This window comes from Crocuta crocuta, unplaced genomic scaffold (assembly GCF_008692635.1).
Source record: "Crocuta crocuta isolate KB4526 unplaced genomic scaffold, BGI_CrCroc_1.0 scaffold36, whole genome shotgun sequence".
Classification (NCBI taxonomy): domain Eukaryota; kingdom Metazoa; phylum Chordata; class Mammalia; order Carnivora; family Hyaenidae; genus Crocuta; species Crocuta crocuta.
The window spans coordinates 17,473,567-17,545,655 of NW_027532203.1; positions in this window are offsets into that span (position 1 = coordinate 17,473,567).

Consider the following 72,089-nt stretch of genomic DNA (forward strand, 5'->3'; position numbering starts at 1 on the left):
ATTTAGGTGGTAGTTCACCCCATTGTACAGATAAGAAAACTGAGTCAGAGGAAAGCCTAACCGTGGGATCCTGGGCAAATTGTTTTCCTCCCCAGATCCCAGTGTCCTCGGGGGGAGTGTGGTATGCTCACACTTCTGAGTGTTATCATTGTCGCCACATGTAGTGAGTACCCTAATTTCTCTTCTAAAGATGTTTTCCCCTTTGTAGAGCGTTTAGTAATCAGTGTCTCAGAAACTCCTTAAGAGACCTTAACTGGAGGTTTCACTTGCAATTTTATTTATGAATCATGCAATCAATCAAATTAACAAGTATTTATTGAATATCTAATAGGAGCTGAGTATGCTGCTGCAGGAAAGTGGGGAACAGAAGTTTAGGATGTGGCCCCCGTCTGCAGGGAGCATCTGACTGAGTGCCCAAGACTGTCATACACAAGGGGCTTCATAAGGACACCAAGGAGAGTGTGCCAAGCAGAAGGGAAGGAGCTTCCGTGCCCGGGAGTCTCTGCCAATGAGAGAGAAGTCACTGCTGGCAAAAAAGGTCAGAAGAGTCTCCTGGGAAAGCTGGGGAAAGTGCGAGGATTGGAAGGATTTGCTTAACATTCCACCGAGTGGCCGCACTTGAGATTCGTGGGGTGGGGTGGGCCTCTTCCTGCCCCATCTTCTGGATGACACTTAGCACCGTCTGATATATTACACATTTTATTTGTTTATTTGTTTTCTCCCAACTAGACGTGTAAGCCCCACAGGGCTGAGATTTGAGACTGTTTTGGTCACTGCTCTGTCCCCAGAGCCTGGTACACAGTAGGTGCTCAGTAAATGATTGTTGAAAGCTTGAGTGGCTGGAAGTTCCCCACTGTGTTTCTCTGCATTGCACTCTCTGGCACTCGTCATCTCTTGCCAGACAACTGCAGGAATCTCCTCTGGAAAGGAATTTCTCTTTCCAGAAACCCTGGACCATTCACTTCCCCCTGACTTGTATTCTTATTTATTACTTTTTTTCCTCAAGTTCATTCCAAGTTCCTTGACAGTAAGCCTTAGTCTTCACATTCAGCTAACATTTGTTATGCACTTTCTAGTGTTAGGCACTGAGCTAGTACTGAAAACCCAGACTGTGATGAGAATAGCCATGGCCTCCACCCCGTCAACTTGAGTGATGGAGAAAGTAAGTAAAAAGACAGAAGGACAGCTGACCTTTAAAGTGATAAGGAATACAGAGGCCATACAAGCACTTCAGGTTCAAATACCATGTCACATAGAAGTGGTATCTAAACTGAGGTGTAGAGGATGAATAAAAAATCGGGAAGCAAGGGATGCTATGATCCAGGCTAGGACACCATCATGGCAGAGACCATCATGAGCTTCAGTCCCCTTCAAGGACGGCAAGGTGCCCACAGGCTTGCCAGGTGGCATGCGGAGGTGACAGTCAGCCTGGCCAGGTAGACGGGTGTGCCAAATTATGGTGCAGTCACTGGACTTAGCAAACTGGAGTCTGGCCTTTGGCTTTTAGTCCATTTCAGAGGTGTTTTGAAAGCAAGAGGCAGCCTGATCTAGGCTTTGCGGGTGAAGGAAAGGGAAGAAGGTGACTTGAGTGTGAAGAGGAGGAGAGGAAGACCAGGTGAAGACAGAGGAGGGACATAGGATCAAAGGGAGGGATTTTATGGTTGCCGTTTTGATGGGAAAGGACTGACCCCTTCGTATTGCTGAGGGGGAAGAAATGGGACAAGGGCCAGGGACACAGCTATATCTTCTCAGCTAGTGGTGTGACAGTCACTTTCCCTACGCCCTCCCCCGCTAGAGAACTTGTCTTTGACCCTTTGGGGAAAGGAAGTAAACGTGTTCCAGTCCCATATTTACTTCACACTGAAAGCCTCGGCCTGTCTGATGAAATAGCTATTATCTACCGACATAAGATGAGACTAGGGTCAAAGCCATCTCTCTGGCTTCAGTCTCAGGAACTCAAGAATGAGCAAAGAAAAGAAATCCAGACAACCTCTATTGCAGGTTATATTTGAACACTAACTGGATCAATGGTTTGGGTAATGGAGAACCCCAATTCTTGTTTTTCAGAAAGGAAAGGTTTTTTCCCAGAAGCACCCATCAAATGCCCACCTTGACCAGACTGGATGACACAGCCGCCCCAGCTGCAGAGGAGTCTGGGGAAGGGGCCACTACAGCTAGTGTAGACCAATCACAATTCACCACGCTGCTGTCCCCGGTGGAATTAGGACCTGATGAGCAAAGAAGGAGCAGTGAAATGGCCGTTGGGGGAGCAACTGGCAGGGTGTGCCTTGCCAGCGACATATATGTCAGTCAATATAGCAAGATGCTAATTACCAAGATGGGAAGGGGCAGCCATGCGTGCCATCTTCCCTCACCGGAAATCAGCGCTAGAAGAGCAGTCAAGGCAGGGAAAGCACAACGCCTTAGGTTAAGGCACCACATCGAGCCTCTGGCTCCATTTCTGGCTGCCCCACTGACACATCGTGGGTCTTAGGCAAGTTAGCTAACCTCTGCACCTCCATTTCCCCATCTGAAAACAGGGATAATAATGGTGTCTTCCTCCACAAGTTGCTGTGAGAAGTAAGTGCATTAAATCGTTTAAAGCACTTGGAACAGAACATGGGATAAAGATGAATTTGCTAAATGTTAACTAATGATTACCACCTACTAATTCCCTGTAATGAACTAGGCACTCTAAATGCATTGTCTATAATTCTTAGCCCTGCAGGATAAGATATGCTTCTGTCCATTTTGGAGATAAGAAAACAAGTTCAAAGCAGTGAAATAACTTAACAAAAGTCATCAAGCCAGAAAGCAGCAGAGCAAGGGTTTGGACCTGCCTAAGCCCAGCTCTTTCCAAGAAGCCATGCTCGCTCTTGTGGCCAAAGAACTGACAGAATCCAGCCACAGGCTTCAGCTGTGGAATTTCCCTCTGGCTTCCTCCAGCCCGCAGCTTCAGATGAAAAATGTCAGCAGCCCTAGAAGTGACATCTGCCTCAGAAGGACCTCGAAAGCCGGGCCTCTGCATCCCTGTGACTTGTCACTGATATTCTCACAGACTTCCCCTGCTTGCCGTCCCTCTCAGGCTGTGCTTTCTGGCCCCTCGCCATCCTCACCAGTGTCCTGCCCGCCGTGGACAGCTGCTGCTGCTGCCCACATCTGTTTTTGGAAAGGTCTTTTGTGAGCTGTAGATTTGTGGGTGTCCCGCTGACCTCCTGGGTCTCAGAATTAGTCTCAGATAAGCTGTGCGTCTGGGTGCATGTGGGTGCACTGAGCTTTGCCTACTGCCAGAAAGGGCATTAGATGAGTGGCCAGAGAGCCTTAACTACTCCCAGCACCTCTACAGCACGCCCACTGCATAGACATACACACACACACACACACGCACACACACAGACACACATGCACACACACATAGACATGCACACAAACAGGCACACACAGACATACACACTTACACAATAAGACACACAGACCCACATACACATACAGACACAAAGATGCACACACAGACACACGTGCATATACCCATAGACACATAGAGGCATGTGAACACACATGCACACAAACATGTGCACACACAAACACACATGCAGACAGACAGGGACACACAGAGACACACATGCACACACAGACATGCACGCACACACAGAGACATACACCAAGAGACACACATGGACACAAACACGTGTACACGCGTGCACACACACACACACAGACATGCACACATACCACATCCCCACCATCCCCTCTCCATCTGCCCAATCCCAAACCACCCCTGAAGGTCAATTGGAACCCCACCTCTTCCAGCAAATCACCTTAGATCGTTGTTGGCCAGGCCCCCACCTGTGTCACCCTGTGCCCCCGAGAGAGAGGGGGTACCACGTCTGACAGACTGTGTCTGACTCCTCTGCCTCAGACTGGCAAGGTCCACCCAGTCCCAAGCCCCCTCTAGGAATGAATGTTGGTAAAATACAACATTTTCTCAAGACTTCTCTGCATGCAAAGCAAGTAGTCGGAGTGGAGATGTCCGAGACAAAACTAAATCTTTAATATAACTATAAACAGAAAGCAAGATATACTATCCTGAAGCCACAGGTCAGAACGTTCCCCCAAGCAGGTCAGCAAGTGCCCCCAAGCCAAGTCACAGAGCAGTATTTCCAAAGGTGCAGGGAAGACCCACCCACACCCCCATCGAAAGCGGGGGCATGATGCCTGCTGCCACCGGGGAGAGCTCTGCCGGAGCCATGCACCCCTGTCGTGTGGTAACGGGTAATCTGCTTCTGAAAATGACACATCCAACCCTTGGAATAATCACTGTGCCAGCCCTGGAAGGTGAACACTGCAGATGTATAGTGACAACCAACATATATCGGGCACCGTCCGTGTGCCAGGCACTACATCAACCCTCACATCTACAGGGACCTCATTGCCCCCACTTCACAGAGGAGAAACATGAGGACATTGAAGCATTGAAAGTTTAAGTGTCCACCTCGAGCTAGAAGTGGGGGAGGAAGGAGCAAACAAACCCAAATAACCTGACCCTAAAGGGGCTAACTCTCACGGTGATGAAGGCGGCTCTTACCCAGGATTCCCAGATCCCCGTGGAACATCATTTACACATATCCTCTGCCACCAGACACACATCAGTGTTTGCTAAAACACTCAGGTGACCCTGTTTTGTTCTTTAAAGAAAAAAAACTGGATATGTGGGGCACCTGGGTGGCTCAGTCAGTTCAGTGTCTGACTTCGGCTCAGGTCATGATCTTGCCATTCAGGAGTTTGAGCCCCACATCAGGCTTGCTGCTGTCAGCATGGAGTCTGCTTCAGATCCTCTGCCCTCCTCTCTCTCTGCCCCTTCCCTGCTGTGCTCTCTCTCTCTCAAAATATATGTCTTTTAAAAATTTTTAAATTAAAAAAAAAAACTGGATGTGACCAAATTGTCCCTATTCTGCAAAGATGGCCCTGATCTCTTTCTATCTCTCTCCCTCCCTATACATCCCGTGGTTTGTCTTTGCTGCCTGTTGCCATTGTGTGCTCTATCCTCATCTCACCCACTAACTCCCCTTGACATCGATGGGGGCAAATGCACAATTCCCAATAAACACCTGCAGTGCGGCACCCTCAGCCAGCCGAGGGAGGCTGGGTCCGCAGCATCATGCTGAGAGGCGAGAGCGGAGACCAGGTGCGTGCTGGCGGAATGCAGCCCACCGGGAGCCTTAAGAAAGTCATTGACAATGCAGTTTCTGGTGCTTTTTCATTTTGCCAGAGATAAAGATATCTATGCGAGTCCACCCATCCATCCATATATATACACGTTAGCCACGGCAACGAAGAAAGCCATCCAAATTGCGGCACTGAAATGAACAGAGCTGAACAATAAGCTAAAACATGCCTAGAGCAAGTTGAGCAATAAACAGGTTTTTAATTTTTTCCCCTTCCATCTCTTGAGTGTCTGTCTCTGATGGATGATGTGACAGAGGAAGGCGGCTCCATAAATTCCGAATTCTGAATACTAAATCAGCGAGTGGCAGTCAGTACTGGGCGCCTGGTTCCCCCTCTTCCCGGAGCGGCGGTTTTATGGGGACTCTGTGGCCTGGGCCTGCCCCTCTGGAGGTCCAGCCACTGATACAGCCCATGAACAGGCAGCAGGACCATATGCCACCACAGTGGCTCTCCAGGGTAGCACTTGAATCTCTGACTCCAGCAAAATGGGGTTCAGGAAGGCAAGAGGTCTCGCTCAAGGTCACAGGGGTACAGAGATGACTTTGCGGTACCCAGTGTGGTTCTTTGGGTCTTCCCCGTCCTGGAAGTAAGGGCTGTTTCTCTGTTGTGCTGAAGAGACATTGAGCCTCAGGTCCATTAAGTAGCTTGTCTAAGGTCACATGGCCGGCATGTGGCAGAGATGGGACTGGAACCCTGAGTTGGTTTGCATCCAGAATTCATATTCTTTGCAGCAGAATGGACCTTCCCAAGCTTTTCCACATTGGGGCACACATACAAAATAGTGGGATTTGTGCTGTACACCAGAATGAACTGAAGGGATTTGTACGTCTTCTTATGGGGCCTGGTAGGAATTTTTTATTAGCTTTTGTTTAAAAACATTTTTTAATGTTTATTCATTTTTAGAGAGAGAGAGAGACAGAGTGTGAGTGGGTACGGGCAGAGAGAGAGGAAGGCAAAGACTCCAAAGCAGGCTCCAGGCTCTGAGCCTTTAGCACAGAGCCCAATGTGGGATTCAAACTCACCAACCGTGAGATCATGACCTTAGCTGAAGTCGGATGCTTAACCAACTGAGCCACCCAAGCACCCCCCCTCCTTTTATTTATATTATATAATTACAATAAGGAAAATAAGTATTGGGAAAGATATTAAATATTGAATATGCATACAAATCTCAAATGGTATATTTTCATATTTGTAACGAGAAGCCTGTGCTTGCTTCTGTGAACATAATACTCTCATCTCAGATTTTATGTTCGAAACCGCTACACACAATTCCTGATCAATACCTCTTAAGGATGGTGTCTTCAAATCCTCAACAACTGCCACTCACCAGAAACTTTGTTCACACGAGTAGGCAATAAAATTTTTAAATCTTTTTTTTTACAGACGGTTAAAAAATTTACAACAGTTGAAATTATATTTTAAGATTGTAACAGCCTTTCCTTTTCTTTCACTGACAATTATACTGCCAGAATGCCATGTGATATTACACTTGGATTTCTAATTGAACTGAACTTTTGCATAGCAAATGTTTTAATATCGTGGTGAAATCTGATTTGTGGGTCGCATCTGCAGTATTGAGTGTCACCCAACAGTTGGCTTGGGCCTTCCGGAAAGGGAGTCTCATAAACGTAAAGCAGAGGCTCTGGGACTCGCCTGTCCCAGTCCCCTCCAGGAACTCCATACTATGTTCCCCACATAGAACATGGCGGGCTATGCACCATGCTCCTTGGGTACCTGGAACACAACTTCTCCAGCAGCCCCCAGACCCCTTGCACTTGATGGACAGCTATTTGCAAAAGTAGGCATGCAGAAAGCAGGCCACAACTTGGCTGCCGTCAGCTTGGCTGGAGGCCCAGCGCAGTCATGGCACACAGGTGTCATGCTTGCTGCAGGGGAGGGCCACCGGGTGGTTCTTTGGAGTCTGTTCCCTGCAGGCTATGCTCAGAGGATCCTCCACCAGGGTGCTGACAGCCAGTGCTGGTAGCTCTAGGGGCTCTGAAGGTCCCAGGAGCCACCAGGGCCAAAGGCATCACTAACTCTTTGCCTACTTATAAAACATTTGTGCCTGGTTATCTGGTGGGAAGCTTTTCTGGTGGGAGGCTCTGCCCTTGATTAGGCTCTCTACCATAACCATCAAGTCTGGTGGATAATAATTTGGGGTAATAACTGAGTTCTTCTCTCCGTGCTTTGTTCATCTTACCTTTCTTTGCCACTCAGGTGGCCGGTCCCCTGTGCACCAGGGAAACAGTCAGGAACATGGCGTCACTGCCCAGCTTAGACTCTCCGGGCATGCATTTGAACGTCCTTAGCCAAAATAGAGGTGTGAAAGCAAAGACTTTCGTGACATAACCTTTTGTGGCACTTAAAGAGGGCCTGGCCGTCTCCTAGCACACATTTTAAACAGAATAGAGAAGAATCCAGGCTGGGTAACAACCATCAACTGCCCCAGACTGAGGTTCAGAGGTGGGGAAGATCAGCCAGAAGCTGAGAGAAGAATCAAAGGAGACGGGACTGGAGTTTCAAGGGGTAGGTGTCTGACACAGAGCCCAGCAGCACAGCATCGTAGAGCTGGAGAGGAAATGGCAGACAGCAGAATGACTCTAGCCCTGATTCTAGATCTCAGGTAGACAGAGCTGAGAAGAATGTTGTTTGCCTCCCAGAGTGGAGCCCAGGGAGCCAGGGGTTCCTTTCCAACATGGTGCCAGAGCAGAAGCCCAGCAATGGCTGAAAGTGAGTGTCTACACCTGTTCATCCTGGTGTGCTATGACGAAAGCCACCAGCATTCCCACGCTCCCCAACAGAGATGTAGACGTGGCCCAGAGAGCAGTTGGAAAAAAGGCGAAGAGCCTTGGCTGCTGGAACAAAGAGAAAACCAACAGCTTTGACCTGGCAATAGAAGCCACAGCGGTTACCAAGTCACATGTTATAGGTACAGAGGGGTCAGAGGCCAATACCCCAGAAGCCACAACAGAATCAGTAAGGTGCGCCTCCGCATGGCTCCCAGAAACATAGATTACCCCATGAAAAAGAGAACGTGACAGAAGTTAAGTCCTGAACTGACTGTGTTCAAATAAGAAGTGCTGGTTACCTCGAATTGCTTTCCACCTTTGGAAGAAATGACGGGTAGGGAACTCAGGTGAGTTCTGTTATAAAGAAACACAGAGAGTTACAGTGTGCATGTCTACTGTTTTGACTGTATAAATAATTCATGCCCCATCGCAGAATTTGTAAATAAATTCATAACTGTTCACTTTTGAGTACAACAAAGATGTTTAACAGGCAAATTCTCCTTTCTGGAAACAAACTGTGGCCGAATCCCAAAGAGTGAAAGAGGTGGGTATTCATGTCATAAAATGATTCTCCACGTTACAAAAGGTGTTTCCTCTGACTTTTTTTAACTGGCTGGACATCTTAATGCAATTAAAATAGTACTCGACTCTGTAAAACTCATTTTTCTAGGTGATCATCCAACCCTATGAAGAATTCTGCACTGATTTGATTTAATCAACCTGCCATGCTCATGTTAGAACTTTGAAGGGGGAAAGGGAATTGAAGGCCATGTTCACGCTGCACTTGAAGGCAATGGCTTGAGCTCTAGTGTCTGCTGTGCCACCAAGCAGCTGTGGGACCTTCCTCGGGCCCCTCTCATCTCTGGGCTTCTTCCACAAGGGAGGCGGTTCGGCCTCAGATGGCGCTATGGTTTCTTCTAGCACAAACCCTATGGCTTGTGTTTGCGAATGCCTTGGGCTACAGGCTGACCTGTTTCTGTTCTCGCAGGGAAGAGTATAGAGCCTACAACATGATACGTATGTGAGCATGTCTGAGACTATGGTTACATGTTAAGTGGCCTCTGATCAGGTACATATTGAGCGCTCACTATATACCCGCCCCCAGCTAGGCACTGTTAGGGAAACAAAGGAATGCCCCATTTCCTGCCGTGGAAAGGAGGACTCCTCAGAGGAAGCAAGGCAAGGACCAAAAAGATACTGCAAAGTCAAGTGCTGTGGCCCGAGGGAGACAGGGTTCCCTATGAAGTGCAGTTGCCAGGAAGACAAAGATGCAGGAGGGGACAGTGACTCTCAAACTTTGAGGCAGCCCAGCAGTGTGACCAGCTCAGTGAGGGACACAGTTCATAACTAGTGTTGAACTGACAGGCAAAAGGGAATGGAGGGGGTTGTGGACAAATTTCAGTTTTCAAACATTTGTAAGGCTTTTGCTCTCTGTTTCTCTGTTTCCACCTTTCTCGTCCAACCACAGTGCTGTGACTCTCTCCACAGTGCATGCTGCGGGTGACAAATTCCCCAAACCCTCCTTTATAAAGGAAGAGGCGTAAGCCCAGGTATAACTGTTAGACCAGACTCGTCCATTCTCTAAGACAAGCCGACTCCCCGTGTTTTGGCTTTATGTGTCATCTGTACCCTGCTGTCTCCAAAAAAGTATTTGAGGGTCTAAAAATAAAAGTCAGAAATGAAAACGTTGAAAAAGAAATACTAAATCAGGAGCCGTAGAGAGGTTAGGGGAAGGAAGGAAAACCAAACCAAAGTTAACCTTTAGCTGTGTTTCCTAGAAGCCAAAGAGAAGAGGAAAGTCATTCTATAGAATGGCTATTAAAAGTAAATGTCAATCATTTGGAATAGATGCTCTCTTCCTGAGCACTCAGAGTGTGTAATAGGATTTTGAGGGTGCTCTGGAGGACTTGCCAGGACCTCGCTGTGGCTGCCCCCAGTAAGTAGAATAAGGTGAAGTCATTCATATCATATGTGTCAGGAACTCACTGCTATATGAGCACTTTACTGAGCACTGGACGGTATAAGGAGAGAGAAGACATAATCCTTGCCTGTTTTAAGCCTTTAACCTGATAAAGAAGATGCAACATATAATTAAATAAGTATTTATGGGGCACCTGGGTAGCTCCATCAGTTAAGCATCTGACTCTTGATTTCAGCTCTGCAGTGACAGTGTGGAGCTTGTTTGGGATTTTCTCTCTCCCCTCTATCCCTCCCCTGCTCATGCTTTCTCTCTCTCAATAAGTAAATAAATAAATATTTTTTAAAATAAGTATTTATTCATCAGCAATATTTATGTAAGATCTTCTTTGCACTAGTCACATAATAGACTGATCCTTTCCACAAGAAAGGAAGATTTTTTTTTTAAATTCCCTCCCAAGTTGACAGAGCCCAGATGTGTCTTTTATTTTAAAAGATCCAGTTACACCAAAAACTGTAACTACGTGGGATGATATACTAATTAGCTGGACTGTAGAATCATTTCACTATGTATATGTGTATCAAAGCATGTTGAAAACAACGTATTAAAGATCAACACTGAGAAGCAATAAAAATACTTTTAAAATAATTTAAAAAGGGATTCATTGGTTAAATATCTGACTTTGGCTCAGGTCATGATCTCACAGTTTGTGAGTTCCAGCCCCACATCGGGCTCTGTGCTGACAGCTCAGAGCCTGGACCCTACTTTGGATTTGGTGTGTCTCCCTGTCTCTCTCCCCCTCCCTTGCTTATACTCTGTCTCTGTCTCTGTCTCTCTCTCAAAAATAAATAAACATTTAAAAATGTTCAAAAAGAAAGTTAAAAAAAATAATAATAATAATAAAAATCAGGGAACCTGGGTGGCTCAGTTGGTTGAGCATTGGACTCTTGATTTCGACTCAGGTCGTGATCCCAGGATCATGGAATCAGCCCCTGCATCAGGCTCTGCACTGAGCATGGAGCCTGCTTAAATTTCTCTCTCTATCTCTCTCCCTATGACCCCTCCCCCACTCTCTCCCTCTCTCTCTCTAAAATAAAAAATAAATAGAAATAAGTTAAAAAATTTAAAAATGAATTGATAACAACAGACACGCAAATCCAAAACTCAGCATATATCTCTTTGTTGCAAAAATATAGAGTATGGGTCAGAAATATATTGCTTAGCTGGGAGCAACCGAAACCTTGACTAGACAGCCTTTTTCAAACTTGAAAGGGAATGTAACTCATCTGGCTGCTAAAATATAGCTTCTTACAGGGTGGGTCTGGGTGAGCCTTGAAACTCCTGGCTTCTACCAAGCTCCCTGGTTCACCGGCAGCCCCCCGAGTGACAGATCAGACAGGAAACGACCAAGGCTTCATTTGTCTCATCGTTACCCTCTCTGGACACAAACATTCCAGGCAAAGGTAGCCAGGACGGCATACAAGCCCAGCGATGCTGTCCAGGAACCATTCTTTCCCCTTCTCTCCACTCTACCTTCTTTTTCAAAACTTTCATTCTCATGTGTTGTTGTCTCATGTGACAATATGGCTGCTCTCCTAAGCATCGTGTCTCTGTTTCAGATTTGGAGAGTAAGGGAGTGCCCCTGTATCAGGAAGACGTAAGTGTCCCAGAAATTATCCCACCCTGCCCTCAAACAAGCTAAAGTCTAACCGGCCAGAATGTGTCACATGGTCCCCTCTAGATGCAAGGGAGTATGGGAAAGCATTTGGTTTTAGGTGAGCACCCCCCTAAACAAAACTGGGCATTTTTAGCAAGAATGAAGAGACAGATGGCCATCGGGGAGGCAACGGGCAGTGTCACTGCATAGAAACACTTGTTTTTTCCACAAGCATCTTTGAGTGCCTACCATGCTCCATGTTCTCCGGGGCCCCTTTCACAGTCGCCCTGCTCCGGTCCTCACACATGGGGAAATGGGACTCCAAGGACTTAGACGTGCATCCTGGCATCACCTGTCTGGGCAATGGAGGAGATAAGCCTGGGGTCCGTGGATACTAGCCATTTTCTAAGCATATAGGTGGATACTTACAAATGATAATGTTTTCACTTGAGTAAACTGAGGCTTACACCTCCCCCTTTCAGGTAATTTGAAACAAAAGGCCCCTCCCAGGCCAGCTGAGAGTATGGCATTAAGAGAAGCCCTTTGTAAAAGTTGGAGAAGAACAGACTCATAAGCAGCAAAGAGCAGGCACTGATGTAGTACAAATCACACCAGACAAATTTAATTGCTTTGTTTCCAATCTATAGAAATGCCAGATGAGGAGATAAAAGGGAAGCAGTGAATATAATTGCTCTCGATTTTAGGAACGTGCTTGGGAAGAGTGACTTGGTTGAGGTTCTGAGTTAAAATATAAATAATAACAATCCAAATGGGCCTGGCTGGGGTCGTGGTGCTGGGAAGGGAGGAAGCCTATGCCCTCAGAGGGTGTGGGAAACGAGGCAGACAGACGGCAGGGGCCCTCACGCATCGCCAAGGAGTTGCATTTCAACTGAGGCCTGAGTCGAATTCTGACAAACCCTCCGCACCCACCGTGTGATCCCTGGAGCAGCAGCATGGCCATGGCCGGGAGCTTTACCAGAAATGCAGATTCTCTGGCCAACCCCCCCCCTCCCTTGCCCCCAGCTGACCCTTAGCGGCTTCTGCACGTCACAAGCTTTGGGAGAGTCAGGTACACTGACAGTCCAGGAACACTAATGTACAACACTGTGAAGTTGGAGGGCACTCCCCCAACCCTCTAGTTAGAGGGGTGCCTCCCTCGCCTTTGCCCTGCTCCCCAGCAATGCCCCCCCAAACCCTCAGCTCCAAAATTCACCCTCTGGCTCACCTCTATCAAACTGTTACCTCACTGCCCTGATGACAGTTTATTCTCCCAAATAGTTTCAGCCAAACTAGGATATAAATATGGGGACATTTGTCTTTTTAAAATGAGTCACTTAATGAAACTCTACTAGAGGGACTTTGGGTCACATAATGGCATGGGAGGGGACACATCTGGGGTCAGGGGACCCCTCCAAGAAATCAAGGAAGGAAAGTTGAATTGAGTGCCCCGTCACCACCTCCTGATGCCAGGTACCAGGATGTACCTTCTCATTTGTTTCTCACAATCCTAAAGCTTTATTGTCCTCCTTCACAGTGAGAGGTCTGACACTTGGGAAGGTTCACGGGGCTGAGGTCATTCAACCAGAAGGGACAGAATCAAGCCTGGGGCCTGTAGGCTGTCTTCTGAAGTCAGGATCTTCCCCCTCCCCACCGGCACCCAGTCACCCCACTCCCTCTGCCCACCTGTATGGATAACCTACCCTGCCCTTGCCACACCCACATCCCAATGCCTGACCGCTGAGGGTGACCAAAAGGCACTAAGAGGGGATCTGTCTACTGAGCCTCAGAACCCCATTTGTACCAGCTTCTAGTAACGTCCGCAGGAGCTAGCAATAAAAAGACAGGAAAGAAAAGAAAGTATATGAGCTGCCCAGGTACTAAACATACTGCTTAGACCCGACTCATTTCCAAAAATGTTCCGAGTAAACTTATGGCATAAGACCCATGTATATGAGTTCCTTTACAGTAATAATTCATGAGTGCCGCCTAGAAAGGGGGAAAGATCATCTCACAGAGACTCAGCAAAACGACAGTTGCTGCCACCGGACACAAAACTTAGCGTCAGGTTTTCTGACAGTTGAGGCAAAAAAAAAAAAAAAAGAATGGAGACATTATCCAGGAAAAGCAAGTGTGGTCGGGTGAGACCCACTTTTTCTTAGCACTTAGAGAAAAGTGTCTTTTGAAACTGACAGATGGCCCTGCCTGGGAAGGGGCGAATAAAATTATCTGTGACCTGGAGAAGCGAGCTGCTTGGGTAAGGTGCCCCCAGATGAGATTCGCCTTGGAAAGGCATAAGCATTAACACAGAAGGAAAAAATAATCATGAAGACAGAGATGGATTCAATAAGTGGAGGGGACCTCAAAAGTGAGGACCCACGGGGAGAGAGGTACGGCCCCAGAGCAGAGCACAAATTAGATGAGTTTGCAATAGGAAGCAACAGAGAAATAAATAAAAAAGGCAAGATGATTTGGGCGTGCGTGTGCCGGGCCCAGGACACAAAGCCAGGAGGAAATGGTCTCCGCCCGTGAGATGGAGCCTGGGAGGCTGCAGCCAGCCGTGGGCATCTCATTACCCTGTAGAGGTAGGCAACGTGGCAAGAGTTCAGGGAAGGGCACCAGGCATGATTAGGTAGCAGGAGAGATTAATTTATGAAGAAAGATTAAAAACTAAAGTAGGAGAGCTGGGCTCTGGGAAAGCTGGCTTGCCGGCGAGGAGAGAAGGTGGGAGGCACACGGGAGCAGAGAGAGAGGTCCGGCCGGGCCCATGAGGGGATGAAATAGGCCAACAGTAGGGGGAGATGGTGGAAACACACACCTAGAGAGACCAAAAAAGGCTCAGTCAAAACTAGAAACTAAGACAGAGCTGCCATTTTAACTGCCATATACTGAAGCCACAGAGCAACGAGCTCTACACAAAGAATTATCAACACGTCCTCTCCAATCCAACTCCTCCTTGCAGTCAGTGGGGCTTATTTTTGAGGGGGAGTGGGTGGGAACAGGGGGTTATCACTGGGCGTTTACCATATGCTATCGTGCTCAGCATTAAGAAGACAAAGTCATAGAAGATGGTCCCTGATCTCAAGGCTCTTGAAGGTGTCGATCAATCAACTCTTCTAAGTCAGAGAAATAAGTACTTAGAAAAAGCACCGAGAACCAAGGTAAGAAGTCAAAGGAAGGCTTGTCAGAAGACACAGCACGTAAACCAAATCTGGAAGGCTGATTGTCATTAATGCATTTGATGGATGTATGGGATACCGGCCAGCATCCATTAATCAGTAAAATTAATCAATTAATAACAGTTAGTGTTAAGATACAAGGTCTGAAAGAGCATGATGTGTTCAAGGAACTTGAAAAGTTCCAATCTGGCTGCAGAAAGGGGGATGGGAAAATAAAGAGAAAAGGTTAACCAGCCGGGCAAGGAGCAGATCACAAGAGACTTTCTATCCATGGAGCTCAGAAATGTGACCCTCAGGCTGAAAGCTCTGAAGGCTTTTTAATAGGAAACATGGCAAAATCAGGTGTCCTTTTTAAAAGATTGTTCTGGCGACAGTGGAAACGTCCACTATTCCCAAATAGTCAGGAGACAAGGAAATCAGTTTGATAACTGTTTTCATGACCCACGTAAGAATTTGCAAGAGGCTGAGCTAAGGGGAGAGCAGAGCCCTAGAGGCTGCAGACCTTTCCAAAGGCTTGGCAAGAGGAGCTGGGCGGGAAGGTGGAGATAGGGAAATAAGGTGTGGGGAGGGTTCCTGGCTTGGATGGTGGTGATCATCACTGAGACTGCCGACATTCAGACAGGTTTCAGGAGGAGTAAGAGTTCTGTGTGGACAAACTGAGCTTGCAAGCCTGGAGGACAGCCTGTGCGCAGGATCAGGTGGGCTGTGGCAAGAGAGGAATACAGGAGGCAGTGACAAAGAGCAGTGCAGCAAACGCTTGGAAACGCCTGGCTGCCAGGTCCGGAGTGAGGCAGGAAGCCCCCAGAGAGGGAGTGGATGATGGAAGATGCAGTTTCATTTGGTTGGTTCTTCGATGAGAATAACTCCGATATGTTCTCCGACTATGGGAACGAAGGCGTAGAAGATTCCAGGAGACGAAGAGAATGCAGGAGAGAGACCGTGGTCAGAGAAGGGGTTGTCGGCACACAAGATTTCAGAGTCGGATCAGCTCTGGGTTATCCCAAGCCACAAAATGCACATCTGGCCACGCAGCTTAAAACCCTTCTGGACCTTGCCCTGTTCTTAGCAGTGAGAACAGCATCCTCCCATTGCCCGGGAGCCTCTGCATAGCACCGCTCCTCCCAGCCTCCTCCTGTGACGCGTCCCTCCTCCCCACTCCCCCTACACCCCATTTGGCCTGATCATGTTGTGCACACATCGCACTAGCACATGCCTGGTATGCTCTCCAACTCATCTTTCCCTTTATAGATTCCTGCTTACTGGAAATACAAATCAAAACCACATGAGATACCACCTCATGCCAGTCAGAGTGGCTAAAATGAGCAAATCAGAGGATTCTAGATGCTGGCGAGGATGTGGAGAAACGGGCACCCTCCTACACTGTTGGTGGGAGTGTGAGCTGGTGCAGCCCCTCTGGAAAACAGTGTGGAGGTTCCTCAGAAAATTTACACTAGGACTCCCCTATGGTCCAGCAATAGCACTGCTAGGAGTTTACCCAAGGGATACAGGAGTGCTGATGCCTAGGGGCACATGTACCCCAATGTTCACAGCAGNATAAATAAATAAATTCCTGCTTACTTTTCAGATTTCTACTTCTTTCAGGAAACCTTCCTTGAAATCTAACCATGACAGCTTCTTTTCTTATTGCTTGCTTAGGATCATATCTCTCTTTTCCATAGCACATATGTACTCATTCTTTATCATGATTTTCCAATTCTGTAACAGTAGGGACTGTAACTGTTTTTGATCGCCATGGTAACTCCAGCATGTAACACAGTGCTAACACAGAGGAGGCTATTGCTTCCTATTTATTGGATGAATGAATGGATGAATGGATGGATGGATGGATGAATAGCAGTTGTTTATGAAGGAAGGAAAGCACACGTCCTCTCTTCTTATAGTAAGACAGAACAGGCCCGGGCATCTGGAAATGGCAAGTATTATGAGTAAATGAGCTCCAGGTTCCAGCCTGGAGCTAAGGTGGCAGAGTTACCCGTAACCCCCGACTGCACAGAGAGAAAGAGGCCACTCTTATGAGAGCAATTCAGGCTGGCACCAGCAGCCAACTTCATTTAAAGAAGCATAACACTTTAATTATCGTGGCACTCCGAAGGGCTAATTCAGCTGAAAACTAATTGCCAGTAAAGGCTGCCTGGGTGAGGTCAGTGAGCACTCAAGAAAAATACGAGGAGACAATGAAACTTTGAATTAGTATGCTAGAAACATCCGAAACATATTCATTGTGTTAATAGGAATGCCTAAGTATATTAGACATTTTAGGGCTTATTATTCATATTAGTTATAATATGGAAATCAAATTTTATTTCTAAATTGCAATCAAATGATATTTTCTATTAAAACTTTAATAGCAAGCCAAATTAAGCAATGCTACGGGTTACATATTAGTAATCCAGTTCGGTTATAACTCATCTTTTTTATTTTGTTATGAATCATCATAGGAATGAAATAAAAGTGAGATATTTTCCAAAATGAACTGAAAAGACTTTTCTTGAACAGAACAGAGAAACTGCGTAAGGGTTCAAATAATAATACGGTCTTAAGTAAAATAAACAAAGACAAGCGCTAATAGCGAAGCTGCACCTGGATGAAAATAATTCACCTTCTTCTATCACATTGTCTTGCAGAACAAGGGCCAGAAGGTCCTAAGAGATCAATCAGTCAAATCTCCCATCTCAAGACAGAATTGCATAAAATCTTTCCTTAAAGGCTGACATCTCATTAAGAACCAATCTTGACTTATTTCCTTGTCCAAAGTTCAGTGGCCTTTCCGTAAATGTAGTTGGACTCCTCACTGTCTCTTGCACACAATAAGTGCTCAATAAAACCTGGATATGCTAATTTAATAAATTAACTGCAAGCTTACCTCTCAAAAACATCTATTGATATTATATAAACACATAGATCACTCAAAACAATACTTGGCACATAGAAGGCATTTATAAATACAAAGTTTCTTTTCCCTACCAGGCACAGATCAGGATAGAAGTCACTACCCTGGTCATTTCAAAAATCATTATATTGGTAACAGATAGCATTTGAGGGACTACCATGTACCAGGCACTATGCCACGCTCTTTACATACATTACCACATTTATTATTCCCAACAATCATAGAAATGGGAGCTACCATTAGCCCCATTTTACAGATGAGAAAAATGAGGCACTGAAAGCAATTGACTTGTCCAGGGTTATAAAGCTTCTAATGGGAAAGCCAGACTTGGAGTCCAGCAGTTTGAGGTCAGTGCTGATGTTATAACCATTGGACTCTAACCACAATGGAAAGTATGCGAGAGGCACTCACGTGAGTGTGCAAAAGGCCTTGCCTTTCCCTCCTGAGCTCTGTCCAAGGCTCTCGGGGTGTGGAGATTGGCTAGTTTTGCTTCAGGCTCCAGCTGTTCGCCCTCCTCTGCATCCTCAGAAGCCCCGAGTACCATTGGGATTCCTTCCTGTCCCTGGAAGCAGAACTTTCCTCGACCACCAGGGTCCAGGATTACAAATACGGTTATGGTTACAGTAAGTATCCAGGTATCACCCAGGACTTTTTGCCCTGTGGGGATCCGGAAATAATTGACTCAGACTTTCCCAGTTCCCACGTCCAAAGCTGACCCCTGACTTGTGCCATGCCTTTCTGGTCCCATCCGCCTCCAGTGTCTGGGCCTATGTATGCTATCAGTGCCGGTTGAATAGTGAATAGTAACTCCACCTCCTTAAATTCATGTCCACCTAGGACCTCAGAATGTAACCTGATTTGAAAACTGGATGTGGATGGGCCCTAAATCCAATGACTGGTGTCTTCCAGGAGAGAAAGATTTGCAGTCACAGGGAGAAGGCCAGGTAGAGTGGTTGCAGTGATGCATTTACAAGCCAAGGAATTCCAGGGCTCACCAGGAGCTACCACAAGCTGGAAGATGCAAGTAACGATCCTTCTCAGAGCCTCCAGAGGGAGCACAGCCCTGCAGACACCTTGACTTTGAATCTCTAGCCTTTAGAACTGTGAGAGAATAAATTTCTGTTGTTCTCGGCCAGGCAGAGTGTGATAGCTTGTTACAGCAGCTGGAGGAAGCAGACTCGCTGGTCTCACACTCGCTCAGCCCAGAGCACACATCCCTGCACCTGCCGCCCCTATGTGCCAAGCGGCTCCATGAGGTCGGCGTCCAGGTGAGAATTAGTGTGGTCCCTGGGCCCAAGCCAAGCCCCAAACTTTTTAAATTTTTTTAAATGTTTATTTACTTTTGAGAGAGAGAGATAGAGCAGGGTTGGGGCAGAGAGAGAGGGAGACACAGAATCAGAAGCAGGCTCCAGGCTCCAATCTGTCAACACAGAGCCCGACGCGGGGCTCAAACCCACAAACCACAAGATCATGACCTGAGCCAAAGTCCAACCCTTCACCAACTGAGCCACCCAGGTGCCCTAAACCCAAACTTTTGATAGCAGTCTGCAAAGAGATGAGTTCAGAAATTGAGAGTAAGCATTTGGAATCTTAGCAGCAATGTGACCTCAGTAATGAAAACCTCTGTTGACCTCAGTAATGAAAACATTGGGCTTGTATGTTATACACCTGCTTATTATTTCATTTTTCTAGTGATTCATTTTTACTGTATTTTGTAAAAGTATCCATCCATGACACATTGATAATTAAAGAAAAAAATAACCTGATCCTTCAAAGCCAAGAGTTTGAGAAACCTTGTAGGGGACCCAAGGCCTTCCCTGAACCAGGGCTCATTCTCCTTAGAAGGCAGGTAGCATCATAAAGAGCGTTTTACGGGGTCTTTTTCCTTTTATAATAACAAGGTCGTCATTTTTCTGGCATTGATCCCACCCTGCCCTCTGGGCCTTGCCGCCAGCTCACATTTTTGCCAAGGAGTCCCGCAGGCATCTCGAGCAGCCACTGGAGGCTGGTCCGTGTTCCCCAGCCCCCAAGGCGTTTCCTGAGACCCCCTCCTTGCCGCAGACTCGGTTTTACCAGCCCTGAAGCAGCAGGTGCTGCCCAGGACTGTGACTCACAGTAGTGTTCGTTGCCAGCTCTTGCAGTTTTCAGTCGTTCTGTATTTCCCTGCAGCCACGGGTCCCTCTAGGAATCAGTCTGGGGTCCCCGGGGCCTGGTGGGGCACAGCCTGAAAGCAAGGCATTATGGGGAATCACTCCTTCGACAGACCTTGACCCTCAGAAGGGCTTCCTCCCCAGCAGCTTCCTCCTTGGTGCCGGTGCAGCAGACTGGGCCAGGCCCCTGGGCTTACCCCACACAGGCACCAGCGTGCCTAGGCTTGCATTGCCTACCCAGCCTGGGCCGGCCCCGCCCTGCTGCGTGCCAGGATGCAGCTGAGCTGCGGCGACAACAGTCGTCGGGGCCACGGCCGGCCAATATTCAAGTGCGTCCCATTTCACTCATTCCATTCTCACAACATCCCTGAGTGGTAAATGCTACTGTTATCTCATCTGACAGATGACAAAACTAAGAACTCGCCCCAGGTTACCAGCAAGCAGGTGACAGAGCAGTGATTCCAGTGTGGGCCCTATGCCCGCAGAGCCCGCCCACCCCACGGCCACCGTGCGCCCTGCCCCTCGGTTCCCACCCTCCGGTTGGGCCCAGGCACCAGCGCAGAGCAGCATGAGCTCACTTCTAACTGAGCGCATCCACCACGGCTCCGGAGGACCCTAGGTCTTACCCAACGCTCTCAACGTGGTGCAGAAGTCTAGCGCCTGCGGGGCTTCAAGAGGCACAAGTTTGCATCCGAGTTTCTCGGCTCTCGCCTATTTGCCTCCCCTGCTCATGTCCCCTCTCCTTGGCCCTGTTGACCAACATCCCCACCACACAGGCGCGCCCCCCTCCAGCACCTCCCACACCACACAGGGGATGTCGGGAGCATCAGGACTGTCAAGGAGAAGAATGGCCACCCTCCTCTGGCCAATGCCTGAAATGTCCTCTTTAGGCTGTTTGTTCGTCTGCTGGAGATAAGAGATGGCGATAATAAAAATCATGCATCTTCACTGGAAAAAAGTGTCAAACCATACAAAAGCACGGAGAGGAAATAATTAAAGCTCCTTCTGTTCCTACCTCCCTCACCTTGCCCACGCCCAGGCCTGGAAGTCAGCGGCCCTCCTGGGGTCATCGGCCCTCCCCGCACGAGCCCCGCCCCCTCCGCCCCAGCCCCAGCTTCCTCTCCTTCTGAGAGGAAGAATTGAAGGCAGTCAGGAAAGAACCTGGGGGCCATGTGTCTGGTTGGGAACAAAGTGCTCTCAGAATGGGGTGGAGACAAGATACAACAGGAAGGGATGATTCCCGTCCATGAAATGTGCAGACTTCACATTTTTGCTAATGTCCGAGCCTAAGAAAACGAGAGGGAGGAGAGGACAGAAATCTGGATGCAGTCAGTCCCAGGAGGAATGTTAGAGGGTGCAGGGGGGGCTGGAATCCGGCCAAGAGGTTCACCTGAGCAGGGCCAGCCCCAGCACACAGCCTCCCTCTGCCTTAAGTACTCAGCAACAGGTGATGATTCAGTCAAGCCTCCCTGGTTCTTTCTTCTCTCCTTTTCCGTTTCTTCTCTCTCTCTCTCTCTTCTCCCTGCTGCCCTGGCTCTCTCTCACACTTCTGACTTTCCAGTCTTAAAACCAGGTCATGATCCGATCTAAAAACCTTGTCTTCAGAGCCGTCTGCCTTTGCATTTCCAGGGGTTAACAATCTTGGCCAAGGCCACACGACAGAGCCCGTGCAATGAACGCTTGCCTAATTCTCTCGCTATCAGCCTACGAAGAGAATAACTCCAGATAATAACCCCTCCCCCTCCTTTTCTACTTCCCCCAAATCGACAGAAAAACCAACCTCGTTGTCATTTTCCCCTCTCCTGGGGTCCACTGTGCTTCCCTTCAGAATCAGGAGTAAATTATCTCCAAAGAAGGGTTCATTAAGAATAAATAATAATTTGCACTTCTAGTGCACCTTTTGTCTAAGTATCTCAAAGCGCTTTACTTAATTAATTAATTAAGAAAATTAATTAATTCGGAAAACACTCCTGGAGGGAGGGAAGGCATACTTAATGACACCTGTTTTCCAGATGAGTAAACTGAGGCCTAAAGCAATGGGCTCAAGGTCACAACAGGAAAAGTGACAAAATGGGGTTGGGGCGGAGAGTAGGGGTGAGGTCAACTTTGCTCCAACATGCTGAGGCTTGGGCACCAAGAGGGCCGGGCGCGGCAGGCCCAGGGTCGGGGAAAAGCAAGCTGAGGTGGTGGCCCTGCGTGCCAGGTGAGATGGAACCAGATGAAGAGCTCGACAGAGGCTGTTGGCAGGAGGCAGGTAAACACCAAGTGCTATGGCCCAGGGCTCAGATGCCCTCGATCAGAACGCAGGCTGGGTGGGCTCCCGACAAAGGGCCTGAGCCCTTTGCAGGCCAAGCAAAGGTTCTGAGTGATAGACACACTGGTCCCCTCGTAAATTGGCAGGTGACACACGACTAAATGCTTCTGAGCCACCAGCACAACGCCGGGTGCTCCTTAGTGGGCCCAGAGCTAATCAGAGTGTGGGGGGCTCCTGGTCTGCAGGTGGGGCAAGCAGGCTCCCCTGCTAGACCAGGTGAGTGAGAGGCAGTCAACTTGGGGAGCAAGCCTAGCCCCTGGGGCCCCGCCAGCCCCTCATCAACATCCTGGTCACTCCGGCCACTGCTCTGGGCCCTGAGTCCCAGCGTTACCTTGCTGACTTTTGTCCAAAACAGGAGACAGGCCGGCAGGCACTTCTCAGCAGTCCCCAGCCCTTTGCATGTCCCCCTTGTGCTTGTCCAGTCCATGGTCTCCGACCATTTAGCCTTCAGCCACCGGCGGCTCCAGCAAAGCTAATCAGGCCACACATGCCTGTGCACACACCCACACACACGCGCGCGTACAGACTCCCGTGAACATGCACAGCACTGCAAATTAACAACCCAAGCTTGTCTTTTTCATTGTGTTTTTATTATGATGCTCCTCAATGATGTTTTTAAATGAATTTTGAATAGGCCCCATAATTTGGTTTGTTCTACATCGCAGTGCAAGTGTGAGGGCCCTGCAGGAATTGCTGCGAGGAATACAATATTATGTGAGCATGGCTTCTGCTTGCTTTCTGCTTCCTCATAATTAAGCTTTATTGAGTTGTAAAATGAATAACAATTAAAAAAAACCTGTTTATTGATCCAGGTGCAACACGTAGACATCTGAGAAAACTTTCTCCCCTTCCTGACCCCACCAAGTGGCCCTGGACCCACGACTGCTCTCTCACCCTTCAATTTCAGCTATAAGCAATGGATCCCTTTGAGCTGCAGGTGGAGTTTCTGACACCCCAACACCCCAGAAGCACCATGGAGGGAACCCTAATGAGGGCTTGTCCAGGGCAGAAGTCAGCTGAGATCCTAGGGACCCTTGACTTACTACTTCTTGATGCCTAAAAATTCTGTTCCTTGGGAAGTCTAGAGTTTTGGTGAGCTGTGCCCCATTAATAGGTAATTAACCTCAGGAAGGAACAGCACATACAGCCTCGTGAAATCTGACAGCCTAACAGGACTTAGATGTTCAGATTCTTTCAGGGAAATGTCCAGCCGGAAGATGTCTGCAGAAGCGAAACTTTGCTAAAGTGGGAGAGTGACGCTAGGGGACGGCTCAGAGCACAGGGCAGCATCTGGCGACGATCAGTCAGATGTGTGCTGGCTCCAGGTGATCTGGGCAGCAGAAGGGCAAGAAGAGGAACAGACCCACTGAGAGATGCAAAGGGAAGAGGAAAGAGCCCTGAGGTACCCCTCACCCTGCTGTCTTCCTTCTTGCCAGAGAATGCAAAACACCTGACTACCTTGAAATAGCTGGGAAATCCAGATCGAATCTTCCGTTCTCCCCACGGCTACCACTAGTCCTCCTAAATCCCAGGTTCCAATGAGGTTTCCACTCTGGATCCAAATGGAACATTACCTTGTTTAACAAGCAAACTTTAGGGGATTTACTTTAGGGAATCTCACAAGGGAGACTGTGTAGAAGAAAGAGTTCTAATTTGGGAGTGGGAGGAAGGAGGCGTAGCCTCACACAGATATCCCCCCCACACACGCACCACTAGGGAAGGATATGAATCTGTACAGAGTTGAGGGCTCCGTCTGCTAGAATATACATCACAGTGTATTCTGGACACAAGTCCTGGCCAGGAAGTGAAGGCTCCTTCTATTCCATGCAGCTCTGGGCTGTTCTACCACCGGCCACCCTGCAGGGGTGAGACTACTGGGGCCTGGGCTCTGCACCAGATCCTGTTCACACGTGCCCCTAGAGCTCTAGGACTTTCTCTCCAGATGATGACAAGACTTTCAGCAAACACTTCGGGGATGCCTCATTGCTGAAGAAGCCTGGCTCCTGGCTGAGGAGCTGGAAGCCAGAGGAGGAAGTCACAGCTGGTGCTAAGCACGGTTGATAGGTATACACACCTGTCTCAGTCAGCTCCGGCTGCTGGAACAGAATACCGTAGACTAGGTGGCCTAAATAACAGGATGCATTTCTCATAGTTCTGGAGGCTGGGCGTTCAAGATCACGGTGCCAGTATCGGGTTCCAGGGAGAACCCACTTTGACTGGCAGATGGCGGCCTTCTTTCTGTGCCTTCACGTGTCAGAAGAGAAAATGCTCTAGTTCCTTGATCTCATTAGAAAGGCACTAATCTCTAATCTCATCATCAGGACTCCACCTTCATGAACCTCATCTAATCCTAATGACCTCCCAAAGGCCCCACCTCCAAATACTATCATGTGAGCATTAGAGTCTCAACACATGAATTTTGAGGACACAACAATAGCCATCGGCAGCCCATGAGCACTCATCACCAAGATAAGTCATGGGTGGGGAAAGGATTGCTCCTCTCCCTCCGCCTCCAACGTTTTAGCATGGTCCCTTGTGCTTTGTGTGTCCTCCAAGGCTGTCACCAATGTTCATCTTGCAGCAAGTGGCAACGTCAGGGAGTGCAGAGAGGTGTACATGGTGTGACTGGCTTAGAAACCTGATCACCCCTCCCCAGGATGGCTCTGGCTCCTACCCACCGTGAACCATCTGGAGTGTGCCTGCTTGTGTCGGGTCTGGCTACGTTGCTACATTTCCATTTCGCTCTCTGGTTGGTTAGTTGGCTGGTCAGCATATTTTATAACATGTATGATGTTTCTAGTCAAGGTCTTAGATGTTTCCCCTGGATTTAGCCAACACCCTGTCACTTAGCCTTCCACCCTGACAAGGTCACCAGTGGAAATCACCACCATGAGGCCCAGCTCTGGAGCAGGGAAACCTGAACTGGAATTGACCAACTGCTGAAGGGTCAGTGTGGTGAGTTAAAAACTCTAGGTAAATCCTAGAGCCTAGGGTTAAAAACTCTAGGTAAATCCACTTGATTGGGGGTCCTCACAGTACTGTGAGATTGGGCTCCAGGAGCTTGACCAGGTTCTCACAGTAAATATCTCCTGGGCCTTCCAGCAGGGGGAGAGGAAAAGGAACCATTTTTGAAATAAGCCAGAGCATTCTGTTCTTCTTAACAAGGCCAGCTCTCAAGGGAAACTAGTGAACCAGAGCCTAACCCGCTGGGGTATTAACAAAGCCTGGTTGGCCTGGGGGAAGGGAACTACCCAACTCCAGCCAACTCTAACCCACCATGGGGGAAAATGGAAATACCTGACTTCAGGCAGCTCTAGCCATCCCTTCCCACCTAATAGGATGGGGAGGTGGGGGAAAGAATTGAGAAATAGTTGTGAAGTTCATAATCCAGAAGCATGGACTCACCAAAGACTGAGACCTATCATTGGACTATAGAATGCCTTCCCCACCATCCCCCACAACCTCACCACAATATTGCTAAAGGCCTCTTTACAGTAGTTCCTTTCACCCAGTACATTATGTCTGGCTATCAAGAAAAAATTGCAAGGCATACCAAAAGGCAGGAAAACAAAATTTGAAGAGACAGACAAATCGTCAGAGCCAGATATAGTAAGGATGTTGAAATTATCAGACCAAGAATTTAAAACAACTATGATTAATATGCTGAGGGCTCAAATGGATAAAGTGGATAGCGTGCAAGAACAGATGGGGAATGTAAGCAGAGAGGTGGAAATCCAAAGAAAGAACCAAAAAGGGATGTTAGATATTAAAAAAAAAAAAAACATTATGGCAGAAATGAAGAATGCCTTTGATGTGCTTGTTAGTTGACTGGGGATGGCTGAGGAGAGAATCTCCTGAGGTTGAGGACATAGCAACAGACACCTCCAAAACTGATAAGCGAAGAGAACAAAGACTGAAGGCATCAGAGGGAACATCCAAGGACAGTGGGACATATGTGTAATATACACATACACATGCATGTAACATACACAAAATGGGAATACCAGAGAAAGAAGAAAGAGAGTAAAGAACAGAAGAAATACTTGAAATCTTAACGACTGAGAAATGTCCAAATTGAACGTCAGACACCAAACCACAGATGCAGGAAGCTCAGAGAATACCAAGCAGGAGAAATGTCAAAAACCAAAAACTACACATAAACATATTATTTTCAAACTACAGAAAATGAAAGACAAACAAAAAGTCCTGAAGGGAGCCAGAGGGGGGAGAAAACACCTTACCTACAGAGCAAGAAAAATAAGTATTTTATCCAACTTCTCCCCCAGAAAACATAGAAGCAAGATGAGAGTAAAGAGCAATGTTTGAAGTGTTGAGAGAAACAGTCCACCAACCTAGAATTCTGGACCTTACAAAATTATCCTTCAAAAGCAAAGAAAAAATAAAGACTTGCTCAGACAAGCAAAAATTTAGGGTGTTTGTTTCCAGAAGACCTATCTTGCAATAAACATGAAAAGTTCTTTGGAGAGAAGGAAAATACTATAATTCAGGAACTTGGATTTAAATAAGAGAGGAAGAACATTAGAGGAAAAAAATAAGTAAAATTAGAATAAAAACTTTTTCTTATTCTTAGTTAACAAATAACAGTTTGTTCAAAATAATAATAGTAACAATATATTCAATTACATGTACTTATGTATATATCTTATGTGTGTGCATTTATATGTACTTATATATAAGTGAAATGAATGATGGGAAGGAGAAATTAGGATTATTCCGTCATCATAAGGTACTCACACAACCCATGGAGGGCTAGAGTGTTATTTGAAAGTGGTCTTGAGTTAGCTATAAATGTATATTGCAAACTCTAGGACAACCACTTAAAAAAAAAGTTAAAAGTGAAGTAAAACTGGTATGCTAAGAAAGGAAAGAAAATAAAATCATATAAAACACTCAACCAAAACTACAGAAGGCATAAAAAGAGTGGAAGACAAAATAAGAACAAGCAACAATAAACGGTCATATCATAGATATTAATCCAACTCCATCAATAATAACTTTGAATAATCAATGGTTTTATGCACCAATTAGAAGAGATTGTCAGAGTGGATCAAAAAATATAACCCAACTATAGGTTTTCCACAAGAAACCCATTTTAAATATAAAGACACACATGGGCTAGAAGTATGAATGGGGAAAAATGTATACCATGCTAGCACTAATCAAAAGAAAGCAGGAGTATCTCTCTTACTTTTAGACAGAGCTGACTTCAAACAATCAGGGATACATAAGGAATAAAATGGCAAATTCTCCAAGAAGGCATAACAATCTCTAGTACAAATGTGCCAAACAACGGTGTCGAATGGCATGAGACATGATAGAAAACAGATGAATCCACTACCATAGCTGAAGACTTCAACACCCCTCTATCAGAAATAGATACAGCTGGAAGAAAATCAGTAAGGCAGAATTGAATTCAACAACACCATTAATCAGCTAGATATAATTGGCATTTATAGACTACTTCACCAGTAAAAACGGAAGACACATTCTTCCAAGCTCACATGAACTTTCACCAAGTTGGACCACATTATGGGCCATAAAGCACACCCTAACAAATTTAAAAGAACATAAATCATGTAATGTCTGATTTCATACTACAGTGGAATTCTATTAGAAATCAACAAAAGAAAGATAACTGGAAAAATCCTAAACAAACACTTCTAAATAACACATGGACAAAAGAAATATAAAGAGAAATTAGAAAAGAGTTTGAACTAAATGAAAAAATTAAAATACAGCTTATCAAAATTTGTAGGATGCAGCCAAAGTACTGTTTCGAGGGAAATGTATATCATTGAATNTTTTTTTTAAAAAAAAGAAAAGAAGAAGGCTCTAAAATCAATAATCTGAGTTTTCATTTTGGAAAACTAGAAAAAGAAGAACAAATTAGATCCAAAGTAAGCAAAAGAAAACAAATATTAAGAATTAAACCAAAAATCAATGACATTGAAAAAAGGAAATCAATAGAGAAAATAAGCTTAACCAAAAATTATTTTAAAGATCAATAAAACCAATAAGCCTCTAACCAGGCAAATATTGTTGTTGTTATTATTTCTCATACTGACAAAGGAGAAAAAACAATATATTGGGGCAAAGAGTCTTTTCAACAAACGGTACTGGAATGACTGGACATCTATATGCAAAGAAAATGAATCTATACACAGACCTTACACCTTCCACAAAAATTAACATGAAGTGGATCATAGACCTAAATGTAAAACACAAAACTATAAAGTTCCTAGGAGATAACATAGGAAAAAGTCTAGAGGACCTTGGGTGTGAAAATGACTTTTTAGAGACAACACCAAAGATGCGTGCATGAAAGAAACAAGAGTTGAACTGGCTAGCATTAAAATTAAAAACTTCTGCTCCGTGAAAGATACTGTCAAGAGAATGGGAAGACCAGCCACAGAATGGGAGAAAACATTTGCAAAAGGCATATCTGATAAAGGACAGTTATCCAAAATGTACAAAGAACTCTTAAAATTCAACAATAAAGAAAGTACTGATTTGGGGCTGCCTGGGTGGCTCAGTCAGCTAAATGTTGAACTCTTGATTTCGACTCAGGTCATGATCTCATGATTCGTTAGATCAAGGCCTGCATTGGGCTTTGTACTTACAGTGCAGAGCCTGCTTGGGATTCTCTCTCTCTCTCTCTCTCTCTCTCTCTCTCTCTCAAAATAAATAAATAAGTAAACGCTAAAAAAGAAGAAAGAAGGGATTTTTTAAAATGGGCCAAAGGCCTTAACAGACACCTCACTAAATAAGATACAGAGATGGAAAAAAAGCATATGAAGATACTGTAAGCCATATGTCATCAGGGAAATGCAAATTAAAATAATAAGATACCGGTAACACACTGATTAGAATGATCAAAATCCAGAATGCTGACAACACCAAATGCTGACAAGGATGTGGAGCAACAGGAACTCTCATTCACTGCTGATGAGAATGCACAAACGGTACAGCCACTTTGGAAGACAATTTGGTTGGCGGGGGGGGCGGGGGGTCTCGCAAAACTAACCATACTCTTACCAGATAATCCTGCAATCACACTCCTTGGTATTGACCCAAAGGAACTGAAAACCCAACATCCACACAAAAACTTGCAAGTGCCTGTTTAGAGCAGCTTATTCCTGTTATATATCAAAGTTTATATCAAAATCTGGAAGCAACCAAGATGTCCTTCAGAAGCTGATTGGATAAATAAACTGTGCTACATTCAGACAAATGAACTATTATTTGACACTAAAAAAGTGAGCTTTCAAGCAATAAAAAGACAAAAGCGTGCTTAAATGCATAATACTAAGTGAAAGAAGCCCATTTGAAAAGGCTACATGCTATATGATTCCAACCACATGACATTCTGGAAAAGGCAAAATTACAGTGACAGTCAAAAGATCAGTGGTTGCCAAGGGCTGGCGGGGTGGGGGGAATGGACGGAACACAGAAAATGTTTAGGGCAATGAAACTATTCTGTTTGGTACTGCAATGGTGGATACACGTCATCATACATTTATCCAAACCCACAGAATGTATAACATCAATAATGAACCCTACTGTCGACTACAGACTTTGGGTGATATGTGTGTCATTGTGGGTTCATTCATTGCAATAAATAAACCTCTCTGGTGTGGGATGTTGATTATGGTGATTATGGGGGGGGTGGGCTATGCACGGGTTGGGGAGGGGAGTAGGTGGGAAATCTCTGTACAGTCCAGTTTTGCTGCAAACCTAAAAGGGCTTTAAAAAATAGTCTTTAAAATAAAACTGAATTGCGACAAGCAGCCACCTGAAATGCCAGCCACTTACAGCAACAACATAAGGGAAAAGATGTTAAAGACAGAAAGGAGAGGTACTGTGTATCTGTTTGGAAGGCACATACCTTGTATGCACATACAAGCGCACACTTTCACTCCTCCTACTCACATGGCATGTAACGAGGTGCTTCACATGTGCAGGGTGTCCTGCCAATGTTTGAACACTGGTGTCTATTTCATGTTTTCTATGATTTCAGGGTGTGCATGGTTATATGTATGTTGAATATATGTGGGCATATATGTATATAAATTGTGTGTGCACATAAATTTCTAGGTGTGCAAACGTGTTGATTTTGTGAACTATTTTTCCAAACCATATGCATGCATTAATGCATGTGTGTGGTGCATACATATAGGGGTGTGTGTGTGTGTGTGTGTGTGTGTGTGTGTGTGTGTGAATAAAGATATTTAGGCTAGCAGTGAGGACAGGACCAGCAGATGCACAAACTTCTGAATGACTAGCAAAGCATGAAGACCTGAATTTGCAGGCAGGTTTATATCTGAGAAGTGGGGCCTGCAGGCACCCAGCACTGTAGTAACCCCCTCACCAAAGGCCCTGCCATAGGGAGGGAACTGGTGTCAAGGCCACACAGGCTCATAACCCTAGAGGGCTGGGGCAGTTGGGCTCTGGCCAATGCAGCTCCCCAGAGGAGCAGAGCTCAGCGACATTAGGCACAGTCTGACCCAGAGGCCAGAGCTGGAGGGAAAGTCAATGCGAAAATAGGTTATGGGGTGTGAAGTCCCTGGAGTCCCCTTCCCTCCTCACTCTCCAGATCTGCCCCCTGGGAACTGGGAGGAGGCAGGCATGGATTTATGTCAGCTCTGTCAATGAGGAATGTCTTGGATGATGTGTCTGAAGTCAACAAGGTAACACTCAACTCGTTCCGGTCATGAGAAAACTAAGGCCTCAGAAGGATTTGTCTGAGGTCACCCAGGAATCCATTTAGCCCAGCATATAGCATTCAATAAATGATGATTGATGAGTCAGTAAGTGAAGAAATGAAAGACAAGCTGAATGAAAGAGAGGAAGGGAAGAGGAAGGATTCACTAAGTGGATAAGAGGAGCCATCTTGAACTTTTGACACTCCACTCCTTATCCCAAAGAGGGGAAACAAGAGAAGGCTATAGAGATAGATTCATTAAAAATGGGGAACTTGATCTACTTTCTGAGGGCAGAGAGGAGGTACTGAAGAAGTACACTTGAAGTATTGTGTTTTCATGTGTACTTATTTTGAGGTGTATTTGTGTGTATCGAAGAGAGCTTTATCTGGATGGGTATTTGGGCACATGAATGATACCTTGGATGAAAGGGGACAAAAAAACACAAACTCTTGCTGAAGTCAAAGGCCTTCCAAGATAATAAGAAAGACTTAACCCGATCACCAACAATCACGACTGACTCATTCATTCCACAGCCATGGTCAACACTGACCTGGGAGCTATGGTGCGTGCCACCAACAGATCAGACCCTCATTATACCCTGAAGGAATGAGGTGGGCTTGCCACCATTAGAATCAAGGGAGAGATTGCAGAGAGCCTAGAGGGAGAGACAGGGGAGGCGCAAGAGGAGTTAGGAGAAGCCAAGAGGCCATATTTGGCGGGGTGGGGGGAGGGGGCCTGGCAGGGGTAGCATACACCACTCTCGCATGCGTGCACCTGGGTGACAGGCCTCTGTAGTTGAGCCTTGGGTTTTTGACTCACATAGATGGCTGTGTTCAGTGCATGTTACATGAGGAACACTGCTGCTATGATTATCCACCTCCCTCCATCATTCGGAAGCATATCATTAGAAGGTCGTAGGTAGGATGAGCATATAATTTATCGTCCAAATTAGGACACTTGAACATGAAAGAGAGCACCATTAGTGACTATGCTGGATGACTAGCACAACCTGGAACTATCACGTGCCAACTCGGGCTCGTGGTGACCCTGGTTGTCCTTGAGATCCTGGGGATGTTCACTCCCATGCCATTCCTCCTTCCAGAATATGGGCCGGGCCCCATTCCACTCAGCAGGGAGGCTGACCTATGGGGCACAGGCCGGTGCTCAGGAGGGTAAAGTGGGAGAAAAGGCTCCCGGGGCCTCAAATGTCTTGCTGCCCCACGGCCAGGGTCGGCCCTCTGCAGTGAGCTAGCCTGCCGCTCAGCCCGGGATCTTAGCACTTACTCCACCTGCTGTAGCACCGCTGCTTTCCCTCCGCTCCGGCCCAGGCAGGCGGCTCTAATGGATCGCTTGCATTATCTCCCTCATCACTGCTTAAATATTTATCAGCCCATTATGTATTTAGTGGCCAGGAGCAGGGAGTGGAAGGGGCAGGAGGCAGGACTGCTCGGGCCAGAGGCAAGGGTTAATTACAGATGGGATAAATCCCCCCGATTTAAAAATTAAATAATCAAACATGGTCGGGAGATTGAAAGGGGACTGTTACTTACATGTAAGGAAGTCCAGCACAGCTTAATCCAGGTTTTAGTGTCTTCCAGAGCCTCGTTTGATTACCTTCCTGTTCCCTTCCCCTACCTGCAAACCTGTGGGCTGCCTGAGCCTTAAACCAGCTTCTAATTAAAACCCGTACTTCCGTTTTTGCTCCTCCAGCAGCCACTGTGTGGGAAAATTCAAGCTCTCCTAGAACGGGAGTCGACATCCGCCTCATAAAAGAAGTTCTGAAGGTAACTCCAGGGCTGGCACTGTGAAATATTGTTCATTATAACGAAGCAGCTGAGATAATGCTGTTTTCTAATTTCCCTTTCTCAGTCAGAAATTAAATAAAAAGTCATGTCTAAATTACAATACTGGATTGAGATCAGACGCGGGCCCCATGCAGAGAGCTCATGATCCATCCTTCTCACATTTTACAGCCATTAAAAAAGATTATCGCCGTTTTTTCCCCTCCCTTTTCTTTGAGGCCATTTACATTTGTTCTGAACTCTCACTGTGTTTTATTCGAATCTCTTAAAAGTGCCAGTGCACATAATAAGTCAATCACAAACTTAAATTAAGAAAAAAACAAAACAGACGCCCTGGCAAACTAAGGCTCTGAACTCTGAGCTCAGCTACCCAGCAGGTCCCTAACCTGGCTCTTAACTCCCACCTTCCGGGCCCCACAAGTTTGCCCACTGCCCAGCTGGCAAAGTCTGCCTGGAGAGTCAGGGCAGAGAGGACTCACTCTGTGCAAAAACAACCTGTGTTTCAGTAGCCCTCCCGGGCAGCAGAAATGCCCCTTGGACTGAATGAAACTGCTGGGCTGGCTGGTAAAGGGTATTTAAAAAATGCTAGTGAGCCTTTACTATTAAACATAACCGAACACTTGCTTGACTCTTCAACAAGGGGAGAAGAACGTTGGCACATTTTGTCGGTCGTAATACAAGTTGTTCATATCCCCAGAATGTTGCACAAAACGTTGGAGCTGAAAATCATTTTTGATGGAATTTGTTACCCAGCATCATTATGAATCACTTTCACCATGTGCAACTTACTTCCTGTCAATCACCCACATAGTATGAATGAGCACCTATTCTGTGCAAGGCGCTGTGCAGGAATGAACAGGGATGATGTATTCTAGAGTCCTGCCCTGAGACACTAGCTACACGTGGGAGCTCACTCTCCAGCTGTGATAAGAGAACAGTTAGATGTTAAAACACGAGACAGGGGCAGCTGGGTGGCTCAGTCGGTTAAGTGTCTGATTCTTGATTTCAGCTCAGGTCATGGCCTCATAGTTCTCATGTTCAAGCCCAGAGTCAGCACTGTCAGCGGAGAGCCTGCTTGGGATTCTGTCTCTCCCTCTCACTCTGCCCCTTCCCCACTTGCTCTCTCTCTCTCTTAAAATAAAGAAATAAACTTAGAAATTAAAAAAGAAAAAAAAAAGCACGAATTACTGTGAGATCAGGACTACCTGAGGGCAGACTCTAGAAGTTCAAGGAAGATGGGTCTCTGTGGGACACGTTAGTCAGGCAGGGCTTGGTGGAGGAGAAGGGCTTGAGCTGGGCTTATACATCAGGTGAAAACTGACAATGAGGACAGATGAGAAATCACTCCAGAAAGGAACACAGTGTGAGCAAAGGCCTGGGTATGAGATGTACCGGGCATTTAAGGATCTGGCAAGCAGGGTAGGGCCTGGAGCAGACACAGGACATGGGGATAATCTCTGGTGACCACAAGCAACCTCCTCAGAAGGCCAATCTAGGCAGGCAGGGGCTGATTACATACATGTGGTTCCCACAGAGAGTGAACATGACAAGTGACTTATGATCCATGCTGCTCTTCAGAGCTGCAATGACAATGACCACAGAGATATGTGACACCTGGACTCCTGCTCCAGCCGCAAGCCCACTGGCCACCATCATGGAGATACAAACTCTGATGAACTGCTGCAGCAATTCAGGTACCAAGGGGCATCGAGTGCCACCCAACAAGCAACAACCCAAGAAGAAATGGGGCAGAGAAGCTGCGTGGGTTTAAATGGTGAACATGGTGGCGATGCCCCTAGATTGAACTCAATAGATGTAATATGCTTTTGTCTGTTTGCAGTGTCATTCAAGTGTCATCCAAGCCGGCTGCATAGTGATGCTCCAATACCACATCCACATTCTACAAGTCAGAATGCCATCACTCTTCTGACTCCTTGACATGAATGAGTTCAATTGAACTTGAAACCCATCTGCATCATCACAAAACTTTCAACACTACATTTGTCAATGAAAGAAAAGGAAGCCTGTTAAATACTTTAAATATCATTTCAACTGTTATGAATCTTTAATGGTTATAAAAATGGCTTTAAATTTTTTATCACTCACTTGGGCAAACAAAATTTCTTATCGAGGGTGACTACCAAGAATTCGTAGAGATCATCATTAAAACAGCCTTGATCAGGCATGGTGCATATAGTCCTTTCAAACATAAACCCTGATATAAAAAGTTACATTCAAGGTCAAGTTTTCTCATTAAAACTGTGAACATGTTTTAACTTTATTCAACATGAATTGTCTTTCCTAATATACTATATTTTATTTTGTATAATATATAGAAAATGGAATGTCTTTTTCCTAAGCTCCAAACAGAACCCTAAATTCCCTGTAGTTTATTATAATGTGAAGTACAAATATTCTTGTCTTTGTGTGTGTCATGACTTTAGAAGGCTGGGAAACCCTGCTCTAAGGTATTTTGCTTGGTCTTCATGGACCTTGGGTGATATATGAGTCTCATTGTCAGCTAAATGCCTTAAGTGCCACCATACGCAGATCAGTGTGACCATAAGTCTTCCCCAGGCCCAAGAGAGAGTCTCCAGGGGCCAAAGATGGCATCTTATGACCCTGAAGATGTTCCCTCTTCAGGTTGTTCACCTGATCCCTCCTCTTGTGGGTGCTGCCTAGGACTGAGTCCCCACTGGTAGCAAGACATGGTGTACTGAAGGAGGGGAAGGGGAGGGACCACTCCCAAACAGCAAAGACATGTTCACTGCTAACCCAATCCAACTCTCCCTCTGTAGCTCTTCTAGGCTCTCTTCTCCACCTCTTGATTTTAAATAACTTCCTGAACTATAAATGCAAAGAGTTCCAAATGAAAACTGATTGATAGCCTTGTATAATTATATAATAAAAACGCACCGATATGCATATACATTATGTGTGGGCTCATATGTCTATATGCATCTGTATCTATTCCAGAGGGAGGAATATGCAATAACGTCTTCTGAAACAAATTGTCAAGGTGTCAATAAGGAATCTCATAATGAATGTGTGGGTGTGATCTGGGGTAATTTCATCGCAATTATATTGCTCAGGCTGATTTCCCAAGACAGGTCTTAAAGACACAAGTCCTATTCCCAAGCGGAAAGCCGGGTGTTTTGCTTCCTATGGCGTCTTCAAAGCATCACATTTCCAGGCCAAAATGCCTTTCCTCAAGCAGACCAGACCAATCTGAAGAAATCAGGTAGTTAGGAGAGTGTTAAGAGCTTCAGGCCACAGCTACAAGCTTTTAAAAACCTGGGGGGACTTTTTGTGTCTGATCCCCAACAATGTTAGCATTTTCATGGCTGAGAAAGAACAATGGTGCTATGCCACTAGAGAAGTTAGAAGTCCCAATGACGTGTACTAATCATACCAAGAACTGTCCAAAAATGGTAGGGGATGAGGAAGAGCAAAGATGAGGACCTGGCAGGCATAAATTGGTGGAGGTAAGGGAAATAAATATGGCCCATATCTCCAAGGAATCACCAACCTACCCAAAGGGACAGAAGCATGAACAAATACTGATAATTCAAATGGAATGTAATAGAGGTCTAACCATGGGAACCCAGGATAAGGGTGAGAACATAAGAAAGACCTTGTAGGACTGGTTCATCTAAGCTGGACCTTGAAAGGAGAATAAAAAGTGCAATCAACATCTAAGAGATTGGTTTTGCATCATGCCCTGCTCTATGCTGAATATAGAGGAGACTTACCCCCAACAAAATTTTGTGGAATGAAATATAGGCTGCATTCAGAAATCTTCTGGTCCCCGGTTGCCCATCTCTTGAGAACAGACCATGGAATTTGCTGTCACGAAAGCCATGAGTGGTCCGGGAAACTGTGTTTTTGCTGGGCCCCAGCCACAACACTGTCTGGGCTGTCCACGACAGCCATGTTTGAAGAGCTCTAGGAGGCAGACAGAAGAAGAAAAGAAAGGGGAAGGGCCAGTTGCTGAGTGGGCTTCCATGGGGCAAGGGCAGAAACCATTTTCTCTGCCTTTGTGACATCAATTCTAGACTAGCCAACTCATATGAGAAATCTATGAGTTTTTGCTGATGCCTCCTCACCCCTCATCCCTGCAATGTCCTTGGTACCTTCCCTGGCCCCATGCACTACTACCCCTGAGTCTTGTCAACTGGGTCTTTGTAACATCTCTTGACTCTATGGATCCCTGCAATCTTGTCCCAACTGGACTCTCACACCCTCTCCCTGCTACCAGACTGATATTTCAAAAATACTTAAAACTTCCCTCCCTTAAACCTTCCAATGCTCCCCTTTACCCCCAGATAAGGTTTAAACTCAGGCATTTCCAACATAACTTTTATGTTCTCACACCTCCTTGCTTTTCCAGATCTATCCCTTCCTTGAACCACCAAACCCCACAGTCATGCCAAATTTCCTATAGTTCCTCCAGTGCTCCCTGTTTCCTCTCAGTGCAAGACCTTAAACATCTGCTCTTGCACTCTCTCCCCCACCTCCCCCTCTCTCCTCTCTCTCTCTGTCTCTGAAATGTCCCTTTCTCCCTTCTCTATAACAGGATTGACTCATAGAAACTTTGAAAACCTATATTCAGGCTCTCCCTCTGGGATTCACTGTGTGGTTTAAAAACTCACCTCCATGCTCCAGAGCACTTTGTGTGTGTTGAAAAAACAATGAACTGCCTCTTTCCTAGTCCATCATGCAGCTGAGCTGTGAGTAACCTGGTGGTAGGATCATGCCTTATACTGATGCAAACCTAGCACCCAACACCCAGCATAGTAACTGGCAGATAGCATGTGCTCAATCAATATGGGAGGGAGGGAGAGAGGGTTGTTTGGATGGATATGTGGATGGATGGATGCATGGATGGGTGGATGCATGGACTGATGGTTATGTATTTGGATGGATAGATGGATGAATGTGTTGATAGTGCTTAAGCAACCTGGGCAATAATAAATTGAGGTTCCTCCTTCCTATCTATACCCCCACCAACCAGGTCATCCTTGAAAACAGTGTATCATATCCTCCAAAGATGCCCAGGACTAGAGAGAGAGGCAGAAAAATGATGGAACTTGCCCTATTGCATGGGAATGTTCACGACAGAAGTTTAGATTAAAGCAAAAGATCCTGAGTGTAGGTCTTCCAGGGAAAGTAGATTGTCCTCTACCAATGGAAAGGAAGCTGGTCACCATATTCCAGCAGTCATCTATCCAGTAGTTAAGACTTTTTAAAAGGGAAATGAATTCAGGGATTTTTTTTTATCAGGGTTTTTTAAGGTTTTGTCAAGTCAGACAAATGGGAAGGAACTGTATAAATTCCACGTCTTTTTCTGGGACTGATTTCTGAACACCAAATAAGTAAGAATCAGTCAGGTCATTCAACACCATTCTGATTACATTCTTAGGAGAAAAGATTGGAAGAATTACACTTAAGGAATCCCTATATCCAGGGACATAAAATACAATCATTTTTAGGACTTTTAGTAAAAATTGCCAACTTCATCGCCAGGAAAGCTGTAGCCATGTGCAGTCCCACTGTTTTCTACGTGTAGCTATTCCACCATGATCCTACTCACATTGTAAAACCCATTTTTAAATCTTCCCTAATTTGATAAGCAAAAATTAGAATCACCTTGTTTTAATTTGCATCTCTTTGCTAGCTAGTAAAGTTGACTTTTTTTCATAAGTACAGGCTGTTCTATAAATTTCCTGTTGATTTTCTTTGCTTGCTTCTCTATTGGATTCCTTGTACCATATTATCAATCTGTAAAGGTTTATGAGGGATGCTCACATGCTCAACATGTGAGCATCATTAGTCTTTTACTATATGTTGCAAATATTTTTTCTATCTCTTAAGAAATGTGACTCCCCCACACTCATCGTTGGAAGTAAATGAATGGATCTTCATTAAATATGTAGTTCACAGTCCTGTGCCAGGAGCTCCTGGGTGTGCAGGGTGTGTAAGACACATCACCTGTCCTCCGGAAGCTTGCAATTGAATTAGTCTAGCAAGGAAAATTAGTAAGAAACATATCCATGAAGCATTAACAACAATACAAATCTTTAGGAAGAGAAAGGATTTGGGGTGCCTGGGTGGCTCAGTCGGTTAAGCATCCGACTTCAGCTCAGGTCATGATCTCACGGTTCCTGGGTTTGAGCCCTGCATCGGGCTCTGTGCTGACAGCTAGTTCAGAGCCTGGAGCCTGTCTTCGGATTCTGTGTCTCCCTCTCTCTCTCTGACCCTCCCCTGCTCATTTTGTCTCTATCTCAAAACAAATAAAACATTAAAGAGAGAGAAAGAGAGAGAGAGAGAGGATTTGTACTGAGCTTGAGGTCTGGCTTGGTTCTCAAGGGACAGAAACAGGAGAGGTCAGGCATCCCAGGCAGGAAAAAAGGAGTAAGGGCACCGAGGTGGGAAAGCCCAGAGTGGGTCCGAGGAATCCTGAAAATCCAGTGCAGGTGGAGCAGAGATCTGTGTGGGTGAGTGGTGGTCGGCCAGAGAGGATCTGAAATACCAAGGCTTTCCTACAACGTTGCCTTCTAGAGGCTGTTTCCCTTCCCTGGCTAGGCCACACAGGAGCCTTCGTCTCTGAGCCATTCAGATGTGTGTGCATGCTGGGTACGTTCCATTCTTTTATGATGGCTGTTGTTCGTTGGAATTGATTAGCCTTTCTGTGTGGGAGCCATCTGCTGTCTGTCAGGCTCCTTGTCTCAGTAGCATGTTGATTTCTATAAATTATTATAGCATTTGGAGTCTGCTGGTAGTGTGATGCTGTGAATCCCACACATCCAAATCAGAACTGGTTTGAAAGCCATTTAATGCTGTTCCCTCAATGCCTTCTCTCTTGGTCAATATCTCAGGTGAGTCACGATGGGTATTGTCTTGTTCGGTATGTTCTGCACCGTCTCCCTTCTTCTGGCCATGGGACTGAGCAGCTGGTCCTGGCCCAGCCACCACAGTACCCCATGTCCCTGGATAGAGGCACGTCGAAGGTGAACCCATGACCAGCAGGCCTGTGGGTGAGAGGAGGTTGTCTTTCCACTAGGGTCTCAAAGTTGGGGAAACATATTTGGGGCTGTTGGCAGACATCTTTGCTGACACGAGGAAATGCTGGGCAGAGATGGGCGAAGATGAGACACAGTGTCCCAGAAGTATTGATCCCTTAGTTCCCACATCTCATCCCCTCAACTCCAGGAGCTTCATCAACTTACCCCCAGCAACAAGTTCTTGACAGTTCTTCTTTCTTAAGTTAAGAAACCCATAGAAAGGATTCCTGAATATATACAGTATCATTATCTGCCCAAACCAGGCGTGTGGGAGTCATCCTCACATCTTCTTTTTCTTTCACCCCCAAATCTAATCAATCACCAAATCCTCTTGATTCTACCTCTAAAATCTCTTTCCAGTTACTTCACTGTTCTCTGCAGTTATCTTTCATCTGGATCACACAATAGCTTCCTAAGTGATCTCCTCAGATTTTTCCCCCTTCAAGCCCATCTTCCATGATGCTACCATGTTGGTCTTTCTAGAATCCAAAGTTTCAAAAACTTCAGAAGGCATCAGTGAAACAAATCCAAACCTCTCGGTGTAGGATACAAGCCTGTCTCCATCGAGTCCATCCTACCTCTTCAGTCCCTACTACGAATCTATCCCACCTCCTAGCTCTCCCACCCTCCATGCCTTTGCACATCTTCCAGAAGGCCTTTGCAACCTTATTTGCCTGGTTTCTTCTCTGGCACCTCCATGATTCAGCTCACCTTGTACTTCTGCAGTGTCGCGCTGACAACAGGAGCATAGCATTCTTCTTGGAATTCATGGCACTTCAGTGTTTGGGTTGAGGACAGAAAGATGACAGCAGAGCAGTTAAGAGCATGGGCTTGAGTCAGCAGGCCTCAGTATGAGTTCTGGCTCTCGCCCTTACTAGCTGTGGGGACTTGAAAAAAAAGCACCTAATCTTAAAGCTCACTTTTCAAATGGGGGACATAAATAAGGGTAAGCCGTAAAGATTAAGTGAGAAAACTGGGTGAAGTTCTGAGGTAGAACAGAGCAGATACTCAATAAAACACAGCTCTAATTGATGCGTGACAGCACCTTCACCTATCTCACCCTAAACCCCATCATAAGGTCCTTGGGAGCAGGCATGAGGTGCTGCCCTGAACCCATGAATCCATGTCTGGCATAGAGTAAGCATGCAACGAATATTTATCTAATGACTTCCCATTTCTTTTCATCCCCTGTTTTACTAGGGGAAAGAGGGCCGGAGACGAGGGCACTGCTGTGACTCTCCAACTACTACTACTAGGACTCTAGATGGCTCAAAACTAATGAATGATTGGCTCTCCTTAGGAAATAATTTGGAAGTGACAGTGAATCAACCAGCCCTATAGGGGATACAAAATCTAGTTCCCTTACATCGCAAATGCAACTGATTGTCTATCCAGCTCTCAAGGAAGATGATCCTATTCTCAATTCATACGGAAGTCCTAAAAAAATTCTAAGCCAGTCATTATAATGTCATTCTCCTTGCTGAAGCTTGGTTGGGATTTTTTTTAAGAGGAACTTTAGTTTTATTACTTTGCCACGTAAAGAAGGCTGCAGCAGACTTATGCCTTCAAGACTGCAGACCTGCCCAGGGTAAAAGAATGAGAGGTTTTATAGAAAAATACAGGAGCTGGGTGGCTTAAATAGGAATGTGGAATGTGCTGCCAGCTGTGATTCTCATGTCTTCAAAGTGGTCTCCATGACTAGTGCTGGTACCAGCCATCCAAACCTTGTTATGATGGATACATTGAGGTCAGAGAGATATCATACCAAGTGCCTGGAACAAAAGATTTTATAGAAAAACAAGTGAAGGGGAGAATTTATATATAAAGGAGGGGGAAGTCTTCCATGGAGTTTCTGGGAAAGTTTTTTGTTTGTTTTTAAGAAGAGATACAAGGAAGAGACAGCTCCTTTTCTTCTACCTCACATTGTTCATCTGCAAAGACGCTGCGAACAGAGACACTGCTATTTGGTATCCACAAAGGAAGCCCACAAGGATAGCATGGCAGAAAACTGGAAAGAACCTCGGTTCTTGACAGCACTATCAAGCCATGAAGTTAGCCAGCCAGGAGCAGCCATCCCTCAGAACTTCTTGCTTGATTAAATATGAATTTATCTCACTATGTCAATCAGTTAAATCAGTTTTCGATTATTTGAAGCCAAAATATCTTACCAGATTCACCTAACTTTAAAGCTTTTCTCCCAGCATACCCCTGCTCATTCCCCTTCTTGGAAGTCACATAATACTCTTTCTTCCCCATGTCCCTTTTACATATGCTGCTCTCTCTTCTTGAAGAGTATAATTCATCTTTCACTCCCTTTTCTCCTGGCTAACTTCTACTTACCTTCTGAAGCTGCTGGATTCACCCTCCCTGGGGGTTGGATATCTAAATATAGCATGGTTCCTCGTAAAAGTATTCCACAGTTCCTCTAAGGACAACTTAGGTAAACCTTTGTGTTCTTCTGAACCCCATTAGCACTATCTGCACATTTTAGGTCACATTTAATTGTAATCACCGATCTTATACTCTTCAACCACAGGAGAGCCTGTTGAGTATAAGGACTACATCTTGTTCCCTAGTATCCCTCAAACCTAGCACAGTACCTGGACTGGAACATAATAAAGACTCAATAAATGACGGACACATGGATAGACAAGTAGATGATGGACAGTCTCTATAACTGACAGGCTTCCACACTTGCCAGGGAAACCAGAATAATATGAGCAAACTGTAGAATGACAAAGAATGATGTCACATTGTGTGATCCACAGACCTCCTAACATTTTTTTTTAAATGTGTATTAACATGGGGCGCCTGGGTGGTTTAGTCAATTAAGTGTCCGACTTTCGCTTAGGTCATGATCTCACGGTTCGTGGGTTCAAGTCCTGCATCGGGCTATGTGCTGATTGCCAGCTCAGAACCTGGAGCCTATTTCAGAGTCTGTCTCTCCCTCTCTCTCTGACCCTCCCCTGCTCACAGTCTCTCTCTCTCTCCTAGAAATAAATAAAAATTTTAAAAAATGCGCATTAATACAACTTTATGGTATCATTATATGATATTATGGGATGCCTGGGTGGCTCAGTCAGTTAAGCATCTGACTTCAGCTCAGGTCATGATCTCACAGTTGGTGAGTTCGAGCCCNTGCGCATTAATACAACTTTATGGTATCATTATATGATATTATGGGGTGCCTGGGTGGCTCAGTCAGTTAAGCATCTGACTTCAGCTCAGGTCATGATCTCACAGTTGGTGAGTTCGAGCCCTGCATCAGGCTCTGTGCTGACAGCTCTGTGCTGACAGCTCAAAGCCTGGAGCCTGCTTCAGAATCTGTGTTTCCCCCTCTCTCTCTGCTCCTCCCTCACTTGCACTCTCTGTGTCTCTCTCTCAAAAATAAATAAACATTAAAAAAAATTTAATTAATTAACCAAAATAAATAAAGTGTATAAGATCCAGTTGGGTGGACTGTGGGGAAATAGCATGCCGTGAACTGTTAGCAGCATTGTAAATTGGTTCAGTCTGTCTGGAGAGCAACAGGGTAAGATGTAACATAAGCTATAAAACTGCTTATACCCTTTGACATAGTAATTCCACTTTCTCAGGGAGTATACCCTGAGAAATAACCCAAACCAAAATAATAATAATTTATATGAAGATATTTATAACAACAGTACTTAGAATCCAGAAAAAAAAATGGTAACAGCTGAGCTCTACTTGGACAGTAAAGCTAAGCACCATTACAGCATTTTAGGTCAAAGTGAAAACTGGCAATGTCCACACATATGAATGTGTATATAAAATTACAATAGTTAGAAAAACAAGATAGCAACAACACACTGATTTAAATTATATAAAATTTTATTTAAAAATATATTTCTATATATTGCAAAAGATATTAAAGAGAAATTAAAAAAATGTTTATTGATCATTAGATACCTATATTTGCATGATTCAGTCTTCTGGCATTGATTCTTAGGTATCTACAGTACCTGCACCTTCTGTTCTTCAAATCTTATCCACATGATGTTGTCAATATACTGAACCAACCTGATGATGTGTAGGATGAAGAGATGATTAAATATCTCTGTGGTCTAAACTGTGACAAAGAGATGGAAAGCTGGAATGATAAAGTATACTGCAATCCTTGCCAGGTGAAAGCAAACTGTGTCTTCTTATTGGAACTGAATTTTTAAAAAGCACCAATCATATAAATAGCTGCAGATTGAGTATCAGGGACTCAGTATTTTCTCCCGTAAGGCAGCCATATCTGAAAAAGCTGTAATTGGAGGCCATTTCATCATGTTTGTAATAATCTACTGCCATTCTCCAAGATGCAGCTATTTTCTTCACTGGAGACATAATTGATTTAAGTGGGATTGTGACAGGAGTCACCACACCTGCACCTTTAGAGTCTTTGATGGCTATAATTATTTCATCCAAGGGTAGGGTATTACTTTAGGTTTACTACTTTAAGTCTTGCATTTGGCACTTTCTAACAAAGAAACCCTTAAGGTAATCAATGTAATAATTCTGCCCAGTATTGAATATATCTATTCCAACCTTACAGTCAGGAACTGAGAAAATAAGGAATTAACCTGAGGATTCACTAGGCAAACTATGATGTCAAAATTCCATATATGACCTAACTCCCGTAAGATCTCCCAGGATCCTCAGGAATTAGCTCAGAACTAATGAAAAATCTAAAAACCATGGATTTCTCCTTTTCCACCACCCCACCATTACCTTGGTAAAAGGCTCCAGATCTCCATGCAGATAGCCAGGAATGGGATTTACAGTATAGACTTGTGGTATTATTGCAGAGTCCTTCCCCAAGAGTGTCTGCTCTGGTTCTATGACTCAAGTTTAGGAATTGAGTGAGGAGCAACAGCTTCTGTACTTGGTGACTCAAAAGAAGCTTTTGTTCTCTAATTCTAGTGTTTGTTATTTGTTTGTTCTGATTGCGTGGACCAAGAAGGTTCTTAGAAGACTATCTGTATATTTCAGTGCAAAAGACTTCTTCTCAGTCATTTAGCCATCCCAGAGACAGCTCTAGGTGCAGGCTGGTTGGACCAGCATGGCGGCCTGGTGCCTGTTATGGAAGCTTGCAGTGCTAGACACTGTTAGCCGCACACCCAATAGCTACTCTCCACATCTTCCTTGCCAACAGAAACGAAGTGTGCGATGGCCCAACAATGTGCTCAGCTAAAAGTTCTCCCAGTACTAAACTCCCTTGCAGGTAGGTGGCAAGAATGTGGCTTAGAATATGACAAAGTAGACAGGTGTGTGTGTGAAAATTGGATTTGGAAGTGAACAAAATGAATAGAAGGTCAAATGCAGTACAGCTGACATCTGGCAGGCACATGGCAAGGACCTCCAGAGATTACCAGTGCCAAGGGCCAGTGATGTCACTCAAGCTGCCCCAGAGCCCCAGGCCCTGCTCCTTAGCCCTATCCCTGCCCCGTGCAACCTGTGTGGTACATAATATCGTTTTATAAAATCCCTCTCTGCTGAAGCCAGCCCACATGTATTCTGTTGCAATTAAAAACATTAAATAATACATGTACCACCTTGCCTCTGGAGGTTTCTAAAGTGTCACTCCTTAGTCTCTTCCCCTGGGGATACTAGTATCCCCAAGGAGATCTAGGATCTCATTTCAGCTACAGCGCGCTCAGCATAAAGATAAGAGCTGTTACAGCTCTCAGAGATGTTGGCAATCCTTATCGTTCTCAGTGACCTGGCAAAGGAAATACCTTCTAGTTCCACTTAGGAAATGCAGTAAGCACAGTGAGTGAGCTGCATGTGATAAGTCCTTGTCAACCATAGTTACCTAATTTTTTTTAATTCTTTCCTTTATATCAAATTTTTCTGGCATCGTAATTTCATTCCTTATAAGCCATTACTGAGTACAGATCATCTAAGAAACTAATTACAAATCCCAAATACTTGAGTTAACTTGTTTGATAAGTACATCCCTAGGCATAAAGTCAACCTGATTTAAAATTATGTTCCCTCAGAATGAAGAGCCAGTTTAGATGCTGGTCACCAAAATGAAGGAAACTTGTTCCCTATAGTCACTAATATAGGTTCCTAAATTGTTCCTCAAGAAGCTCTGGGTGCTCTCAGAACCCCTGTTGGAATGAAAAAAATGCAAGGCTCTGGACACTACACTCCACTTCAAAACTTAGTCCAAATTTAACTTATAGGCTTCCGGCTAAGCTTTCATTTGAAGAAAGTCTATAGCTTAAACAAACAAACAAACAAACAAATAAATAAATGGAAACCACTGAAACAGATCATCTTTGAAGGCCACCCAGAAGAATTTATGGTTTTTCTAATTACCATGAGCTAGTCTGACATCCTTCATTAGAATTCTAAGGAGAACCTTCCAGAAATGCTAACTGTTTTAAGGCTATTTTCCTCCAAATCTATTGGGCCTGTCAGGAAGCCACATCTTTGTCTTCCAAGAGCACACCATGGCATATACTTTGGCAAAAGGCACAAGCTAGCAAGCCCCAGCAGTAGATAAACTGGATGAAACAGCTTCTCCAAGACCATATCAGGACTTACGCAGTACACTTTAAGGTCCCCAGGTCCTGGACATGAGGCTTCCAAAAAGAAAGAAGAAAGAAGGAGAAGGAGGAGGAGGTGGAGGAGGAGGAGGAAGAGGAGGAGGAGAAAGAGAAGGGGAGGAATTGTTATTATTATTATCATTATTATTATTATTAATCTGTGGAGAGTTAGCAGAACATCCACTGTACGTTCAGCCCTGTGCTAGACTCAATAGGGAATTCAAGAGAAGGGAAGACAGGGTCTATCCCCATTCATCCCTTTAACTGGCTCGTACTCACTGAGTCCCTATTGTATACAGGCATTAGGCTGGTGAGCACAGCCCCATCCCTTGAAGCACTCACCATCCTAGATACAAGAGTCTCGGAGAAACAAAACTCTTCCACGTGAAACTTTAAGAGAACACCAAAAGAGTACAATAATGCAGGTGTCTACAGACTTTAAATGCCCCTCACATCAGAGGAAAAAGAGATGGGTGAATGGAGTTTGAACTGTGAAAGGAGGTGAGGCTGTTCCAAGCAAGAGTAAACTGAGCCACCCACATATATAAGTACCACCACCTTCTGCAACTGTTTATCTTGTCTTCCTCAGCATGGCCTGGTCAGCCCAGGTGGCTAACATGCTGATGACACTAAGTCCTTGATTCTGAAATCCTCAGAGAACCACCATCACACCTACTAGCCATGTAGCTGCATGTGAAGAGAGGAACCCACTGACTGAGGGCTTGGGGCTGTGTCTCCAGTCCTGAGGAGCCATCCCATGAAGCTCTTGGGCCCTCAGACAAGGAGGAACTGAGAGATTACAGACGTTCCAACACAAACCCCAACCCAACCCTTTAACCCTTTGGGTCAGTAGCATCTTTTCCAAGCTCCGTTAGCGCTTAGCACACAGTTGATACTAAATATTTAGGAATGCAAAAGTGCATAGAGGACAAGGGGTCATGTGAATGCTGCAAAGTAAATTTGGGGCCAGGGTCAGGCTGGAAGCATCACATTTTCATACATACCTGTGAAGGAGGCAGTGGTGTTTAAGAGCACAGCTCTAGATTCAAACTGTCTGGATCCACTACCCAGCTGTGTGAACTTGAGCCTTGGTTTTGCCAACTGCAAAATAAGGATGGTGATAGTTGTTGCAAATGAGGATTAAATGACAAAGTATTCTGTGCCTAACAAATATTACTGATAATTAAAATAGAGAGGTTGAATGACGATACTTGTAAACCACATGTTACTTGGGCCATGTCAGTTTTGCTCGCCCTTGCCTCCAATGGCTAATAATGACAACCTGAAGGGACCGCTATGCAAAGAATCAGATGGGCCTAGAAGCCTAAAGAACCACAGTCCTCCTACAAACCAACCTTTCCCTACAACAGGCTTTCTTTCCCCTCTTAACCCCTCTCTCCTATGCCTCTAGGCCCCTCTGCTGTGCCTTCTTTCTCAAGGCCCCCATCACCTTAAGATATTAAACAGAAAATCTCCTAAATTGGGAAGAGACCACAGAGGTTGTCTTGTCCATACATGTTATAGTTGCAACACTGTTGGCAGATAAAGATTTGACTTGAGATTTTCTCCCTCCAGGTGTCTGAGTTTGCAGCTCTCCATGGAAGGAGTCTATCTGAGGGATCTCCGACTGTGATGGAGATGGTGATCACTCCCACCTAGTGCACTTGTGATCTGTGCCACATGCTAAGCCCTTCCTGGGCATTATCTCATCGAATCCTCACACCAACTCAAAGAGGTGGGTACTCTTATCCATTCCCCCACCAGTCAGCAAGGGGAAATTGAGGCTCTGAGAGGGCAAAGAAGTTGTGCAACTGGCAAATAGAGAGGTCTGATCAGAACCCAAGTCAGCTGAGTCTGTGCTTTGGGGCTTGAGGCTTTTAGATGTAATAGAGCCATAATGAATGACTTACAGATTCTTGGGTGCTTCCGTCAGCCAAGGAGCATTCTGAGGGCTGGCAGTAAGTGTCAAAGAGTCCTGTCCAGGCAGAAAATCCATCTTGAGAAGATGACACCCTTTGCATGTGTAATTGAATGTGTATGTGTGCTCACTCTAGCAGGAGAAAGAGTGAGAGAGCATGCAGGGTGGTAGTGAGAAGTTGGGCTCCATGAGCATGATGTGTCAGGTGGAGAGAATAATATCTACCTTTCTGGTGGCTGTGTGGCCTTTCAAAATTTGAAAAATTAATGAGGTAAAGTCATTTTTTCTTGTCCATTCCTGCAAAAATGAATACACTGCTAATTCATGGCCTCCTATGTGCTGTTGATACCATTTGAGTATGAAACACTGGCACCTGCCTGGAAACTGCCGCTCTCCACCTGCACTGTGAAGAGGACCTGAAAGTCCAGAACATTCCATGGCCAGGCTTAGCAATGGCCTGGACCAGTACAGTCTGTCTGTCTGCCCTTCCCTTGTCTGGGGCCTGAAGCTCTAGGAAGCATGGAGTCTCTTTCTCTCTGGCACCCTAACTTTATTTTTCAATAAAGGAGCCTCTTCTGTGTCCTGTGATCACTCCATGCAGACACACACTTGTCTGCTTTCTGTGAACTGCCGCAGGCGCAGGATGCTGTAGAGGTCCAAGTGCCTCTACAGCAGTAGAGTGCCTCAAGGCTCCGAGTCACCCAAATCCTAAAAAGAGGTGGCCGGGTGTCTGGAAGGGTGGGCAGTGGGCAGGAAGATCGTCATTTCCTTCTTTCCCTTTACCTGGAGGCAGAAGAAGTGGGATAAAGCAGAAGCATTGGCAAATATAAGAAAAGCTAAGTAAAGTAATAATACCAGTCATATATCTATAAAATACCATATAACCTATCACCTATCCCTCTTCCTAAGTGTATCCATGTCTGTTATTCTGTCTAGGGGCAGAATTGTCTAGGAATATTATTTCCATTTGATGGGTGGAGAGAGTGGACACAAAGTAAGACCATTGGCTGATTGAAGCCACAACCAAGACCTATGAGTCTTTCCCCAACACGCCTCCCTGGAATTCCTCTCACTTGATGTCTCCAACCACCTATAGCAGAGGAGCCTGCCCTCTGTTCCCCACACAGGGATACACCAGCTCCAATTCCGGGAAAGATGCCATCAAACTCAGTTTCTGGGAGCAACTCTTCATCCGACAGAGGAGCCCTTCCCTTTCATCCAAGGGGCTCCATGCATTCCTGAGAAGAAACTAGAGTACATTGTCTCCCACGAGGAAACAGCTTCAAAGGGACCCATATGCAGCTCTGAGAAACCCCTGTCTGGCGACCCAAGAGGGCCCATGACTCCACTTCCAAGGGAACTCTCTGCATCTAGGTTTGAATGAAGTGAGTAAATAGACTTCACTGGTTCTATGTGAAAATGGTCAGGGATGACATCCATCTTCTGAAATCATCGGGGAGTGAGAAATGGGTGAATAATCACTAGGGAGTCCCACCCATAAAAGTTGGAGTCTTTAACTAAATCCTCTGCTGTGAGGACATAATGCAACATCATTAAACCGGCCGTGACGAGCATTTTGCCTGCAAACGCACCAGCCCTGCTTCATCTGCCTTCAATCTGCCATGGACTGAGGCTCTGGCTTCTTAAGTGGGCTCAACTGTATTACAGGCTTCTGTGGTGATGTGGGACTATAGCGAGCTCCATTTTATGTTCTTAAATATTCATAAGGAGCTTTGCAACATTAATATCTTAGATGGCTTACAAGAACACTTAAATACTGGGTCTTCACTCCCCTCCCTTCTCCCCGAAAGTCCCAGCCTTTTCTAATTTGTGTAATGCATTGGGCCATTTTAATAATTGTCCAGGGATTTATTTGGTGGTTCTGCTGCCCCAGTCGCAGAGGGTGTAATTACGACCCCAGCTTCTCTTATCAAGCGCTAATCCGGCTTGTTTCACAAGCAGAGAAGCCAAGATTGGAAAGGGCAAATGCAGGACAGGGCTGATGCACAGGAATTAAGTTATGGGTCTCAGCCATTTCTCTTAACCACCTCCCCCCCCCCCAGCTTTGCTGCTGCTGAATGGGCAATGAGCAGCCGTCGCGGTGTCTAGAGGATGTTTTTAATTAAAGAGCATGTTTTATCTAAAGGAGCAGATTCAAGAATGGGAGACTAGGGCCATCAATGACTACCCAAACAATAAACTTTTGGCACAGGACGCTCAGAGAGAGAGGCTCGGGGATGTCTCCTATCCCAAGGTGCTGTGAAACTCTGTTGTCATGGTTTTGCGTAAAAGCAAAATGGAACAGGAGCCACCGTTTATAACTGGAGAAAAGGGTGGGCTTTGAGAATCTTCGAGCTCAATGAAATTTTCTGATATGGTTCAAACACCAGGGGCTCAGGAGACAGTGAAATTCAACTACTCAAAAACTGGACACTTCTAAAGGGAGACAGACACAGCCGGCTGCAGGAATCTTTGCCTGATATTGCCTGATCATCTCTGCCTTCCGCCCTATAAGCTCAGGGTAGAAAAAGATGCGAGGCGCTGAGGTTGCAATAGTAGGACATGCAGAAGCCATATCAATACACAGAAATATCTGAGCACTGGCATGCTGGGCCAGACCCATACAGCTTAAAGGTCTCCAATTCTGAATAATTTCAATAGGGAAATAACCCAACACACATAAAAGAGTATTAAACCCCTTCGAGGTGAACATATAAACACATGCAAATTAATACAAAGCTGATTAAGAATATCTATGCACTAAAAAAAAGAATTTCTATGCTCTAGGAATAAGCCTGTTGTCACCAACCACCACCCTTCGGAGGTGACGCTTCTATAATTCTAATTCAAGTTTAAATGGCTGAAGCTGGCAAAGTTGTGTGCTGGCTGGAAGCCACGGACCAAGCCGAGGCCCCATCTTCCTCGTCCCTCTCTGCTCCCACCCACCCCATGGGCCGTCCCACGCGACCACTCCCTGGCTGGCAGTCCTTGCCACAGAGGCAGCCATGTGGACTCGTTTCATGTCCTGGGAAAGTGAAGTCTTATATTCCAAGTTCCTGCAGTTCTTTCCGAGAAAGCACTAGTCAGAGGAGGCTTTGTGGCAGATGTGAGAGTTGAACCAGATAAGGCGGGGCTAGTGAGGAGCAGTCCAAGAAGATAAGCCATCCTCTGGGATGATTAACTGGTTTGCCTATTGAGGGAAAGATATTTACCAGAACATTGTAAGAAATGACACCATAAAGAAGGACTGAGGCAGAACATCATACGTAGATGGTGGGGTAGCCAGTTTACGAAACCCAAGCTGGGATTTTGAAGTCACCTGGTACGTTTTGTCCAAAAGCGATGAAGTGGTCAGAACACTGACCAGTCTGTCTATGCTTTCACCACCTGCCCTGTTTCTTCTTTCTAGGAGATATAATTTGAAGAGCAAGGAATGGTCACTCTACTCTGTCTTAGACTCTTCAGCCACCCACACTCAGGAATAAGAAGCTGTCTCCACCTGAAGTATGAATTATCATGCATTACTTTTACTAGCCCATATTTTTCCCTTTAAGTCCCAAAATGCACACCAAGATACCTCCATTTAGAGAAGAAAGCAGTACCTTCTCTCCTACCCATGCCACCTCCATAGGACGACCCCTACACACACAGGTGTATTAGCCCTTCCCCAGGCTTGCTGACATAATGAAGTCTTCTGAAACATTGACCCAGAATGGGATCATTCTGGTCTAGAATGGGATCAGAGCTTACTCAAGGAGTCTAGTGAAGGCCAGGTGATGTTAAAAGCCCAGAAGTCCTACTTACCATTACCTTCATGAGCTTGAACAGTTTCCCAATCTGGGCTCCGTTTCCCCACCTACAAAATAAAGGAGTGAGTCCTGGCAATCTCCAAGCCACCTTTGTGATCCAAGGCCTCATCCATCCCTTTTTGCAACAAAAGCACTTTGTTGTAACATCGTGTTACCTTGTGGACAAATTCCCCACACAGACTCTAAAGATGGCTTTGTAGCCAAGTGCCCATTAACATTTAGTTAATAACAGCATTAATCTCTACCTGATTCATGTAAGATTCTAAAATAGAAGGGAAGGAGAACTGCTCCCAAAACTGGCTCCTTCAGGCTCCTTGATACCCAAGTACCAGGATCACAGGCTTTCTTTGTCAGAACATGATTTACAGCACTCAGAAGAGTTCCATAAATTTCCATAAACACTTGCAAATGCCCCAGACATCGGATTCCATGTGCATGGGCATCGGGGGGTGGGCAGAGAGCAGATCCTGGGGATCGTGGGCAATGAAGCAGCTCCACGCGCCGGGCAGCACGGTGGCTCCCCTAACTTCAGGGCATTAAAGCTAAATTTGACTAATCGTGAGCCGTTCTTCCTCTGCTGAGCACCTGAGCACTAATTACATGCCTGGTTAATTCAGTAATGTACACACATTGCTGTGTGAACCCAGCTCTCTCCTCTCCTCCACTTCACGAGATTAATGGGGGGAGAAGAAGGTTGTTATAAACCTGTTTGTGTGGTTGTTCTTTATACCTCCTGCGACGACGACCAAAAATGATCTTGAACCACCTTCCCCATCACTGCTTGGGTGCGTGCATCCTCATCATTTAGCTCATGGTACCTCTTCTCCAGCAGTCACGCATGTGAGGCACCGCCAACAGAGAGATGGTGACCGGGGGCGGGAGGGGGGGAGGCTGGGGCAAAGGTGCCATCTCAGCAGAACTGTTACCGTAAATTCCCCCGACGTGGCCCTGATGTCACACATTCATTAGCAACTGTTTCCAAATGGCCATCGTGGGGTGTTGGTTTCCAAGATCATTGAAAGCTTTCTTGTCTCTCCACTTCCACACCTTCCAGACACTGCTTGGTTCTGTCCTGTAAGGACTGAACTAGATGTGCATCCCAAGGTCACAGCCGTCCCTGAGTGCAGGAGCCTGTAATTCCCCAAGGTCTCTGGGGCCCCAAGGAGGGCAGAGACTTAAGAAGACAAAAGGGTGGAGGGTGCAGGAATGAGGTTTCCAAGTGGAACAAGGGGAAATCTGGGGCTTCCTAGACACTTAGACCACCCTAGGCCACCCTTGCTGCCAACATTAGGACAGAACAGGAGAGATGGCCCCTGCGGCCCCACACACCACTGGCTGCCCTTCTGTGCTCTGCTCCCCAACAAACCTTGTCTTGGTGTGTAATGACTTTGATCTATTTTTGTAATGCTTGTAGGGGGATGAGAGCATATCATGTCGTTTAGCCCAGGCCTGGCCCTCTAGAAACACCCCCGGCTCCTGCCCTTACTCCCCTCAGGAATGACCCTGAATTCTGGCCTCCTTAGGTCTGATGTGCTCACTGCAGGCCTGGCTGGGCATCCACAGGCTGGAACAAACCCCAGCAGCAGTTCGTTCAATAAGCATCTGGTGTGCACCTACCTTGGGGAGGCCACTTACTGAGCATGCCAGGGATGCCAAGGCGAGGACGCCAGGCTCTTGCCCTCAAGGAGTTTGTTTCAATGAAGTTGAGAGAGGCACAAACTGCTCATGGCGTCCACTGCTCATGTACATCCATGCACACAGCCCTATGGGGGTGCAGAGAAGGGACTGTTCACTTCTGAAGAGAGGGATGTTCAGGAAGGAGCACATCTCTGACAGAGAGGAGATCGGACAGAAGCGTGACAGACAGACAGGGCAGAAATGGGGCAGCAGGAAGGACCAAGGCACAGCACGTGCAAATGCATGGACATTGGAAAGCAGCCAAGACAGTTTGGGGGTGACTCTTCTCTGACCTCACCCCTCCTTCCCTCTCCTTCTCCTCTCCCACCTCCCCTCTTTCTCCCTCCCTCTTCCCTCACTAGTTCCCAGGGAAGCTCCCCCAGAGACCCAAGGCCAGAGAAAACCCTCGGGGGACCCTCCCACACACAGGGGGAAAAGACATCCAGCCTCCCTCCTTTGTCAGCCATCTCTCCCTCCCTCTCAGGACCACTTATCACCTACTCCAGACCAGCAAACCAGTGACCTCAGGGCAGATTTACATCTGAAAAGAAAGAGAATGTGATGCTTAAATGAAATGATGATGGGATTCCAGGCATCCAGAACAGGCCCTTCAGAGAGCTATTTTGAAGGTAGGCCCACCTTCTTCTTTGTCCTTCAAACAATAGGGAGGCTGACCCACTCAGATGTAGTGACTTGGGCAGACATTTTTAAGTGCATCTCATTACATCAAAAGATCTTGAGGCCTTTCAAGAACAAATTCCTCTCAGAATGAAACACAGAAGCTCTGGGAACTAGTGTCTCTGACCTTCAGAGTCCACTGGCCATTTGGTCATGAGGCAGCAGTTAGTAAAAGGCAGAATAGAGTTCCTGATCCAATAAAGCTGAGAGCCAGGCTGGTTCTTCATGCCCTCCCGCGTGTCAAGGGGAGAAATGTGGATTGGAATCCACATTGTCTCTAGGCCAATTGTCCGAGATTCTGCTGCCTCCCCACCCTCCTCTCCTTACTTGCTTTCAGTTAAAAAAAAAAAAAAAAAAAGACCTAGATAAACCAAACCAAAGAGGTAAAAAAGCTACACTGGAAACTATAGAAAGCTTATAAAAGAAATTGAAGAAGACACAAAAAAACTGAAGAATATTCCAAGCTCATGGAGTAGAAGAACAAATATTGTTGAAAGATCAATACAACCCAAAGCAATCTACATAGACAACACAATCCCTATCAAAATGACACCAACATTCTTCACAGAGCTAGAACAGTCCTAAAATTTGTATGGAACCAGAAAAGACTCCAAGTAGCCAAACCAATCCTGAAAAAGAAAACCAAAGCTGGAGGCATCACAATCCCAGACTTCAAGATGTATTACAAAGCTATAACCATCAAGACAGTATGGTACTCGCACAAAAACAGACCTTAGGTCAATGGAATGGAATAGATAACCCAGAAATGGACCCACAAACTTAAAGCCAACTAATCTTTGACAAGGCAGGAAAGAATATCCAATGGAATAAAGGCCGTCTCTTCAGCAAATAGTGTTGGGACAACTGGACAATGAACCTGGACCACTTTCTTCCACCATACACAAAAATGGATGAAAGACCTAAATGTATGACAGGAAGCCATCAAAATCCTAGAAAAGAAAGTAGGCAAAAACTTCTTTGACCTTGGCTGCAGCAACTTCTTATTCATGTCTCTGGAGGCAAGAAGAACAAAAGCAAAAATGAACTATTGGAATCTCATCAAGATAAAAAGTCTGCCAGAATCTATAAGGAACTCACCAAACTTCACACTCGAAAAACAAACAGCCCAGTGAAGAAATGGGCAGAAGATATGAACNAAAGTCTGCATAGCAAAGGAAACAATCAGCAAAACTAAAAGGTAATCAACAGAATGGGAGAAGATATTTGCAAACAACATATCAGATAAAAGATTAGTATCCAAAATCTATAAAGAACTTATGAAACTCAATACTCAAAAAACAAATAATTCAGTGAAGAAATGGGCAAAAGACATGAATAGACATTTTTCCAAAGAAGACATCCAGATGGCTAACGGACACATGAAAAACTGCTCAATATCCTTCATCATCAAGGAAATACAAACCAAAGCCACAATGAGATACCACCTCACACCTGTCAGAATGGCTAACATTAACAACTCAGGCAACAATAGATGCTGACAAGGATGATGAGAAAGAGGATCTCTTTTGCACTGGTGGTGGGAATGCAAACTGGTGCAGCCACTCTGGAAAACAGTATGGAGGCTCCTCAAAATAATAAAAATAGAACTACTCTATGACCCTAGAACTACTCTATGACTAGTGCAGCAACTGCACTAGTAGGTATTTATCCAAAGGATACAGGAGTTCTGTTTCAAAGGGACACATGCCCCCTAATGCTTATAGCAGCGCTATCAACAATGCCAAAGTATGGAAGGAGCCCAAATGTCCATCAACAGCTGAATGGATAAAGAAGATGTGGTATATATATACAATGGAGTATTACTCGGCAATCAAAAAGAATGAAATCTTGCCATTTACAACTACATGGATGGAATGAGAGGATATTATGCTAAGTGGAATTAGCCAGTCTGAGAAAGACAAATATCATGACTTCACTCATACGTGGAATTTAAGGTACAAAACAGACCAACATAAGGGAAGCAAAAATAATATGAAAGCAGGGAGAGGGACAAAACATAAGAAACATAAGAGACTCTTAAATGTAGAGGACAAGCTGAGGGTTGTTGGAGGGGTTGTGAGTGGGGGTATGGGCTAAATGGGCACAGGGCATTAAGGAAGACACCTGTTGGGATGAACATTCAGTGTTATAGGTAGGGGAAGAATCACTGGATTCTACTCCTGAAGTCGTTATTGTACTATATGCTCACTAACTTGGATATAAATTTATAAATAAATAAATAAAGATGGAAAAAATAAAAATAAATCAAAAGATACCTAGATATACCCCTGGAAAATGTCCTTCAGCTCCAGCTGTGGAATCACCTGGTGATTTGGGGGATCCCCATTTGTTGACAAGCTGTGGCCAGAGCCCCGCAGTGAGGTCACATCTCCTCAGCCTGCACCCTCCCCCAAGTGGCCCATCCTCGGGCAGGCCAGGTGATTCACAGCGTTGGCTGGCCATTCTCCACCTCCCAGAAAAGCCCGAAGCTTTCCACACAAACCACATACGTGGGGGCCCACCGCGGTTCCCATTGATAAACAGGAGCTTCGGCAACCACGCAGTCTCTAAAAACAAGGCAAGTCATCCCAGAGCTGCCTTGATTACATCACAGGCTGTAGCCCAGAGAAGCTTTTCCGCTGGCCCACAAGAGAGCTGGGTCTGCAGCTGGCCCTGGCTGCCACTGGGCGGCCCCGCGGCCACCCGGCCATAGATCACGTCTGTAAGCCCATAGAGTTCATTATCTCCCTAATGCTGCTTCTTTCGTAGATCATTAGAAAGAAACTTGACCTGACCTCTGAACTCTGAAATTGATTGTTGCCTTGAAACGGTCAACAGCCCATTTTCTAATCGATGCATGGAATAATTTTATACATATTTAAATTATATATTAACTTTAATGCTTGTTAAATTTATCTACCACTTTCCTCTTGTGCTTCTTTTACATTCGCTCGAACTCAGGAGGGTATATTTACCATTGAGGGAGGAAAAGAGAGAAGGGAGGGGAATCTAGGCCAAGACCAAGGGAAGGAAGGAAGAGAAATCCCAGGGCTGAGCCAGAGACCGTGGAGGACTAGGTCCTAAAGCCAGGATGTGAGGAGGAAAGTCTGGTGTGTCCGGAAAGATATAAGTGTGGGTGTGGGTGTGTATATGTGAAAGTGTGTGTGTATGTGTGTCTTTATGACAGAGTGATGTGTATGTGTGTGGAATTCTGTGTGTATTTGGGAAATACGTATGTGTGTGTGAGTGTGTCAGAGAATACATGCATGCAGGTATGAGTGATGTGTGAGTGTATGTGTGCCAGAGGGCATGTGCATGTGGAAATATATATGTGTGTCTGTGGGTGTGTATGAGAGACAGTATATGTATGGAGGTATGAGAGAGTAATGTGTATTAGAATGTGTGTAGGTGTGTAAGAGCATGTAAGTATCTGGGTTTTAAAATATGTGTGGAAGTGTGTGCCTTTTCTCTCCCATGCGCTCTTCCCCAACTTGTCAAGTGGTCCAGACACCTTGCCTAACCCCTAGTACTGAGAATTAGAAAGAATTTCTCCCAATATACATTAAGGGGCTATCAATACAGGGGTGTTGTCTGAAAAGGGCAGACTCAGGCCATTATGGTTCTCTTCAACGTGGCTTGAAATTTGTAGTACAGAAAGGGGTCCCCAAAATGCTAAACTATCTGGAAAGAAGACCAGAACTGCTAATAGTCTTTAAATTACAGGTTCTCAACCTAGTGTTCATCAAGCCTGAGCTCTCTGTACATCGATGAATCCCTTGAAGCTGAAGAAAACACCCGTGTCCGTATGCATGTGCGTGTGTGGGTGCTCACGCGCCGGCTCCTGTGCGTATGTGTCCAGGGAGAAGTTTGTCACGTTCACTAGACTTTTAAAAGGTTGATGACTATGGAATAAAGAGGACTGCAGATCAGGTGAGACATTGCATTTGTAGGGGCAAGGATTGCTTTTTCCAGCCCCGTGCATCTAGTCCTTTCACACACACCCCCCGCACCCCTGTCCTTGGGTCTATGTGGGGCAAGACTCACCACGGGTCTCTAGCCTTGAGCCAAGAACACCTGACAGAGAGCCACTCATGTCCAGAGCAGAGCAACAAGCAAACAGCCTCTCAACTGGTTCCAAGTTCATCCAAACCGGCATCCCAGTGCTGTCCTTCCTGACCCCAGCCTTCCAGAGTTTGAACACTCCCCAGATCTATAATCTCCGCACGCCCCTGTGGATGGGGTGTAAGCAGCTAAGCAAACCTACCAGTAATAATCTTTAAAATAGTCATACCCTTCATCTCAGCTGTTTTGCTTCTAAGACTCTATCCTATGGAAATAGTCAAACAGCAGACAAAGGTTTGTGCACAGAGATGTCCCTCGGAGTACGACGCAAAGCAAATGACTGGAAACCAGCTACTACCCATTATGAGGGGACAGCTAAAGAAGCGCAGAGAATTCATATGAGGGATTGCTCTCCAGCAATTCAAAAGCATATTTACACTTACAAACCATGTAACTAAATTAACTACCAATAATTTTAATTGCCCATCCTCTGTTTCTTCAAGTATGTTTAATAGACATTTTAATGACATGGGAAAATGCCTGCAATACAATTATACAGTAAAACCACAATATGGCGGGATTTCAAATTTAGTTCAATACATACAGAAAACAATTGAAGGGGGGAAACTCCAAAAGAGTAATGCTGATTTTCTGAGGTGGAGTGATTCTTCTGGCCTTTCCATACATTTCTGTATTTTCTAAGTTTCTGTTATTAGCATGCATTAATTTAATTGTTTTTAAAAGCTACGTTAAAAGACCTCTCTGCTTCCAATGCATCCACCACACTAACCCCAGATCCCAAACTCACAGACTCCAAATTTCTAGGTTTCCCTCCTTCTTGAGAGCAGCACATCTACTCTCAAGATTGGCGTTCCCCTATAGTGGTCCTTGAAATAAAATCAAAACAGTACTCACCTCCTCTAGTCCTTCACAAACTCCCAGAATCCTTCCTTGAGCAACCTGTTTTAACTTACTTCCCTCCCCGCCCCTTATTCACAATAGCAGGATCCCTCATTTACACATAAATGCCCCATTTAGGTGAGAGAGTACAACCCCTGAGAAAACAAGAGGGGGTTGGGCAGGGAAGGGGAAAAGGAAGTGGGTGAAAAGGAAGACACAGCTTTGCTGTGTAGGTTGCCACCTACTTCTCCGGGAAGATCAAGGTCATCCAGTGTGAAGTGCCTTGACTTCTTCCCTCTGCCTCAGAGACTCTCAGCATCATTATCATCCATCTTTTCAGCCCCCGTCCTGTCTCAAAGGAAGACGTATTTTCTTACTCTGCCAAGGTGCACCCCTCCACCTGGGCTATTGATCCCATGCCTTTCCATCTCTTCCAGACCATTACTAGATCAATCATCTCCATCTCTCCAGAGTCTGTGATCTCCCCTCTCTAGTGGCTCATTCCCCTTCTGCAGAGTCAGACTGCGTGGCTTTGAGTCCCTCCCCTACCACTAAGTAACGAGGCAGGCCACTTTTTCTCTCAGTGCCTCAATTTGCGTGTCTGAAAATTGGAATAACAATAGCATCTGCTTCGTACAGTTTGGGAATGAAATGGGATGCTCCCTATAAAACACTTGGAATAGGGATGTCGCACACCAGATGGTAGTTGCTCTTCATATTTTTATGGTCCTAAAGTATGCTCGGCGGGCTCCTGTTTGGGGAAATGCCTTTCCCAGTACGCTTCTCCATCATTCTCACACCCTGAATCAGTCCTTCCTGTTGGGGGAAAATTTCTCACTGCCCAGAATGTCTCTGCTTCTATCAGATCTGATCTGCATGCCACCTCCCCCACTGAGAAAATTGTTGTCACCCGCACTGAGAATTGCACCCCCCAAGTCCCCAGGACTTCTCTCAGCCTTCACACACCTCAGTTTCCACCATGATCCAAGCCCCTCGCTTCTCCAGACTTTGGCCTCCTTCGCCTCGTAACAGCCTCCAGCCTTTGGTTCTGTGTCTCCTTCTCCAAACCCTTCTGTTCAGTTTCCTTCCTCCAGCAGCAACTGCTTATCTGGTTCCTCCTTAGATGGAAGCTCACCCCCCAAGGCTCCGAGGCAGGGACCCTCCTCCTCCCACTGAGCCCCCTTTCCCTAAGTGACTCTGTCAGCCCAACTGTGGTATGCTCTTCCTCTCATTAACTCTTCACTGGTAAAAACAGGTAATAACATCAATCGCTGAAGGTTGTTGGGAGTCCTGTGGCCAATGACTAGTTTCCCTCTCTTTTCCCCATCTTGGTCTCAGTTTCTTTACCTGTGAGATGGGGGTAGCATCATAGAGGATTTACAAGCTCCTTGGAGCAACTCTCCTTTGAAAGGATTTGGCCCCAGTCCTCTGCCTTACTTAGGAAGTGACTCCTGATGACAGTTCACAGTTCAATAAATAATACTCCTCTTCCCAGACAGACTGGGACTCAGAAGCGCTGATCCCACCAGAGAGGGAATCGGCTTCATCACTGCAAGACTGGAGGATGCAGCTTCAGATCTGTGCAATCATGGCTCACTGGCATTTCATTCCAGAAATCCCATTTCCCCTCCAATTTGGGAGACAAGTACTCCCACCAGCACACGGCAGGCTCCATTCCCTGCTTCTGTTCCCAACGACAGAAGTTTTATGAGCACATGAGAGAGTCCTGAAGTTTCCCAGCTGGGCAGGGGAGATAACAGAGCTTGGGTTTAAATGGGCCCCCTGAAACCTTTGCCTGATTTCCTAATTTCCAGGAAAGCCACATGGCGGGGGGTGGGGAGGGTGAGTAATGCCTATAATGCCTATGGCTCAAGCAACCCTTAAAGGGTGAAACACCCAGAGACTTAAGTTGCCCCATCAGATCAGCCAGATACCCTGTAGACCCCAGTCCAGAAGCCTGGGATAACAGTAGTTCATATTTATGGGGCGCTGTTCTCACTGCTTTATATGTATAAGCTCATTTAATATTTACAATAGTCTTATGGGTAATTACAGGTAATAGGTAATAGTCTTAAAGGTAGTTATAATGATTAATCCCATTTGGGGGATGAGGATACTAAGACAGAGAGAGGTTGCTAGTCCTTGATCACACATAAAGCAAGGGCAGAGGCTGGGTACAAAGCCAGGTGGTCCCAATTCCAGAGCCCAAGCCTTACCCTCTCTCTCTCTCATGCCTCGTCCACCTTCACAGGACCCACCAGCCCAGTGGAAGAGGAACAAAATGCTTGGAGGCTCCACTCAGCCCACTGCTGCCCACGCCTGAGCTGCCCACCGTGATGGTGAACTTAGGGTCAGTTTGACCAGCCATCAGGCACTCAGACATTTGGCCAAATATTATTCTGGGTGCCTCTGTGAGGGTGCTTCTGGGTGAGATCTGCCTTTGAATGAGTGGACTAAGTAGAGCAGGTTGCCCTCCTCAGTGTGTGTGGACCTCATCCAATCAATTGCAGACCTAAACAGAACACAAAGGCTGCGAAGGCGGGCAGTCCTGGCTTACTACCTGAGGAACACTGGTTTTCTTCTGGCCTTTCAACTCAGCCTGAACCATCAGAGCTTCCTGGGTCTCAAGACCGCCAGCTTTCGACCTAGAACTTACACAGCTGGCTTCCCTGTCAGGCCTTCGGACTCAGACGGGAACTCCATCAAGAGGTCTTCAGGCTCTCCGGCTGGCCCTCTGCACACCTTGGGATTTGTCAGCCTTGATGATCCCATGAGCCAGTTCCTGATAACAAATCTCCTATAAGATTTGTACATCCCGTCGGTTCTCTTTCTCTGGAGAATCCTGACTAACACCCCCACGTCAGCTCAGACTTCTTCACTTAGTCTTACCCATCTGGTGATGTTAGGAGGAGGGCCCAGCCACAGCCTCCCCAGTACTCAGCATCGGGGCACTGGGGCAAGACGGCAATGGCCACTGACCACAGAAGGGGGAGGAGAAATAGACGGCCCCCAAGAAGAAGTGTTTGGGGGACAAGAGGGCATAAGGCAGTGGGGGTGGCAGTTGGGAACGAAAGAGGGTACACTTAGCCCAACAAGCTCAGTAGTGAGGAAGGAAGACGGGATGGGAGGAGCCCCCCCATCCCGCACCACCTCCACAAAGGATGTCACTCCCACCTGGACCTAGTTTGTCCCCCAGCTGTTGTCTCTTGATGCCCCTGCTGGCACATGAAATCCCTAGGGAGAAGCCTGGTCTCATCTCGCATTTCAACACCTGGCACAAGAAGGTGTCAACAGTGGGGGATGGGGGTGCCTATCAGCCACCCTGCTTGCTGTGTGATATGATTCTGCTTGAAGAATGAAGGCAAAGCCCTAGAGCGTGAATGAGGATGAGAGGTGGAAAGTGGTCCAGGACAGTGGTAGCCAGGATCCCAGCAAGGCAATGGAACATCAAGGAGGAACCGTGCTCTGCCAGATTCAGATTCCAACTGCATCTCTGTCTGGCTGTGTGGCCTCAGGCCAGTTTCTTAACCTCTCTGTTCCTCAGTTTGTTTCCCCCTCTGCAAAATGAGGGTGACAATAGCACTCACCTCAAAGGGCTGTCAGGAGAATTAATGAATTAAAATGCCAGACAAGTGTTTAGGACCCTGCCTGGCACAGAGGAAGCACTAAATATGCTTGATCGTCACCATCACCACTGTCAACCATCATTATCACAAGTGGCTCATCAAGATGCCTCCAATTCGTTTTGCAACAAATCTGAGCTATTGGAGTCCTTTTTTAAGGCTTGACCGTGGTGACCCAGCCTTTTATGGAGGTCACCTGATTGTGACCCTCAAAGGAGAGAATAGACCTGAATGAGGACTATAACCCACAGCATGTTTCCAGAAATCTCTGATGTCCCAAAATAAAGCTCCATGGATAGAGAACCCGGGAAGAGTGATGCTAAGTCACCAAAAACATTCAGCTTCATTCAAGGTGGTGGGGGAGGATTATTTGTTTTTGCAAATATTAAACTTTCCAATTTTCTTATAACAGTGGTGGCTTCATCAGAAAGCTGGAATTGGATGCCCAGATTATTATGAGACAGGCTGTGGCTTAATCTTCTCGATGTTTTTATATTTGAGAATAAAGAGGCATTTGGCACTTATCTAAAATTACAACAGCAGAGAAGGAAAAAGCCCTCGCAGGTACATGGCTGTGATCTGCATATTTACATGCTGTTGAGCTCATTACGGAATCACAGAATCAAGCTACAAGCAGCCTCAGCACCCCTCTCTTCCAACACTTTCCTATGACAGATGGGGAAACTGAGGCCCACAGGGAGGATGTTCATGACCCGGCATCACTCAGCTAGTTAGTGACAAGCTAACCACGCTTTCTGTGTAGAAAGCTCTGAAATGAAACTTTGAGCAGGGAGAAGGTCCGCTTCTTATTTTAGCGATAAGATGCCTTCCACCCTGCCTGTCTGGTCAGGAACGGGCCCTAAGCCTTTGCTTTGAACTTCTCCATAGTCTGGCTCTGTCCCACCTCGCCGTTCCGCGTTGGCCTTCCGGGCAGCCAGGACAGTCTCCCTACGACCAGCGTGGCTCCCACGCTCCCACAACTCTCACTGTCAGGAATGCCTTCCTTAGCTCACCATGCTGATTCTTCCTTTCCTCTGAAACCAAGTGGGAGGCCTCCTCCTTGAAGTTTTTTCTTGTGAACACTGTCAGCCTCTGAACTCACAGAGCAAGTTCGAGGTGGGCAGACTCAAAGTTGAGGGCCACATGAGGAAGAGCTTTGGGAAGGGGAGTCCGACGGCCCCAGCCTCCATCCCAGCTCTGCCTCCTGACCTCAGGCAATTAATCTCCTTCTGTAAGCCTCAGGCTCCTCCACTGTAAAGATACTTAGCTCGTACAGCCATTCCCAAATAAAATCACACACCATAGCATCGTAGGGACTCAGGCAATGGAAACTTCTATTTCACAGCACGTGATTTAGTTCGCCAATATATAGTCTACCTTCTGTCCTGTATTTGGTTCCTATGCATGTCGGTTTGTCATCCCAACTAGATTGTAACTCCACAAAGGCAGGAACTGTGTCCCTTTTATTCCTTAAATGACCATCAGTGCCTCACACAATGCCTGGCACATAGTAGCCACTCAGTAAATCTTTATTTCATCCCCTGAAGAGCTTAGATCCGCAGTAATAAAGGTGGGCCTTCTATGTGGGCAGCGATTTGCATTTTCCAAAGCATTTTCACTTGTAAAAATCTGTTTGATATTCAAACAGCACAGTTCCTGTGCTGGAGGAAGATCAGGTACTATCAGGTACCCGAGGATGCAGAGGTGCAGAGGACAGGCCTGGAAAGGGCTGGAGAACAGGCTCCCGCCATTTCCCAAATGCAGATGGAGGCTGCCTCCAGTCTGTCACCTCCAGGAAGTGCTCATGAAAGGACTGATTAATTTGGATTCTGAGTCTGATCAACTTGGTGAAGCATTTGATGACTGTGTGAAGAGCTCCCTGGCTTCTGCAAGAAAGACATCTCTGAGAGGGGTGGCCGGATAAAGGGACGCCTAGGCCGGGAAGCTGGGGCATTGGGAGGGAAGTGAATTAGAGAAACTCTCCCTTCAGCAAGACAAATTTGTGCGGGGAAACCATGCCTGGCTGGGGAAGCCAATTGGAAAAGAATGATAGAGGGCCGGCTCCTGAGGTTCATCAAAGTCATTTGTTGCAGGTAAGCTCATTTTTCACAGGCCAAGGGGATATTTACCTGGAGTACACCTTTAAGGAATAGCCGACAGATTGAACGGTACAATGCTTTATTATATTTCACACCCTGGTGATTCAATATGATGGAGGCAGAAGGAGGGGGATGGTGCTCAGGAGGGAGAGCAAAGAAGAAAGGCAGAGGAAAGAGATATTAAAATGTCCAGCATTGGGGTGTCCTCCTTCTCCAGTGCCTGGGGCAAACCTCAACTGCTGTGGAAGGCACCAGAAGGTGCACAAACAGCCATGCCTTGTGGGTGATGCTGACCACAGAGTGGATATCTGGCATAGGCTGCCCTCACGCCTTCTCTCTAACCACTCCCTATGTCCCGTGGGGCCAATTCATCCCTCCACCATCTTTAGATGCATTTTCACACAATCCTGGGGAACCCGAACACCTATATTCTCATTCCACTGCTCTCACTTGGGGGAGCTGAGGCAACACGTTTGACCTCTGGGCTTGTTTCATCTTCTAGAAAAGAAATAATTCCCTAATGGTCTAGGCTCCCTTCCAGTCCTTGGGTTCCACCACTCCAAGCCAGCTCCAAAGATCTACCTTCATCCAGAAATAGCTGGTTTTCATGCAGCCCCCCTCACACCGTGTCACAACAGTCAGATGAGTATAGAAAGACCATCATCAGCCTGAGGCTGCCTCTGCCCCAGGCACCAAAGGAAGGAACAGTTATCTCCTCGACAATCAGCATCCCTAAGGACTCTCAAGAATACTCTCTTCCAGGATTCGTCTTGAGCCTCTGAGGATTCCTGTATGTTTAGGCCTTTCCTCCATCCACAAATGTCGTAGTTCGGTGTACATAGGTGTTTGTGAGACACAAGGATTGGGTTCTGCTGTCCTCAAATCTTCAAAGCCTCTTATGGAGTCCTTCCCATTTGTTTCATCTTCTCACTCAAGACGTCACCATGAAGTCCCTACTCCTATCTTTTCCCCTTATCCCCCCAGGAACTCCCTAAGGGCGTTTTCCCTTCACTCACATCAACCTGGCCCATGTATCAAGTGGAAGGTGCACTCCTTTGCCCTTGTCCCTTCCTCATCCTGCTGCCTAGAATGCACATCTGATGGCTGGTGCTCTGGTGGCCACCTTGGAATTAGGCCACATTTATGCCACCGTTTCTTGGGTTTTCCATTGTGTGCAGTGAGCCAAATTCTTAATGAATGCAATAGCCTTGTCTAAGAGTCTCTCCACTACTTTCACCATCCTACACCATGGGGCTTAGCACATAACAGGGAGCATGTGAATATTAGTGGAAGAAAGCAGCAAAGAGAGAGTAAGGGGTGGCTCCTTCCTCTGATTCCTTCTCCCTCCTCCCCTGTTCCCTGGCTACGGGTGGAGGACCGTGAGGAGTGCTGGATGCTGAGCAGGAGTGTTGGCTGAGCTGGGCACCCACCATGGCATGTTCACAGCATCCTCCTCTGGGGAGATGTGTTTTTGAAGCTGTGGTGGGGGCATCAGAGGCCATTTTGATATAGAAGACTCACTTTGCCCTTAAAGGCTAACTGAAGTCGAGCATGGAGTACAGTCAAGGCCCCTTTGTGAAATCCCTCAAGCCCTCCCCTTATCCCTAACTTCGCCTCTATCGGTGTTATTTGGGACTGGAAACTTTTATCTTTGTGTTAGAGCATTGAGGAGACATACTAAATAATAACCGTGAACTTGAAGCCATGCTATCAGCAACCTTGTGGTCATTTAGCAAAGACTCGGAGATAGGGGGGCATGTGACGAACAGTGTGGATGAAAAAGAAACTCAGAAACAAAGAGCCAAATGGAGAAAAATCCAAGGAGAGCCAGGCCACACCGGACATGGCACCACGGCAGCATTGGGACCGGAGGCCTGGAAAGTGAGGGATATGGTAACTCAACTCAGCCCAATAAGCAGTCACACAGTGCTTCCTTCTACCAGGAAAATACACTAGGGGCAGAGTGGACCCTCCCCTGGAGGGGCTCAGAGGTCAAGGGTGTTGATGCAAATATCTAAAATATAATCTTGCATGTCCAAAAAGATGGATAAATCAAGGTCTCTGAGAAGGAAATTTGAATCCTACCTGAGGGTAAGAAGAAGGTTCTCCTGAGGAAGTGGCCTTGGGTCGGGCCTGACAGGCAGGGGCAGGAGGGCTGGCGGGAGTGAGCAGTGGGGGTGTTGGGGCCCCGCGGGGACGTGCTAAGAGAGGAAGTTGTCTCTAACTTCAAAATTGTGTCGATGGAATGGATGAATGCTTTTTGGACACCAGCCTCCTCGGAGAATAGCCACAGCGTTATCGTCCAGGAAGTGCTTATTCTCCCCACCCGCACAGAGATGGGCTTAGAGCCCTCACTCAGGTATGTGGCATTTCCTGGGAGTGAGTCCAGCAGTGGAAGCAGTTTTGCTGAAACTCAGGTGGCCAGTGAGGTCAGCAGGCCAGGCATGCCGGAGTGGTCCTGACTGCCCTGGACTCCGCACCTGTGGGATCCGGCTTGTGCCGAAATGCCTCTGGACATTCCAGAAACACACGTGACACACTAAATGGTTTAATGGCATTGGCATCTAACCCAGCCCCTGGCAAAGAGCCCCAAGGATGTCAGAACTACCACATACCTTTCTTTAAGCATAGGGGAGCACTTGGAGGCTTCTAGTACCTGGCCCCTAAAGTGACATACTGACAGGGAACAGACATGTTAGCCTCCATCCAGCCTCTTCAAGTTCCCAGCACATTTACAAAGTCAGGAAGCACACATGGGAAGTGGCAAGAGAAAATCCTCAGAGGGTAACAGAAAGGAAATCAGAGGGTGCTAGCCTGCCATGGAATAGAGAGCAGAGATGTAGGCATGGTCAATCTGGGAATACTTCCAGAAGGAAGCAGTTTGGGATCCTAAAGTGCTGAGAAAACAGGAACTCCTGCATTGGTGGTTATATCTGTCACCTACTACCATGTTAATGCTGCATAACAACCCATCCCAAAAGTCAGTGGCTCAAAACAATAATCATTCACCCTCACCCATGTGACTACAGGGCATTAATCCAGCCTCAGCTTTGCTGGGCTTGGCTCCAAGCTGCAGGTCGGGTCCAAGCATGCATGTGATTTCTTCTCCTCCTTGCACGAGCAGGCCAGTTGAGGTTTGTTCTTCTCAGCAGAAGCACAAAAAAAGCACGTTAATGTCATATCTGCTAACATCCCATTGGCCCATGAAAGTCACATGGCCAAACCTTTCATCAAAGAGTTGAAGTACGCACTGTCTGCTATGACACAGCCAAGCCCAACTTCAACAGGGCAGTCTGTGTGTGTATATGTGTGTGTGTGTGTGTGTGTGTGTGTGTGTGCACATAGGGGCTAGGAGTAGGTGGGAAAGAAGCGAATTGTTTTTAAAATCTACTACAGTGATGGAGAAAAAGGAAAAGATACTCCACATAGAGTATAAGCAAAGGCGTAGAGGTTAAGTATGAGTCTGGTGTGAGAGGACACCCATGAGGGTGTGGGCAACCCAAACCAAGATGGCGGATGCACAGGGAGGGATTGGAGACCAACCTGTCCCTGGCAACAAGGCTGGAGGTGTAAGTGTCTGGCAAGCCAGCTAATAATCTCTTCCTTGGGCCCTTGCCTTGGGAAATTCCTTAGAGAATTGAGAAATTATGAACTGGAAGCAAGAAAGCTTATTCCTGTGGGACCTTCTCCCTTGCCTGGCTCCTGCCTCCTCACAAGGCTTTCCAGGGTTGGCCCAGCCCTGAGTTCTTGTCTGAGCAGAGCGCATGCCCACATGCGGGCAGTGCCTCTCCGGCACTCAGAAAGCACTGCACTGCCTGCCTTGACTTCCCAACTAGACTCTAAGCCACTGGGGCCTGGGACTACATTTTACACTTTTTTTTCAGTCTCTGAACAGCAGGAGTTCCATCACCACATGTGGAATAAATGGCCAAACCGTAGACGGTGCTACAAGAATCAGGCAGCACCATTTCTGGAATAAAAAACTGGGGAAAGTAGGTCAGCTAGACCAACCACAATCAAGACAGTCCTATTAATAGAAAATGCAAACATTATTTAGGGACAGGAGCGTGAAATGGGAAAGGGGAAGGACACTTGAAGGTGGATGGAAACTCAGTCTTGTGTGAAAACACAAACCTGAGCAGAAATGAAATTGCCAGGGAGGTTGTCTGTTCCTGTAGAAATGTAGTCACAGGTAATGGCCCCAGGGAAAGCTTCCATAGCAAATCAGCCCACCAGCCACCTCCTACAGAGCCCAGAAAGGTGCTGCCAGCAACATAGGCTCTTGAGAAATGCTTGTCACAAGATCTGTCAGCCACGTGAGGAGGGCTGTCCAACAGCCCGCCTGCCCCAAGATAGGATTTACCTTGCCTTAAGTTAGGGTTCCTCCCACTAGAATGAATGCCTTTCCCTTTGCCTCCTCCAGAAAGTTCTCCACAATAGTTAACATGATAGATAACATTGACTTAATCCCAAATAAAGCACACAAATATCCCCAAATATGGGACATATTTGTGAGGACACTGATGATGATCAAAGACACACAGACATTCAGGCCTTTCAGGTTGATCCAAGAGATTTAACATGAAAAGTGCCATCTTAATCAGGGTCATATTGGAAAGGGATAAGAATGTCATCAGTGAGAGCCCTCACCTGTCACCACTCCCTACCTCTCCCCCACATGGCAGAGTCCCCGGGNTATTGACTTAATCCCAAATAAAGCACACAAATTCCCCTTCATTGATAATCGACTTAATATATTCTATTTAACTCTTGATTACAGAGTTTTTAAATGTCTATTCCATATCAGTTTTGTACCTTAATTATTGTACAAGCCATGGCTTTTCTTTCCTGTGAACCCTTCCTCCAGGCTGGGCACCCTCCTATCTTTTATAAAATTCCCTTCAGCAGAACATGGGACATATTTGTGAGGACACTGATGATGATCAAAGACACACAGACATTCAGGCCTTTCAGGTTGATCCAAGAGATTTAACATGAAAAGTGCCATCTTAATCAGGGTCATATTGGAAAGGGATAAGAATGTCATCAGTGAGAGCCCTCACCTGTCACCACTCCCTACCTCTCCCCCACATGGCAGAGTCCCCGGGGAAATGGAGGAGGGGAAAGGAATGGGACTGGCAGTGAGCCACTAGGGTCCTCCCTCCACTGCTCTGGAACTTCACTACTGCTCAGTTTCTTCAATCTGACCTGCAACAAAGCCCTCCCATCTCCCTTCTTTGGAACAGGGATTAGAACAGCTTACGTCTTCGATGCTCTTTTCTTTCTTTTGATTCTCAGGAAATGTTCTTAGAATCCTGGTCTTTCTCACAGTTCAGTCAAGGTAGAACAGTCCCAGAGAGGATCCCTGGAGGGTCCATAGCTGGATCAAGGTAGGACCACCCAGAGGCTGGTGGGTCTTGCTGGTGTCTCTTGCTTGTCTGCTTGCTATCATCACAAAGCTTTCCAAGGCCCTGTTTGAACACTGTGTCCTCCAGGAAGTAGTCCCTGGCCTCCAGTCCCATGCTGGTGTCTCAAGAATACCACCCAGGGTTGGCTCCACCCCATGGAGGGTTTAGGGGCTCAGTTCCTGGTGGGCTGCCTCCTGGGGGCTGGCCCAGTCCTTGACAAAGGAGGCAGTCTTCATGTGAGCTGACAGCCCTACCCAATGGGCATGGCCATCACAGGGACTGCATCCACTGTCAACCTATGACACAGGTGAGGGAGGCTCTGGGGATGACCTGGCCCTGCCATTTGAGTAAAGGAGGAGATGGGGATGCCAGCTATGTCTCCAGATGTTGCCAAATGTCCCTGGGGGGGAGGAGACAAAATTGCCCCTGTTGAGACCACTGTTTACATCATGCTCTAGAGCACAATACCTCTGTTGGTTAACATGTAGTTGGTTGGCTGAGTTATTTTGACAAATGATCTCGTTCGGTGGTTGAGGAAGTCGGAGGACAATGGAGGCCAGTGCGTTAGGGGAAGTGCGTTACTCTTGGTGTCTCAAGAATACCACCCAGTGCGTTATTGAAGAAGCTGTCAATGGCCATCTTTTATTCCAGCACTCTTGAGGCTCTGCCTCTTTTCTGAAGGTTGACCCTAAGACCACATGCTGTCCCACTGGGGATTAAGAGAGGGTGCCAGACTGACGCCCCCACACACCCAGAAATCTTCATTCGATGGGCACAGAGCTTCTCACTGCCAATCTGGTGAAATGATTCCTCATTCCTCTGAGAGAAGTGGTTATACACGCTCAGGCTCAGACAGAAACACTCTCACAAACAACCTTCACACCCACACACTCAGACTCACCCACTCTCCTTCACTCACACACATACAGTCCTTGCCTTTTGCCTAGACATGAAGTTTAATCAGGAATGGCCGTAAGACGATGCTATTCATCTGAATCATACTTTTGGCTTTGCAAAGGATTCTCGTAGCTAGGATTCTCAAACCTTCCCTGTGCTTGCTGTGACCATACTTCTGAAGTGAGCAGTCCGCTATTGTTATTGCCCAGCGAAGAACTGAAGCCCAGAAAAGATTAAGCAGCTCATTTCAGGCAGAAAACATACACTGTTGGTCCAAAGCAGTGTCTGGACCAAACATCTTTACAGGGTGCAGGGCACTGCATGGCAAGGAAGTATCCAGCCCCATGTGCAATAGCGCCGAGGTTGAGAAACCCTGCAGTCAGGGAGCCAGGCTTTTAGCTTTATGTTTTCCACCAAGTTGCTGTGTGACATAGGCCAAGTTACTGCACTTCTCTGGGGTTTGGACTCAATGCTATCTGGGCTCTCTTGTGGCCTTGGTGTAGGGACAGCCTGGGCTCCTCCTCCTCGCCCTGTGAACTGCTACTATACCCCACCTCTAGCCTCACACTCTGACCACAGGCACCCTGCCTCTGACATAGCTTGCACAAGCCAAGGACAGGCATGTGACCCAGTGGCCAGAGACCTTCCCAGAGACTCTCCATTCAGAACAAGGGACAAGCAACCTACCTCTGGAGGCCCAGCTGTCAGGCATGATTCAGGAG